Source organism: Rhea pennata, chromosome 6, assembly GCF_028389875.1.
Source record: "Rhea pennata isolate bPtePen1 chromosome 6, bPtePen1.pri, whole genome shotgun sequence".
In the NCBI taxonomy this organism is placed as follows: Eukaryota; Metazoa; Chordata; class Aves; order Rheiformes; family Rheidae; genus Rhea; species Rhea pennata.
Genome location: NC_084668.1, coordinates 10,480,034 through 10,540,981, shown reverse-complemented (window position 1 = coordinate 10,540,981; position 60,948 = coordinate 10,480,034). Strand labels below are relative to the sequence as shown.

The 60,948-nt window shown below is 48.5% G+C and overlaps 4 protein-coding genes across 11 annotated transcripts; 1 reads left to right on the top strand and 3 right to left on the bottom strand.

The window, feature by feature from the left end:
- Positions 1-306: 306 nt before the first annotated feature.
- On the bottom strand, positions 307-3,826 carry TMEM37 (transmembrane protein 37). 2 transcript variants are annotated; one of them, XM_062578858.1, is made up of 2 exons: positions 3,749-3,826; positions 307-2,825 (listed from the first exon to the last, which is right to left on the bottom strand). In XM_062578858.1, the coding sequence occupies exon 2, from the start codon at positions 2,815-2,817 to the stop codon at positions 2,194-2,196; it is 624 nt and encodes a 207-aa protein (XP_062434842.1). In that variant the 5' UTR covers positions 2,818-2,825; positions 3,749-3,826; the 3' UTR covers positions 307-2,193. The 2 variants fall into 2 exon arrangements, with proteins under 2 accessions (XP_062434842.1, XP_062434843.1); XM_062578859.1 differs by having other exon boundaries at positions 307-2,766; positions 3,749-3,792.
- A 10,363-nt stretch (positions 3,827-14,189) lies between these two features.
- On the bottom strand, positions 14,190-17,350 carry DBI (diazepam binding inhibitor, acyl-CoA binding protein). Its single transcript, XM_062578704.1, has 4 exons — positions 17,255-17,350; positions 17,039-17,156; positions 15,716-15,778; positions 14,190-14,488 (listed from the first exon to the last, which is right to left on the bottom strand). The coding sequence occupies exons 1-4, from the start codon at positions 17,261-17,263 to the stop codon at positions 14,415-14,417; spliced, it is 264 nt and encodes an 87-aa protein (XP_062434688.1). The 5' UTR covers positions 17,264-17,350; the 3' UTR covers positions 14,190-14,414.
- Positions 17,351-17,673: 323 nt separating this feature from the next.
- Positions 17,674-28,486, top strand: C6H2orf76 (chromosome 6 C2orf76 homolog). Of its 4 annotated transcripts, none has more exons than XM_062578701.1 (6): positions 17,674-17,814; positions 18,963-19,085; positions 21,371-21,421; positions 24,760-24,797; positions 24,930-25,011; positions 28,295-28,486. In XM_062578701.1, exons 1-6 carry the CDS (start codon positions 17,802-17,804, stop codon positions 28,369-28,371), a joined length of 384 nt encoding a protein of 127 aa, XP_062434685.1. In that variant the 5' UTR covers positions 17,674-17,801; the 3' UTR covers positions 28,372-28,486. The 4 variants fall into 4 exon arrangements, with proteins under 4 accessions (XP_062434685.1, XP_062434684.1, XP_062434687.1 ...); XM_062578700.1 differs by having other exon boundaries at positions 18,933-19,085; XM_062578703.1 differs by having other exon boundaries at positions 17,674-17,987; positions 18,933-19,085.
- A 7,705-nt stretch (positions 28,487-36,191) lies between these two features.
- Positions 36,192-56,816, bottom strand: STEAP3 (STEAP3 metalloreductase). 4 transcript variants are annotated; one of them, XM_062579446.1, is made up of 5 exons: positions 56,715-56,816; positions 45,810-46,293; positions 44,792-45,319; positions 43,078-43,242; positions 36,192-39,671 (listed from the first exon to the last, which is right to left on the bottom strand). In XM_062579446.1, exons 2-5 carry the CDS (start codon positions 46,290-46,292, stop codon positions 39,381-39,383), a joined length of 1,467 nt encoding a protein of 488 aa, XP_062435430.1. In that variant the 5' UTR covers position 46,293; positions 56,715-56,816; the 3' UTR covers positions 36,192-39,380. The 4 variants fall into 4 exon arrangements, with proteins under 4 accessions (XP_062435430.1, XP_062435431.1, XP_062435429.1 ...); XM_062579447.1 differs by lacking the exon at positions 56,715-56,816 and adding an exon at positions 53,312-53,327; XM_062579445.1 differs by lacking the exon at positions 56,715-56,816 and adding an exon at positions 48,747-48,989.
- Positions 56,817-60,948: the final 4,132 nt, after the last annotated feature.

Genomic DNA, 60,948 nt, shown 5'->3' with positions numbered 1-60,948 from the left:
TAAGGCCATCTCCGATTCGCACAAGCGCGGCCGACCGCCCCTCTCGTTCCGTAACACAGCGTGGACACGTGCTGTGGGGAAAGGGGAGCATCCCCGGGGCTCCGCGGAGCCCTGCCTCCCGCGCAGGGCGCCCGGCGGGCGCTCCTGCAGCCGGCCCGCGGGGAGCGGTGCCTGGGAGGGGTTACCCAGCCCTCACTCTTCCCCTTCAATCTGCAGCCCAGTATCTCAATGCAGAGAGGGAGAATTGCACTTCTCTTATTTTCAAAGAAATTTATTTAATAAACTTCAGAAATCTTGCTTGACACTTCAGCAGGTTTCAGAAAGTGAAGAGTTACCAGTTGCTTGCTACATAGGTTGTGGTATATAACAATCTAAGACAATAAATCCTGCTTTGTAGTATTTAGCCACCAAAATGCCTCTTTACTCAGAAAGAAGAAGTCAAGCAGTATTATACAAAGCTGGTTCGATTTTTTTTTTTTAATCTATTTTTGCTAGAGGATTCATTCTGTATCCCAACAAAAGGCCTCTTCTTCAGCTAGCAGAGGGCATCCTCAAGTCATTAACAACCCTGCTGAGTCTTACGTGAACTCAATGGCCAGCTGCGGACCATCTCCTCCCCGACGTGGGGCAGGAGGCTCCAGACAGAGACATGGTCTGGTTTCCCCCTGCCTTCCCCCAAGGCCAGGCTCTGCAGGCTAAAGGCACCATGTCCCACGGGGACCAAAGGGAGCACACACAAGATTTTGGGTGCCAGCAAAAAGGCACTTGGTGAAGTTATGTTCCAGGTTTCCAGACAGGCCAAGGACACCCAGGCCCTTGTCTCGTGTTGGGGTGCAGCATGGGCATCCACCAGAACAGGTTCATTGGTCATTTAAGGCACTCCACCAACTGCTAACATCAAAGTGCAACAATCTGGGGCTGAACCTTGCAGACTTTCCCTGGGGTCAAGTGTTTCCACTAAAGCCAACAGCACCAGCCGTACGGCGTCTGCAAGGTCAGTCCACTGGCATGCTTTGAACAGTGCAATTCGGCAAATCAAAAGCACCTTTAAAAGGGGATACAATCACAGTGCAGTTTTCCAGAGGCAGGTTAAGGGCACGATCCCAGAATTCGTTGTCCTTGAGAGAAGGTCAGGAAGCTCCGACAGAGCCCCAAACACCCCGAGGGATTCGGGAGCTGTGCTGGGTAACGCAGCTCAGCGTGCCGTCTTATCCGGGATAGACGCCGAAAAGCACAGAAGGGCGCAAAAGCCCAAGGGGCGCTGACCTGAGCAAGCCTCACGACTAGACCTGGCCCGAAGCTGCATCTCGGGTAACGCTTAGCAACATTACTGTAGAAAAGTTACACTACCGAGATGAGGCACATATGAACATTTGTCTTGAGACTAAAACACAGGAAGTCTCACCAGCGGACACAAAACAAGCGTTAAAGCAGAGCGGGTTTCTCCCCCCAACCCGTTGTTAATCCCGCGCGGAGAAGGGCTCAGTGCCATCGGGCAGATCTGCAGTTCGCTCATCCCAGCGGCGATGCTCCGGGATGAGCCTGCCTGCCGCTGCCCTGGTGGGAAACCCCGTGACCCAAAGGCACGCCAGAAGCGCAGCGTGCCAAGAAGCAGAACGGCAGCACGGTCTGCCCGGCCGCAACCCCTGCCCAAAGCCCACGCAGAGCTCGTTCCTCTTTCCCTGAAAGGACGGCAAAGACGCCCAGGAAGAGCAATGCCCTGCAACAGCTGAGGAGTGCAGAGAAGCGCAAATAATCTGTCCCTGATACCGAACGGGTGCAAGAGACACTGAAGTTGTCACACGGGTTTCATGGGCTCCAGAGGATGGGGGAAGCCCAACATTACCAAACCTGTAACAGTACAGGCTGTGCATAAGCCTCACCACCGAGCGTGCTTGTGTAGGCTGCTGTTGGCTATTCTATACGTGTAACGGGAAAACATCTCGATCTGTTGCTCCAGAAAGCTGTATTTCAGCAGCAGCCAGTCCTTGCTGCCGCTCTGCTCATGCTGTGCGGTCCTCCACGCTGGTCAGGGTGTCCATCGCCCAAGATCAAACCGCCCAACAGACCGGCGCTTTCCCTCCGGGCACACAGTGCGAGACGCAACGTCCTTTTCAGACTTCATTAGGCTCCCTCTTCTTCCAGTCTGTTTGGCACAGCTGCTTACGCAAAGGCAGAGAGCACCCTCGGCACCTAGATTTTCCCTAGCCCGCTCCACGGGTACGTGAGGCTGTTGATGTGGAGTCCACTGATCCCGTTGAGGAAGAAGAGGAAGGCAGCAATGAACTCGCACCAGTACGTCAGCGAGAAGCCTGTGAAGATGATGTGATCCCTCAGGAGGATTGAGAAGCTCAGGACTCCAGCAGATGACAGCAAAAAGGAGACAAGGATGAGAACTGAGCCCAGTGACCACTTTCGCCTAGAGTTGGCATCTTCGCAGACCTGGGAGACCATCAGGAGCTCCAGGCCGAATATGGCTACCACGACAGCAAAAGCCACCATGCTCCTGATGAGTATCATCCCCACGTTCATCCCTTCCACATCAGCCAGGCTCAGGTCGGTGACGCATTTCAGGACGCTGCTGTTGCTAACAGTGCAGAAGTGCCAGAGCCCAAAGAGCTCCCCCCTCGCGAAAAGCCAGCGGCCGTCGCAGACGGAGATGGACGACAAGACCACGGCTATGGCCACGCACAGGATGATGAGGCTCCTGATGAACACCTCAAAGAAAGCCTTCTGCAGTCTTCTGTGCGGCAGCAGCCTCTGCGCCTTAGGGGAGAGCAGCGAAGAAAATAAGTTAACAGGGCTCCTTCCGGCCATTAATCAGACTGAAACGAGATTAGAGCGACGCAGTTAATGGACTCCAGGAATGATGTCAGTGGCCGAGGTGCTCTGGACGCACACGTAGCGGCGCTGCCACCTGGGCTGGATGGAGGGGGGTGCTGCACACCCAAGCCAGGCCCCACTGCCACCACCCCCCCCGGCACCCTCTCCCCAGCATACAGCACCGTGCACTGCCCATCCAACCCCCCCAACTCCTCAGGCACCCTCTCCGCATTGTGCAACACCACGCACCGGCCATCCAACCCCTCCAACCCCCACCGGGCACCCTCTCCACAGCTCGCAGCACTGTGCACCACCCATCCAACCTCCCCAACCCCCCGGGCACCCTCTCCACGGTGTGCAACACCATGCGCTGGCCATCCAACCCCCTCCAACCCCCCGGGCACCCTCTCCACGGTGTGCAACACCATACACCGGCCATCCAACCCCCTCCAACCCCCCGGGCACCCTCTCCACGGTGTGCAACACCATGCACTGGCTATCCAACCCCCTCCAACCCCCCGGGCACCCTCTCCGCGGTGTGCAACACCATGCACTGGCCATCTAACCCCCACCCCAACCCCCCGGGCACCCTCTCCGCGGTGTGCAACACCATGCACTGGCCATCTAACCCCCACCCCAACCCCTCGGGCACCCTCTCCGCGGTGTGCAACACCATACACCGGCCATCCAACCCCTCCAACCCCCCGGGCACCCTCTCCGCGGTGTGCAGCGCCGCGCACCGCCCGTCCAAAGCGCCCCTTCGGCTGGCCGCCCCGTCCCCAGCCCTGCAAAACATCCCCATCTCCCCCTCTCCTCCCTCCCCGCGGCTGCGCCCCCCCCCCCCCCGCGGCCGGGCAGCCCCCCCCGCTCCGCGGCGTGCCCAAGCCGCCGCGGCCGCGCACCCCGCCGGCGGGCAGCGCCCTACCCGCGCCCCGACGGCCGTCATGATGCCGCCGCCGCCGGCCCCGCGAGCCGCGCACAGCCCCGGCGGGCTGCGGCCGCGGCGCTTTATGGCCGCGGCGGGCGGCGGAGCCCCCGCCCCGGGGCCGGCAGCGGGGCCGGGGCCGCGGGGCCCCCCCGCGGCTGAGTCAGCGGCGCGGCCCCGCGGGCGGAGCTCGGCCAGGTGCCGCCGCGGGGAGCGGAGCGGAGCGGAGCGGAGGGGACGGGCGGGACCCCCTGCCCCTGCCCGCTCCCCCCACGCCCCTGCAAACCCCAATGTAGCCCCACCTGCGCCGCCAGCAGAAACGCCTCCGCTCGTGAAGTTTGGCCCCCTCGGGCTTTCCTTGTTCTGCCGTCCCCCAACGACCCCCCAGCACACACACACACACACACACACACGCGCGCACAGACACAGACACAGACAGACAGACAGACACACACACTCTGCTCTGTTTATTTATTTATTTATTTATTTACTCGTTTATCTCTGTATTTCGGTCCCAAACAGCAGAGGCAGCAGCCCGAGGTCGCGTTCTGCTCTGTCACCCCGACCCCCCGCTCTGCTCCCGACCCCCCGCTCCGCCCCGATCCCCCCGCTCCGCCCCCGAACCCCCGCTCTGCCCCCGACCCCCCCCCCTGCCCCAAAGCCCCGCTCAGCCCCGACCCCCCCGCTCCGCCCCCGAACCCCCGCTCTGCCCCCGACCCCCCGCTCTGCCCCGACCCCCCCCTCTGCCCCAAAGCCCCGCTCAGCCCCGACCCCCCGCTCCGCCCCCGAACCCCCGCTCTGCCCCGACCCCCCGCTCAGCCCCGAACCCCCGCTCTGCCCCGACCCCCCGCTCCGCCCCGAACGCCCCGCTCTGCCCCCGACCCCCGCTCAGCCCCGACCCCCCGCTCTGCCCCCGAACACCCGCTCTGCCCCGAACCCCCGCTCAGCCCCGACCCCCCGCTCCGCCCCGAACCCCCGCTCCGCCCCGACCCCCCGCTCCGCCCCGAACCCCCGCTCTGCCCCCGAACCCCCGCTCCGCCCCGACCCCCCGCTCCGCCCCAAAGCCCCGCTCTGCCCCGAACCCCCCGCTCCGCCCCGACCCCCCGCTCTGCCCCAAAGCCCCGCTCTGCCCCGACCCCCACGCTCCGCCCCCGAACACCCGCTCTGCCCCGATCCCCCCGCTCCGCCCCGACCCCCCGCTCTGCCCCAAAGCCCCGCTCTGCCCCCGACCCCCCGCTCAGCCCCGAACCCCCCGCTCAGCCCCGACCCCCGGCTCTGCCCCCGACCCCCCGCTCTGCCCCCGACCCCCCGCTCTGCCCCCGACCCCCCGCTCCGCCCCGAACCCCCCGCTCAGCCCCGACCCCCCGCTCTGCCCCCGAACCCCCGCTCAGCCCCGACACCCCGCTCCGCCCCGACCCCCCGCTCTGCCCCGACCCCCCGCTCTGCCCCAAAGCCCCGCTCTGCCCCGGACCCCCTGCTCCGCCCCGACCCCCCGCTCTGCCCCGACCCCCCGCTCTGCCCCAAAGCCCCGCTCTGCCCCGGACCCCCTGCTCCGCCCCGACCCCCCTCTCCGGCGCCAGCAGGCGCCTCGCGGCGGGCGCTGCCGGGCCGCCGGCCCCAGCCTGCGCTCGACCCGTTCTCGTTTTCGGACCCGTAGGGAGGGCGAAGGCTCTCCGCCGCCCCCGCGGAGGTTGTTGTAACTTTACCCTTGCTCCGATTTCCGTTTCTGAGCAAACCGGTCATCCCTGCAGACTCTCCGGCTTATTATTTTAATCCCTAAACCGTCGTACAAGGGCTTTCTATGTGTTTCCTTTCAAATACATATGTATCTGCTATGACATGGCTGGCAATGTTTTCTGTAGTATTTTTTAGTGTTTTTCTTCTCGGAGGAGTTCTGAAGAATACATTTACTTATTTCACATTTTTACAATAACTTCTGGCCTTTGTCTTTCTCTCTTTTTGCAAAATCTTTTAATTGTTTCTCTTCAGAGGTGTGCACACGATTGGATTATGGTTCCATTAAATTTTGGACTGGGTATTTTCCACTTGCAACACATGGCAAATTTTTGCAGTGTCTGTTAAAACTTCTCCTCTAGCTTTGTGCTCTGCAACATTTTTTGTCCTCTGAGCACGCTTTCCGACCTAGCAAACTAGATGCTCCCCACAGCCCTTTTAATTTAGGCTCCTCAGAAGACGGGATACACTGCATCCTGGCTATTCATTCGATAAGGAAAACGTATAACACTTCCAAATTGCAGTGTTCAGACTGATGGCTACATTCACTACTGGGCTTTTCCACTTCCAAGCACTAGAATGAAGAATATTTATTTATTTTTGGCTGAAAATTGCAAGCAGCTGGTGTTGTCTCATTTGCTGGATGAAGTGAACAAACTCTGCTCGCACATAACCGCGCTAAGCAAATGCCGGCGCAGGCCAGACAAAATAAACTGGTCTTATCTGGCAAAAACACTCACATGACCTGCGCCTTCTGTAACGTGGGCTCAATCCTGCAAAGCGTTTAGGCAATTTGGCCCCCAATTAGCAAAATTATTAAGCTTGGGTCTAACTTGAAAAAAAAAAAAAACACGTGAGTCACCCTAATGGCTTTAGCAGCATGGTGATTTCTTCTCAAAGTGCTGAACCAAGATGGTTTTGCTGTGAAACGCAGTGGTAAGCTCACATGAGCAAACGCGTGCATAAATCCCCGTAGAATGAGGAACTTGGGTGGTTATTTTGGAAACCAAAACTGCTCTGATCCAGACTGAGCTCCCTTCATAGCTGTTACGGCCAGGCTGGTTCCTTGAGCAAAGGGACTGGTTTAGCGACGTTGTTTTTGTACTTCTTTTTTGTTACTTTGGCTGCAAACAAAAATTGCTTTAATATTTTTTATTTAATTCAGCTTTTCCAAACATAAAATGTATACCAGGATGAAACTTTACATGTAATTAATATCAGAATAAAGCAGAATTGCTTCTGCTATTGCTTGGCTGGCAATACCTTATGTTAAATACAGCTGGATTTTCATTTTGTACTTCTTTTTAAGACATACAACCTTATACTGCTAGAACCTTGCACTTTGTTCAAATGGAAACATATATTTATTTTCATTGTCTCCTAACTAAAAAACCCCTAAGATTTCCCCTCTTTTCAAAGAAATAATTGCTAGAAGATACATTGTGAAAAAATGCCTCAAGATTACTATTTGTGGAAAACTGTATGAAAATAGTGTTTTATAATAGAAAGAAAATACTTTTAAAGGAACAATAGAAAAGTAATTTCTCTTTACCTGACCTTTTTTAACCTATATCCTAACATCATAAGCAACCTTCAATGTACTTCAAGTGTATTACTGGTTCAGCTGTGTCAGTCTGCAATAGTCGGTATACTGTCACTTTCAGTATTCTGCTTATAAAATCCTTTCTCCATTTAAATGGTTATTTCACATCCTCTCCCAGGAGAGAAAAATTTCAGGGAAATGTGTTCATAAATAATGGCGATTATCACAGATTGCTGTAAAACACAGGAACGGTTCAGTCTGGTCGATTTACACTGAGGAAGTTGAACGCCGAGGAATCTTTTCCAGCTACGGGGATTGCAGAAGCCGTGTGAGCCGTCAAGACCGGCAGCTCTGCGAGCCACTGGGTGGCTTAGGAAACGGTTAATGGAGAAAGTCCTTTGCTTTGAGGTGAAGCAGTGGTTACCGGGCACCTTACAAAGGCCGAACGATGATAAATCACAAATTCTGCCCTCAGGATTATAAAGCAACCCAAACTACAACGCTCTGGAAATAACACAAGTGACTGGACACTGCACGATACTTGATGGCTAATGCAACAGAAAGGATTTCTTCCTACTTCTCCCAATACATACCCCGCAGTACAGGCTTTTCTAATCTTTAAGTTGGTTACTTCTATAAATGCATTTATTTGTCTGTTGAAAAAAATAAAGTCTTTCTGATCGTGCATTTATAACTCTTGGAAGAGCAACTGGTGCAGCTAGGAATTTAAATCTTGTTATCAGATTCCTATTTCAAAATGTCTTTCCAGGCAGAAGTTGTCCCAGTTTTGGAGACAAAATACTTCCAGTACGTTGTGGGCTGATTCTTCAGGAGATGCCCAAGGCCTGCATGAAAGGCAAAATGGCTTTCTCTGTATCTGCCAAAAAAAAAAAAAAAAATTGTGAATACAGAAAATGTTATGAGGAAAGAGTAAGAACTGATAGTCTTGTGCCACTGTCCCCTTGCAGCGTTTTTTGCAAGAAACTGAAAACACACGCTCAAGAAGCCGCGCTCGGCTCCGGCTGGGTGCACCCTAGCTGCACTAAAACGGAGCTTCTGCAGCAGGGTGAAAAGCCAGCAAGCTGCTGGCAAACTGCTCGAGCCAGGCAGCTTCGGCCAACACGGGCACGGTCACCCTCGGCAAGCCGGCCCCAGGCAAAATACGCGACAGAAGGCGGTTCTGGTCCGTGCCGAGGGCGGTGCCGCTCGGACCGGCCCCTTGTCACAAGCGCTTTAGCTCAGAGCTCTCGTGGCGCTGCGGCGAGCCGCGGCAGCCGGCACGACAGCCTCGCGCTGACACGAGGAGAGAGGCGGCCGAGCGTGTAAGCGGAGAAAGCTCCCGCACCAGATGGTTTCGCTTTGCCTCCTGTCCAGACCCCTTCCCTGTGTCACGGGGAGCCCGGCGGTAGCTGCCTGGCCCGGAGCTGTCACTTGTCATTGCAGCTCCAGGCTCTCCCGTTTACTGCTGGACACGTGCAAAAGTTCAGGCAATACAGGCCAGAGAGGTTTCTGATCCTATTGCTCATCCAAATCAAACAGCAACTGTTAAGGCTCCTGTGACTGCTTTGGAAACGTTGATAACATGCTGGTCCATCCTGGCTTTCTCCCAGCCTTTCCCTTTCCTACCCACCCCAATTATCCAAAGGAAAAACAAAAATTAGAGCAACTGAGGGAGACTGTAAACAGAAGGATGGGGCTTTACGCTCTAGGGGAAAAAGAAAAAAGAAAGTTCTCACCACTGATCAGGTTCTGGACCTAGCTACTGGTGTGTAACCTACCTTCACATCACATTGCACGTCTTCAGAGACCTCGTACTAGCTGCTTGCTTGCTCTGTTTTGGACACGGCCCTTTCCAGGGGCCTCTGGCAATAGTTGGGCCGGCTCAGGACATATCTGCAAAATGTTGGTGTGCATTCATCACAGCAGAAATTGATGCTTTGAAATATATACGAGACAGAAAACAGCACTCTAGCCCTTTTATCACTGATAAAAAAAAAAAAAAAGGGTCCGTACTTCAGTGCAATGCAAGCTGGGGAGCGGGCGTGGAGGAACAGATTAATTGGTTTCTCCGCTGTCTTATATATGTTTATCTCAGTAGAAACTCAGATCGATGCAATTAAATACCAGAGTTAAAAATATCAAGTGGGTCAAACTAGTGAGCATACCTTTAAGATTCAAAACCCCTTCGAGCAGCGTTAGAGGAGATGGCATACTACCACCTCAGCCTTGTGGGGAACACAGAGTGAGCATCTTGCACAGGTCTCTCTGCAGTCCCAGCGTTTCTGCATCTACTTCTCATCTTTATTTTAAATACAATAGCATTAAGTTTTGTCAGTCGTAGCTGTCTTTCTGAAAACCTCAAATCATTCTGGGTACAGATCTGATGAAGACGGCAGAGAATCCCAGACTTCCATCTGCGTTTTTACCACGTCACAGATTTCTCATTAGTTCAGGGTGCGAGTAGCCTTCATCCGTACAGGTAAGAACTTCAAATTACATTAATGTAACCGATTCCCTGTGCAGGTCTCCTTCCCTGTTCCACACTGTCTAGGGGAGACAAACAAGGTGCCTCCTTGGCCATCTTAACTAGGTAATATTTTTATTCCTGCCAGGGTGTGGAATTATGTGCTTGAGGCAATCCAGTCTTGAAAACAGAGAACAAATATATGACTTAAAAAGGACTTTGCAGAGATATCACATGATTTCTCAGTTTGTCAGGGCTTTGGACTCTTTTTATTACTGCACTTCAGTGCAGTAGCAGTACTTATAGCTAAAACAGATCCAACCCTAGCACAGAGATTGGAGGGGATCTGCTGAGTCACTGATTCCACTTCAGGCTGTTTTTCATATCACCTCTTCCATAAACTTATCAAGCTCCAGGAACTTTGACCAGATATTTCAGGATTGCAAGGGGCCCTGGGATCTTCAGATACACTTTATCATATCCCCAGGTCCCTCCTTATTAATGTACTGTATTTATGCATGGCTTTTCCAATAGTCTAGGCATTTTTCCCCCAAGTATAGGAAAGTTTCAAATGACATTAGGGGCAAGACATATTAAATGATTTTGAAAAAGACTCTGTACCTCCCTGGGTATTCTTAATGTAACATAGGATTGCTCTAAAACTACACTGAATAGCAAAAATATTAAAAGATGACCCAGCAGTAACAAGTGCTATAGCACCCAGACCTTGAAGACAGATGGACATGTGGTAGGACCAGCCAGAAGTCCAGGCGCCATAAGCAAAGCGGGAGAGTTAAGAGACTGCTGCAGGCAAGCTCCACCTGAAAGCTCTACTCCAGAATAACTCACTCCAGCTGGGTTTAACTTGGCATAGATGCTGGCCCTAGAGGGAATACAGGCACATCATTTCATAAAGCTGGAGACGGTGGCTCACACCTAGAATGGATTGGTCTTATTTGCACTTCAGCTTAGGAGTTGAAGATTGGCTCAATCTGGAGATAATTAATGTTCCTTAGGACATTAATTATGCGTGGGACATGGATGTTGATGGAACAGATTCCATCTTCTTTTGTTGTATTTCTATTTTACAAACTTATACTTTGTAGTTCATTACTATGACTCTTACTCCAAGTGTTACAAGTATGTAATATTAACTTGTCTTAGCTCTGAGTAATTTCAACAAGTTGGAACACCGCATACCCCTTTTTGTGTTAAAGTTGTGGAATTTAGGAATTTAAGCTGAAATGCATTTTCCATTTTTCTCCTTCCCCCATCCACAACGGATCCCACCAATATGCACAAGATTGGGGTGACTGGGCATCTACGCTAACTGGTATTGCTCAGAATAGTTGGCTCTGAACACTGGGTGGACAAGCACCTACACTATAAACAACAAATGCAACTGTCATTTATTTTAAACTGTCAAATCAAAAAAGTTCAAAGGTTCAAGTAATACTTGTATTGTGAAACATGATCCCTCTGGATTAGGACAGAAGAGTTTTGACAGAAAAACAGTCACCCTTGGAGCACCTTTTAGTCAAACAGAAAACTTAACTTCAAGGTTGCTAATCTCTTACTGGCCTTAAGCAGCACACTGATACAGTGGTATTTGTTAAATCTGCACTCTGAGTGTTGCACGTTCACATGTCTTCGGTAAGGGCAAACAAAACCCACAAGAAAAAAAAAACAAGGAAAAAAACATCCCTTTTCTAGCTTATCTCTAATTGCACTGGGCACCATTCAAGTAATTTCTCTGTGCAAGCACTAATGGTAGAAGAGCGATAGACAGAACACTGTCTTATCACACGCAAGGTAACACTGGCATATCCAAAGTCCAGATTGCAGTCTGCGCACTCTGCAAACACAGCAAACCAGCTCAGAGTGCATGTACACCAGCTGGCCTCCGCCGCCTGCGCGCGAGGCTTCCCTCGGAGCACGTCCTCTCCCCTGCACAAGCGCTGCGGGAGTCGGAACGCTGCTCTCCCTTCCCCGATCTAATACAGGGCAAACAGCAGCTCCCTGGACGGGTGTCAGAGCAGCCCCCTGCTCGCCGAGAGCACCTGTTCCTTTGCACCCAGAGTACCTTATTACAGATACAGCAACTGTTCTCAAGTTGTATTTTGGTTTGAAACCTGCTGCTTCCGTTTCAAACCCCCAAACGGGCTGTATATCTTAATGGCTATTCTTACCACTCCAATAGCTTAATAAAAAAATATTACCTCTAGTTACAAATCCGTGAGTGTCCTTAAACTATCCTGGCCACGTCACTACTGCTAGAGTGTTATTTATGCCACCCAGGAGTCCCGTGCTTCGTACTAGCAAGCATCGCGTGTGTTATATAGCAAGTTGGCAGCATATTCAGAACAAACAACCCGAGCCTTTAGAGACATTCACCCTGCTGCTAGACCACCACTTCACTGACTCAGTTCACAGCCTTTTCAGTGTTTTCCCTCCAGTAGTATCCACGAGCATCACAGCATTTCTGAAGACAGAAAGAGCATAAAAGAGGCCAGTAGCATCTAGGAAGTGCTTCATTCAGTAACAATTTCCAAGCGCATCAACCAATTTTTGTTTCTTTTCATCATCTACACTGTGCACAGACATCAGTAACTTTGTTTCTGCCTTAACGCCGCCTGTGAAGTCCCTTACTGCACAGCATTTACTTCCATTAAAACTTGAATTTTTCAGCGTACTTCTAAACTGTGCAATTGATAGCCAAAGGGCAGATTCAGTAGCAAGAGCTGCAGTGATGTTACTTTTTAAAGAAGATGAAGCTGTAAGCAGGAATATATTACTATGGTAAAAATAAAGCACCCAAACACAGATATTCAAGATAGAGTTGTTTGTCACTTACAGAGACTGGTAAACAACATTATTTATAAAGCCTGGCCAAGACCAAGTCTTCTCCGGGATAAGCACCACATGTATACTAACAGTTCCCCGAATGCCAGACAGGCATGAGGAAAGAGAACAGCACTATTTTAATTACACAGTTTCGCAGGAAACCTAAACTAGAATTAGGAATAGGATATAGTTCTTCCTACTGCCAGCCCAACATTTAGACAGAATCCGATTCTGTTGTTTTAGCAGCCCGTAATTCTGGAAAAGCTAAATACCTGTTTTGACAGAAAGCACGTTAGCAAAACCCTGCATGTTCACAGTAGGTAAGCTTCCAGCAAATAAGAGCTGAAGCGGAAGCATTCGCTAGTACGAGTTACATTCTGCTACGGTCAGTCAAATCCCCCAAGGATAACTGGCTTCACAAAACACAGCTGTGAAGATGGAGCTAGCTGTGGAATTGAGGGCTGACAAAGAGCTAAACCCATCTTGCCTTACGCTCAGTAACTGCTGCTACCTCTGTTCTGCAGGGTGAACATATTCAACACTTCATATCAAGCAACTAACAGAGGACACGAAGGGAAAAAAAAGGCATGCTTACATTACGTACATAAAAGAATAAGGGAAAACAGGAATAGGCCACCTTTTTGCCTTGCAAGGGCAAGGAACAAACCTTTCTCAGTTCAACATCCCATTAAAATATGTTGGAGGAATCAGCTCCAAGAGCTTTTTTAATTAAACCTAACAGAGGTGGAAGTTTGTAATTTTTCAAAGGATCAGAAGTAAACTCATGTCCACCTCTGACCAATGTACAAGAAAATACAAGTTAGAGCTATACACAGTACAGCATGTATAACATAATAAAGAACTATGTATTTAGCTAGCCAGATAATAATGATAGCTTTCACCTCCATGTACTTAGACATAAATTGCTTATCTGAAGGCAGCTTGATGTGAAGTCCTCATCTGTTATAGATACCTAACTGTATAGCGGGAGTTGGAATGTCTTATTCCCATAAACAGTTGTGCCTGTTCTCATAAGTCCTATAGCAGAATATTTCAGGGTTTTACATTTTGAAAGTAAAGATTCTCCTTACAGCATAAGCAACTCTAATACAGCAGATCTGGCAGTCAGAAATAGCTAAAGGCGTAATAGAGAATAGTTTTCTACAAAACCTGATGGTTTTAACTTTTGTTGATCACCATTTTAAACTTCCCATTTCAACAGCATTGTAAGTGCTAAACCAGTTTATACTTGGTTTATTTGTCACTGTAGGCTCACTATATGCTAGCTCAGGTAATTGCAAGTATTCCGTAGTTACAGGCAATAGAGTATTCAGGGGCACAGACAGCTTAGTTTGCCACAGACATTTCTTTCACAGGAAAGGGTTTGTGTTCAGGTGTTGACTAACTGCCTTATCTCCAGAACCTCAACAGTATTGCTGAGGGATAACACCTCCAAGATGTGTGCTACAGAGGACGATTTGCGATTGTTCAACAAGCCTCTAAAAGCCCCAGGCAACAAATATCCAACACCTTGTTCTTAGCATATATGGCATTATACCTAACCCGCTCACAATAACTTTAAGCTCTGGCTTTTGCGGGTTGTCATTTATCTCCATGACAAGGAGGCAAAGCAGGATCAGCCATCACGGGTTTAAACAGGGGTCCACATCGCACGAAATGCAGGGTACCGAGGCCCCCTAGTGGCAGGACGACTAGAGAGGTTAGAGCTAAACCCTCGCTTTTAGCCTTGGAAAGATGTGGTCAACGGCTGCAACGCAGCAACTAAGGGATGCGTCTCCTTGTTTGAAGTGGGGAGGAACTTGCAATAATTTCTGAGGGATGACGATTGCAACAGCTAAAGTACCAAATGCATTTTAATGAGTTCCAGGTTATTTCATTCACAAGAGGATACTGTAACACATCAGTATGTTAGACAGGTATGTAATTCCTACCGTACTATGGGCATTACGAAAACAGACTATAGTACGCTAGCTACTTAAAGTTATCCTCAGTAATCAGTTTTCCACAGTATTAGAGATAAGGCATGTTGCAGATGTGAAAATGGTTGCTATATCCAGTCCTCAGATGCCATATTTGCCTTTAAGTTCTTCCACTTTTGCTACATAAGCTTTCATTGCGTCTTCTTTGGACATTCCTGAAACACATAACACAGGAGGTAGTCAGAACAGACACAGCAGCCCACTCTTCTCCTACAAGCTTCCCTGAGGCAGCTCTTCCCTGAATATACTCTTTACTCTTCCCAGGACACACAGATCCTGAGACAACAAAGCCTTGCAACAACATGGTGTCACGGGCTCATCTGCTCCACACAAACTTAGTTCACACTGGCTGTGTTTTCTGCTGGTTCACTCCCTGCAAAGAGCACTTCTAGGCTAGCAAAGACCCTAAATCAATACCACTAGAAATGCAATAGTGAAGGTTGTTCATTTAGGCTAAGCAAATCCAGCTGATGCATGCATTCACTTACAAATCATGCTGATTTATACATGGCCTGATCATCTGTAAATTTACACAATCTGCTGTTCCCTCGCATAAACATAACTTTGCTGCCACCTTACGCCCACTTCTGCTGGCTATCAGAGATCCACTTTTCATCATTTTTTCAGTTGTGACCCTACTTTTATATCCAGGCTCGATATTGCCAATTTACATAGGCATTCTCAAGTTATTACTAAAGAAACAACTTTTTGGAACATTACTTGCTGCAGTGTCCCTGTTTTGCCTTTCTCTCAACTATAGAATCATAACTCAATTCTTGTGTTCCACCAAAACAATCCCTGCTGCAGCCAGATAGCACAAAGTTAGCTCGGAGAACAATACAGCAGCCAGACAGCTGGTAGGCAACGCAGTAACTTCCTGCTTAAGTAGATATATTTTTCAGTCTGTCATTCTACATCTGTACAGATTACTTCCTATTTCTCTGAGCCTTTCTAAAAGTATCTCTCTCAAGCATATGGTCATTCCAGTCTGTAACTACTTCAGCATTAAGATGCCTTTTTCATGCAAGTTACAATTCCTTGCTATAGCACTTACCGTCACGCAACAGACAGCAAGCAAGCTAAGAGTGTTACTTGGCTGTGAACCTAGTATCAAAGTTTTAAACAAGTGTGATCAGCAGCCATGAGAAAAACATATTCCAAATCGAGGTTACACCTGCACAGATAGCAACAGAACAGTCTATTACTTGCACTTACTCCATCCACAATTATTACAGGAAAGCTATTCATGCAGCTCAGACTGCATTTTGGTGTAGTTTAACTCCTTCTTACAAGGCAAAGGTATTCCACAGGCAGTACATTTTACGCTGAATTACCCAGCATCTCCCCCCCACCCCCCACCCCCCTATTTTTTAAGCAGATACCTTTTAATGCACTCCAGGCATCCCACTTTGCTTTGCCTTTGAAGTCAAGCATACCAGGGCGCTCTGAGAGAGAGAGAGAGAGAGAGAGAAAGAGAGGATTAACAGCAGAATTAGTTTGTAGGGCCTGGCTACAGATAATATCCAGCCCCTTCCTGAAAGCAGTTCTGCTCTGAACCACCACAGACTAAAATGACTTACCATGGTGAGGTCTGCAAGGAAAGGAGAGCACTTCTGATGCTGAAGAGAGCGTGCTATAATGCTATTGGTGGTGACAGAGAGGTTATTCTCTGCCAAGTTCCCTTAAGACAGTAACACTTGAACAGAAGAGCACCACATAGTCTGATTTTGTTTAATCACTGTACTTTCTGAAGAGATTTGTTACATGAATGCTACTCGATAAGAGAATATCAGCTCTAAAGTGAAGCAGAAGTCAATAGTGTACAGCTTCGAATTCATTATCTCCAAGTTAATAATATTTTTAACATAGTTTTTCATGTGTTCTATCATCCTAGGGGTATAAGCACTGAATTATAACTTCACTTTAGGCTAGGGATGGTTTCAGCTAAAAACAGAAGAAAGTGTCTGCAATCATTCTTTGTGTAAATTTATTTGCGTTTTTACCTCTCTGCTATCTTAAATACAATCCTTTGGATTACCAAATAAATGGAACTGGACAGTAGCCTGTACATTAGTCAGAGCAATACCCTTGGCACTGCTCACATAGCAGCACGACCTACAAAGCTAGTTGGCAGCTCTACCTCTCCCAACAAAAAAACCCCTCCAGCTTACTATTATACAGATTGCTTTTTTAGCCAACTCCCGTTAGCTACTGCCTCACAAGAGAGCAGTGCCTTATACAAATGATGGTATACTAGCAGCTCTGCAGAACTATTTCACCTTGGCAAGCGTTAATAATGCTGCTTTCCAACGACGCTAAAAGGGTCAGGTCTGAAGACCAAGCTCAGCTCTTCTGTCCCCAGGGCCACTCGTCTTAGAGAGACCCTGCGCGTGCCCCTACTTACACTCCCAGCACACGTCGCTGCCAGCCTTGACTGCCGCCTGCACCCAGTAAACTTACCCGGTCAGGAGACCGGCGCCCCGGGGGGAGGGCCTTTGTCCTTCCCAGCCCCGCGCACTCCAGTGCTCCGTGGACAGGCCTCGCTCCCAACGTCACTCGTGGTCTGAGCGGCGGAGCACGAACCGACAGCGGGCTCCAAAACCCGAACACCAACGTCTGCACAACGGATTCGCAGAGCTTCCCCGAACCGCTCGGGCAACCGCGGCCAAGCCACCCCCCCCCCCGCGCCGCGCCCCGCTACTCACGCGTGTTCACGTCGCCCACCGTGGCCTGCTTGTAGTGGCTGTACACGTCCAGCATCTCCTGGTCCGTCGGCTGCGACTTGAGCTGCTTCACCTCCTCCGCCGCCTTCTCGAACGCGGCCTGCGGAGGGCAGCAGCGCCGCCGTGAGCCCCCCGCGGCCCCGCAGCCCGCGGCCCCCGGCCCGGCCCGACCCCCCCGGCCCGCGGGCCCGGCCCCACCTGCGCCATCGCCGCGATCCCGGCCCGGCCACGCGCGTCTAACGCGCCGCCCCCGCGCGCGCCGCCGCTTCGCCCATCGCCAGAGCGCCCGCCGGCCAATCCCGGCGCCGCGCGCGCGCCCCCGCGCCAATCGGCGCCTCGCCGCGGGGCGGGGAGGAGCCACGGAAAGGGCCAATGAGAAAGCGGTGCCCGAGGGAGAGGCGGGCTCTCGGGGGCGCTGCGGGAGAGGTGAACCCGGGCCTCGCGGAGGGAGGGGGCGGGGCCTCCAGAGCCGCGCGGATTGGAGGCGCGGGGGGGGGGCGGGGACAGCGCGCGCCGCAGCCAATCTCTTGGCGTGGCCGAGGGATGACGAGAGAGCGAGGGCGGGGGCGGGAAGGATTTGATTGGCGGGGCTAGGCGGGGCGGGGCGAAGCGAGACACGCGGAAGTGCCGGCCGCGGGGGTGGTAGTAAGGCCGGGAGCCGTTAGCGTTTGCCTGCCGGGGGGCGGGGGCGGCCCTACCCTGGCCCGAGGGGGGCCCTGCGCCCTGCCGGTCAGGGATCGCTGTGATGGGTAGTGGAGGTGGGATTATGCTGTGGAGTTCCGGAATTACGCTGTGAGGCCTTGACGGCAGGGATCGCGGGTGGGGCAGTCAGTAGCCCGTCGCTCTGCCTGTGTCTCCGCTCTGCAGAAACTGCTCGAATCAAAACAAACCTGTTCAGCTAGAGCAGCGCGTCGGGGACGGGAGGCACCTCGTGCGTGCGCGGTGGCGCCGCTTGCTTCGTGGGAAGAAAGGAAGTGGGGTGGAGGGGGCAAAGGGGAAGCGACTGAAGGGAGGAGGGAGGAGGGAGCACGTGAAGGGTTGTGAGGGGCTGGAAGCAGTGCCTGAAGTGGCTGTAAAAGGGTAAGAGGCGCAGAGGCTGGGCTGTCCTGCTGACTGACGTTGTAGCACTGAGGCTGTGGTGTTTCCTTACTGCTCCATCTGCCTGTGCTGAGGAAGTATCTAACTGAACAGAGGATGTGTGGGTTTGTTTGAAGGGTGACTTAGGCTGGTAAGACTTTCAGGTTCTGCTCTCTGGTAAAGTATTTTAAGCCTTGTAGAGCTATTTTAGATACATACATTATAAATTAAAAACCTGAATTGTATAATAATGTACCAGGAGAATTATTTGTATGTATGTGAGGATTTTTTTTTTATTTCATTCGACATAATAAAAATGAGTGTTGTGTAACAGCTTAGGCTTTTTTCAGGGCCTTGGACCTTCTACAGTATATTAAAAAGATATTGATTCTTTTTGTTTTTGTTATTTTAGTCTTTTAGAGCAAAATTTTACTCACATAGCAGGTAAAATCTTCAATCACTTAAAAACCAAAACACATAACGTGCATTTATCCATATCATTTTTGTCTGTTTATATAAACAGTCTGGTGGAGTGTTCTGTGTAGAGCCATTGTAATCAGTGCAAAATTGATACGGACTATTTGATGTTTAATATCAATAATATCCTAGATAACGCGGCTTGTTTTGAGATGCTGCTGTTGCTCCTGTAGAAAAAGTAAAAGTGAAGGCCTGAAAGGCATAATGCTATTTAATATATGGCCATGTTTTAATTTTTGAATGAGTCCTACCTGTACCTTGTTTTCTAGCTGGGCTTGTACATAGAGGAAAGTCAATAATTACTCTTTTTAATGTTTTCCAGGTTATTTCCAATTGATTCTCATGTCAACAGAAAGTTCAACTATCACAGTTCGTCTTGTTCGCTCTTTTGAGCACCGGAATTTCAAGCCAGTGGTGTATCATGGAGTTAACTTGGATCAGACAGTAAAGCAGTTCATTACTTTTGTGCAGAAGGGTGAGGGGCTGTGCGCTTATTCATCTACTTTGAGCCCATATGTTGCAGCCTCTACCAAAGAAAGTGGAGGGGAACAAATGAATGGGAAAATTCTGTGGCTTTGCTAGAGGTGCCAGATCTGTATTTGCTTCCCCTGTGTGCTTGCCTCTCAGATGAGAGGACTGGTGTTTGTAAGAGCTTCCATGGTCGGTGTGCCATGCCGACATTTGTGTAGAGACTACTCCCGGTGCCCAAATCCCCATGTTTAGTTGAAACCAGACAAGGGCTATGCTGCATTTGGCTCAGGGCCTCAGACTGTTTGGACACTGCTGTCAGGCAGCTATTCAGAAGTTAACAAGGGTAAATTAATAGAAATTAGAGAGCCCTTGACGCTTAGGAACCACACCAGTGTGTGGAATGTCGGAACTAAAGTCTGTTGTTAGTTACTTGTAAAAAGAAAGAGGATCTTGAAAATTTGTTTTTGACACTGAAGTATCACAGTGCATGTTTTCTTCTGAGTATCCATCTCCAGCTTGAGTTTTCTGGTACAGCTTTACTCATTTATGGGCCCCATGTTTTAGAAACGTGGTTGAATATGACAGTACTGCTACAGGTTAATTAATGTAGACCAGCCCACACAGCTGCAGAGTAGGTAGGGTGTGACACTAATCTTGCAGATGTATTTCTGTGCATTTAAATGGAGACATGCGAAGGTGCAGAAAAACAGTGTTTTATTCTTTGCATGATGTCAGCTTAAACAAGTCTTGAACTGTTACAGTTGATCACATTGAGCAACTTTTAGGACATTGCCCTGGGCCTCAGAGCTGTATTGTGTTTTCTGCAGCTTCTGTAATTCTAGACAGTAATAGGCATGGCTAGATCTCAGGAAACCATTGGAAAACTATATACACTTTCAGAACACATAGCACAGCTTCTGTTATGGGGAATAACATGAAAAACAGTGCTAAAAAACTTGCTTTTGATGTGTGCAGTATTGCAACTTTCTGTTATTTGAGACAAAGCTAGTGTTTGGGGAAGGCTTTTTGGAACATCATTGCACATGTGGAGATTGCTGTTCCTGGTCCAAAAGCCATGTTCTTTTATTTCCTGTAATGTTTGGAAGGAGAAATTTGAGATAAATTTTTAAACTACTGATGAAATTATGGTTTCAGCTGTCTCAGTGCTGAGCACCTCAAAAGTAGCAAGGCCTTTCAAGACCCAGAATAAATCCCTAGAGGTCACTGAGGACAGGCACCAGGGAAGGTGTCAGTTTTCTTACAGTTCCTTATGAGCTCTGTCCTGCATGCTGTTAAAGAGTTAACTTTCTGCAATTTGACTTCCTTTTTTGTGACTGTGTAAAACAGTTACAAAACCATGGCTGGGTTTCAAAACAATCCAGTTATGAATGACTATTTTTGGGGTGTGTTTGTACAAGGTGGTGAGAGATGCTGGACTTCAGACTATAAAAATCACTAACAGGATGTTCTTGTCAGATTTCTGGAGGATCAGAGCCCCGTGGTCACATCCAGCTTGCATTTACTCACCGTCCTCGTGGGTAGTTAGGTTCACAGGGACTGCACGGTCAAGTGAAGTTAAGCTGATACGGAGTAACTGTAGTATTGGAGCCAAAGGTTGTGCATGTCTTCTGTGCTGTATGGAAGGTTTAGTTGCAATATTGGTTTGGGATATGATAACAGACACACCGAGACTGGCAGGTTAAGGCTAACTAGTTAACTATGAAGTTACAGCAAAATAATAAAGGCAAATGGATATTATCATGATTCCAGTCAAAATAACAATAAACTGAGCTACCCAATAACACTAAGTTATTTATGTAGAGAGCCACAGATACAAGGCAAGCTTGCAGAAACCAGGGCATGGTTTCTTCAGGGGAGTGACTTGGACGAGCCAATGAGCTCAGGGAATTCCAGATTGCCCAGTCAGACTTTTATTTATTGAGTCCCAGAAGCACTAGCTGGACTCATCAGCCTGTTATCACCTTGTTACATCTTTCGGAGCATTTTGTCTTCTGGGGTTTTGCAACTCTTTGTGAATATGTTCTTTTGTCACATTTTGGTTAATGGGAGCAAGCATATCTTGGTTATTGGGGCGATGCTTGACTGTTATTAGAGCATGAGGCAATATTAGCTTAGTGTTGCATTACAAGTCTCCTGTTTTAAGAATTTATTTTAATGTGACAGTCCAGAACGCACGCATTAAATTCCTGTGTATTATTGCGAGGCGGGGGGGGGGGGAAGGAGGGGAGTGGAGAACTTTGTTTTAATGTGGTGCTTTTATATTAATAGATGTGCCTTCAAGAACAGGACTTCCTCCTCCTTTTAAAAATTACAAGTATGGTAGGTTTCCTGTTTTTATTTTTTTATTTTTTTGTTTTTTGTTTTTTGTTTTTTTTCCTGCAAAATGTGGACGTAGTATTTTATACCAGTTATTGTACAGTTTAGAAGACAACAACTAGAGAATATGGTAATTCTTGACTAGTTTACTCATGCCAGTTGCACTGCCTGCCTAAAATTGCAACTCTATCTTACACTTGTAGTGAGGATTTTGCCACTGGGATCATGTAAAAACCCTGACCGTTATTTTGAGCTTTGGTATTAATCTTTGAAATAGGCTGCACATTATGCATTTTTTTTGCTAATTGACATTGGTGGATTTTGGTATTAATTTTGTATTGCTTTTGTAAGTGCCTTTTAACTCTGTTCTGTAAGTGCTACAGAGCAGCTTGTGACCTTAAATGCTTTGAAATCCTAGTTCTCTGTGTTTATGTATTTCAGTAGCTATTTACTAATTGTGAGGTCAGAAAGCATGGCAAGGCAGGAGAGGAAGGCAGTAAATGGAAAATGCTTAAGACTGAGATACTTTAATAATTAACATAATATAAGAGGAGGAAAGGAACATTGCTCAAAGTAACTAGGAAAGCTCTTAAATACAAGTTGACAGAATGAAACAGTCTGCTGTAAAAGTTAGGCTGGAGTTATCCTCTAATGTAAAGATTGTGTATATTGCCTTTTTGTGAAGCTTGGGCAGAACAAGTGCAATTCATCCTATTTGGGACCAAATATGCTTTTTAAATAGACTAAATTTATTCCTTTCTTGGAATGGATGGTCAAGAACTTGGTCTTGGAACTTGGATGGTCAAGAACGTATCTTTTTGGTAGCTCACCTCCTCCTAAACTTGGATGTTCTAAAAGTTTGCTCTGGGGTTTGCTGCAAGTGATGTGTCTCCCATGTTCTCGGTAGAGTCAGTGAGCTTCTTCCTTCACAGCGATTCGAGGAACTGAATGAGGAATCTATTTAATGCATGTAAATAGTGATTGACTCCACTTGCCTAGCTTTAAAAAGCAAACAACCCCCTCCCCCTAAACATCTCATTCTGTGTTCATGCTGCTGGTGAACCAGATAGTGCTAAATAAAAACAGGAAAAGAGTTAGGGATTAAGATTTACAATCTTTCAGTGGCAAGGACTTGAACTTTTTTTCTCTTTCTCTCTGTCTTACAAATCTGGAGAACTGTAACTTTGAATTTGGAGGTGTCCTTCCTCCCCTGTTATCTGTTGCTTTGGCTAGATGAGAGAGTCCTGTGCTGTCAGTAGTATTTCTGACGCTGCCTTTCCCTGCTGCTAGTTCTTTCATCACTTGGAGCATGTGCTTAGTTTTGCCTAAGGCCTATGTTGTGGCTGAGCTCCTGATCTCTGGTAGGGCTGGGCATGGTGTGGGTGAAAAACAGTGCAGATGTTTAAAACCTGTCACACCAGTTAGTGGAGGCCTGCTTTTAGTGAGGTGGTGCCAGCTACGCTGAATTTTCACACAGAAAAAGCAAACCCGAGTTCTGAACTTCCCCTTAAGCTTTGAGTCATTCAGATTCATGTTCTTGATATATCTTACACACACTACTGTTTTTGTTGCATTTTGGTGATGAGACTGCAGTGAAACTTGTGGATGAATAGTACTACTAAGAGTCCCATTTCTTTCTCCTTTGTTTAGCACTGCCAGAAGTCTTAATCGGAGCTGGTCATCTCTCATCTGACCTGCTTTTCCATTTTTCTCCATAATGTGGAGCAATGTGGTAGATGCTCAACACAATCAGTCTTAAAAAGTGACTTCTTGTCTATTGTTCTGGAAGATCTGTTACTAGAAAATGCAATATGAAGATCTGGGAATGTGATTGAGTGGGACTAGATTGGGATGAAATAGCCAAGGCATTTGAGAGGACATAAGGCTTCACCTAAGATAGGAAGAGGCAGCAGCTTCATATCTCTAATGGAGTTAGAGAGAAGCCATTTAATAGTGCGAATGAAGGTGTGGTAAACTGCCAGATGCCAGTCATGGAGATGTGAACAAGTAAAACTGAGACAACGGTTCAGAGAGAAAACCAGAAAAAAGGGGATGGGATAAAGTAGATCCAGACCCTTAAAACTACTAGGCAGAGGCTGATTTGTTTTCACAGTGATAGAAAGGTTTAATGGTTTCAGGAAGTTTTTTGCTGTGATTGTTTGGCCTTTTTGCAATGCTTCTATGCAAGATGGATCCTGGTGATTGCTATTTCATGCCTTGCTTCTAAAGAAGATGTAGGTAATTCTGCAACATATATTGCATACTAGCGCTGCCTTTTAAGTGGGAATATGGAGTAGTTTTGACCATCTGTCATGCTCTAAATAAAATAAAAATAAAATAATGTTCATTATTGGCCTATAAAATAATGTTCAATATTGTGCATTAAAGATATAGAAGCAAACCTCTGAATGGGAATGTGATCTCTCATTCTGACCATTCAGCACTTGCTCTCCATTGTTTGAAAATTGTTTTAGCCTGCATTTAACTTTCTTGCATCCTTCTCTTACTAGACTTTTCAGTATGCAGTGTTCTATTAAAGTGCAAAACAAAACTAGAAAAGAAAACAAGCAGCTAAGCAGTGCTGTTTCTTGCTGTGTTATTCTGAATTTGCTCAAACATAGATGGTTTGATTATTTTTACTGCTGCGTGGGCATCTTTTGATTTCCATTTCATCTGCATGTTTTCAGTCAGCTGTTTGCTTTAGTTACCACAACCTTTTTCCTACCTTTTCCTTTTTGCCAACAAAACCAGGCCCACATAGCCATTCGAAAGTGAGTGGGTTTTTTTGTTTTTTTTTGTTTTGTTTTGTTTGTTTTTTTTACCTCTTTGTGTAGCATAATTTCTGCCATGGATGCTGATTCAGGAGGAGGATAATTTCAAGGAATGATCTGAAGCGACTGAATTACTGGATTTTAACAGTTGCTGCCTATCAACAATAGCAGTAAACAGCAAATAAACAGTTGTTTGTCCTGCCTAAATTGCATGGATAAAACCTGTTTGGTTAAAATACTCTGACATTTAAATTCATGTGCTTTGGCAGTTGAGATGGTCGTTTGGATTATTATAACTTAGCCAACAGAGAAATCCAGTAAGACGTGGTACCTTAAGGTTGGATTGTATGCCATGCAGTCTGGTCAAAGACTGTGGCTGCAGGGCTAAGAAATAAAGATTCTCCTCCCACACATCTTTATTACTATTATTATTTTTAGATTGAGTGCATAAAATAATGTTTTAAAAAAATGAACCTTACTCCTGTGCTTCTGTCTCCTTCCCCAAATGCAATTTTCAGTGTTACCTACCAAATAAGTCTGATTTTAGGAAAACATTGTATTTTCTTTCAGATACAATGAAGATTATTCACCAAGCACATAAGTCTAAGGTACGGTTATCATCTGTATTCTTCCTGTGTTATATGCATTAATGCAGGCAGATCTTTGCACTGTTAAATAAGACTAGAGAAGAGACAGTAAACCCTATTCTTACCTTTGTATTCTGATTCTCTGATCTGTAGACCAATGAACTTGTAGTGAGTTTAGAAGATGATGACAAACTCATTTTGAAAGAAGAAAGCACGCTGAAAGCAGCTGGAGTAGGTAGGAGTACATTTGTATTGACTGAAGGTGCTGTTCCTTGCAGTTTCATTAAACTGATAAGTGGCTGATTATGTTTGGATAGCCTGCTGAAAAGTAAATGCTATTCCTGATGCTCTTTACACTACCTGATAATTATTCAGGGAAGAAGGGGGGATAATGTACATTCAAATCATTGGACTGAGGGCAGCAGGTATCTGCACTCCAAATGTTCAGAATGCAAATTGTGATTTTTAGAAGGTATGCTTATAATTCTGCTGAGAGTAATTTTAAATGATTGACAGATAGGTTATTAGTACCATGTCTGCTTAGTCTTATGAGTAACATTTAGACTGATGTTTTGGTTAGAAATGTAAGTAGTAGAACCAGCATGGAATAATGAAATAAGATTAGATTTGTTTAACGTGCAACATACTGTGCCTAATAGTCAGACTGCTCAGGAAAGCTTAAGTAGTATCATTTAGAGAATGTGCTGAATATAGCATAGAGTTGAAACTTGACCTGATTTCTCACGTTTTGACAGCGGGAGGCATGTAAGGCAGGTCTTTTGGTAATAATGTAAAGAAATGTCTGTCATGCCAAAATTGATGGTCCCTGGATGTCCTTTGGGCTCCTCAAAATGTGGCTGAATGGCTTTGTGGCAGCAAGGTACTTCAGGGATGTAGTTGTGTCCTACCTTGGTGTGGACACCCACTCATTTAAATGTGATTTGACTAGCTGTAACGCACAACTCCCTGCACTGTCCATGCAGGGGTGTCACAGGGAAAGCCCCCTGCCGTTCTTGATGCCCTCTGATTTCTCCCCAGCCCGTGAATGGTTTTTCTTTCTCATGGGTTTCTTAGCTCTTTTATTTCATCTAACCAAACATGTTTCAAGTAGTGGAGCTTCTACTGTTGGTCAGGTGGGCTACTTACTTCTTTTGTTAGAAGATACCACCTTAATGTTGATTATGTTGCATTATATTCTTCTAAGCAATCTCCTTCTATGGCCACAGCAAACAGAAGTAAGCTTACTTTTTTAGGGAGAAAGGGAAAGGGACTTTTTTTTTTTAATTGTTTGTTTTTATTTCTGTTTCTCTCCTTTTCCTTGTTGCAAATTCCATGCCATTACTTTGGAGGTTTAGCTGAACTGGGGTGGTGACTGTTTTTCTTCTGGATCTGCTGTGATTGTCCTTTGTATACCTTTCCTAAAGGTTCTGGGGCACTCCTGTAATATGAGTAACTGTTATTCTCTGGCTTTTCCTATTAAACCAGGCCTTTTAGCTGGAAGAAAAATGGTTCCTCAGAAAGGGGGATTACTGGCAGTCAAGTCCTATGGATTTGTAATTTATTTAGCAAAAGATTCATTTAAGTATGATTCTTTTATCTGCCTAAAATACAAGAGGCAACATAGTTTAGGGAAGAGTGATGACAATGCCAAATGCTGAATTGGTGTTTGGTATTGTCCAGTGCTGCCCTCATTCAAAACGGCATTGCTAAGTAATTGTATGTATATATTATCCATCTGTTAAACTAGGTTTGTAGCTCCAGCAGTAAAACAGTTGAATGCAATCCAGAAAGGTGTCTAAATGTTAGAGTAAATATTATAGCGAAAGCAAATTGGAATAAACGAAACTGTTTTATTTCTATATATGAAGAGAGAGGTGGTTTAATCAAGGAAGAAAGCAATTTAAAGCTGCTTTGTAATTTTTCAAAATAACTAACAGCAATTAGTCACTGCTGTGTGGTTGGCATTTATCATAGAAAAGAAAAACTCTTACTGTGAAAAATGCAGCATGCATTATACCATTTTGATTTTTGCTGTATTCCAGCATTTCTTGGTATGAAAATTAGCTAACTTAAGAAAAGAGTGTTTGTAGGAAAATTTCTGAAAAGTCCTCCTTTTCCCTCAAGAACTGGAAAATAGTAAACCGAGGAAGTGAGGTGTGATACCATATGCTGTTAGTCCTCATTTTGTATGTTTTCATTTAAATCAGTGAGATTTAAAATCTTCCACTGACTTTTTTTGTTTTTTTTTAACATCTAGTTTGGACAAGATTTATGAGAATAAAAGAGAATTTCCTTTAGAAAATCTGGGAAGTTCTGAGACATGCGGAACTTCTTCTTTTTTTATTTTATTTTTTTTTCCCTAAGCTGCAGTTGATTGCCCTTGGCACTTCACAGAATTGGGCATGAGAGTTATAAATTATGAGGGCATTAAATAAGTATCCCCAGGAAAGCCTCTGTGGTAGTGATTATTATGGCTATTATCTAGTCAGCAAGGTTAATGCTTGCTTGTTTTTTAGAGCAGGATGTATGTTAATAAAGTGTTTGGCATTCACTGCAGTCTCATCTGCTTTCTAGTTGAGATTTGAGAATCTTTTGCTTTTTTTTTTTCTCCCCCCCTTTTTTTTAAGCAGACAGGCAGACTTCATTAACTTCAGGTTTAATTTAAAAAACGAATGTGAATCTCATTGGCTCAGCACCTTAAAGAATTCCATGTTTAATAATTGTGAAGGCTTTCCATCAGATTTGTCTCTGTTCTGAATTAGTAATGTTGCTGACTTATTGTTTTAGAAGAGGAAGTCCTTGACCTACTGGGTTGAAAGAATTGTGACTGCTCTGAACCTTTGTGGGTCCTCTAGCACTGCCATATCCCCTGTGAATAATTAGAGGTATTTGAAGGTATTGCTGGAGAAGCCAATTTGTGTCTTTCACTTTGCATATTGTTGAAGCCTCATGAATTAATCATCAGCAGGGCAAAAAATTAACTTCTTCAGACACATATTTTGATGGGTCATGAGGGAGAATGTAAAGTGATCTGTAAAATATTCTACTGATCCTCTAAGTATTAAATTATTGTATCTACAGGCTAATTTCATGGAGGAAAAATAGTTTCTTTTCCCCTTTCCTAACAGAAAGATGGGCAAGAAAGACAGAAAATCATGCTTCAGTGGTTTTTTTTAGCATTCTAAGGTGTACGGATGTAGTCACTTAATTTTGTTGAATACTTATACAAACAATTTTGTAGTCTTTGTGTTAAACAAATTTTGAGGGGTCTTGCATATGTATTTATGTATTTTCAGGTTCTTGTACTTCTAACAAGGTTAAACTACGTCTTTAGTACTAGAATATTTTTGAGGAGGGGAAAAAAACAAACAAAAGAACAAAAACGTAATGTTCTGTTCATAATGATTTGTAATTGCCTTTGACCAAAAAGTCACTAGTTGCCTTCTAAGAGTCTAACTAGTTGGTTGTTGGGTAGTTTTTACTGGTGTGCTAAATATTTTATTTTTCATCCGTTCTAGCAAATGAAACCGAATTAGCATTCTTCTGTGAGGAAGATTACAGAAACTACAAAGCTAATCCTGTGTCGGCCTGGTGAAGATCCCAAAAGATTGTTTTGTTTTCCCGTATCTGTTGTAAATTCTCCTTATTCTGCGTAATGAGTGTTTTTTTTTTTTTTAAGATCAATAAATCCTAGAGGATTGCTTTACAAACATTGCAGTTGCTTCCTGTGGAAATTAATTCTGTCAGGATGCTAAGACTGAGAGAAGGAAAATTGGGGGACAGAAATGCGATTTTATTTTTTCCTTCTCACATTTCTTTTTTCCTTCGCTTGCCTATTAAAATGTAGGTGATGTAAATGCTCTCTGACTTGTGGCATGCATTCTTGGTGGCAGATGTTAGTTACATGTGGAGATCATACAATGCGGAGTAAAATCCTCTCACAGCAGTATCTTCTGATGAAAATGGAAACTTCTTGTGACCAGATCACTGGGTATTTTAGAGAGCTTGACAAGAGAATCTCTGTTTCAAGTAATAGCTTTTATTCACTCATTTTATATGTAACGTCTTCTGTTTAAATGGTGCAGACTGACTATTGTTTCATATTCTTGTCTGGTGAATGCTTTTCTTTCTCTCTTGCAGCCCTCTTTAGCATGCTGAAATGGACAAATGAGTGTTGGGAGGCTTTTGTGTTCAAGGACCAATTTGCCTGTTTCTCACATTATTTCAGGGAGACACCTTCATGTAAGAGGTAGCAACCTGAGTTCTTGCAGGACATCAATATGCACAAGTAGGAATAAGGCATTTTTCCAGATGAAGATGAAAGTTCATGGTTTCAGTTTTAAGAATAAAACTCGAATGATTGCTTTTTTTTTTTTTTTTTTTTTTTTTGGTGAGGATGGACTCTGTCTGTGAGCCAGATGTTGTGAAGACTGGGATTGATTCTTTCCCACTTTTCCTAAAGCAGAGTACGGTGTTGCTAAATGTTAGTTGGTAATTTCAGGCTTTCCTTCTATGTTAACCGTATCAATAATAATAATAGATCACGTATCCATTAAAGTGCCTTTCGGTAGAAACTCGCAAAACTGCTTCTTAGAGGTTGCCAAGATGGGTCACTGTGCCTCTGTTCCCTCAGATAGAAGTGATACTGCCTCTCTTTTTCTAGCAGGCTTTTAGGGTATAGGGTCAGCTCAAACAGATGAGAACTGATGTGCTTTAGACCCATGCTTTTGCCTTCAGCTCTGGCTGATAGCTGACAACAGCATTTCCACTAGAAAGTCTCCAGAGAAATAAGCTTATCATTTGTTAGAGCTTTGACTTTTTAGTGGACCTGTGATAATGTTTGATTTCATAGAATCATAGAATGTTGCCAATGTTTCTAAATAAAACTTCTCTTTATTTTAGACATAGGGCCAGTGAAACCTCTATGCATTGTTCCTGCATCATTATTTTCATCCTTCCCGACAACTCTCTGGTTTAGGCTGGAGTCCTTTTGGGTACCGGATGTTACTCATCAACAGCTCTGCTTCAAATGAAGTTTTATTCTCTTGTGAAGGTTGTCCAGCACTTTGTCATCTGCGATTGAAAGGGTAATTGTATCTTCATCTTGTAATAAGGAGTCCTGTATCAATGAAGACCTCTGTTTTCTCTTGGGTCTTAGATGCTGATATGTATCCTCTGATGGATTTTGTTGGAAGAATTTAACACTTCCTCATCTTTCAGTCCATGCCTCCTTTCTGTTGCTGGTACCTGCTCCTCAAACGGGAGCATCTGTCTCAGTTACCTTCTTAGTTTGTCATATTTGCCGGATTAATCTGGCTTATATGGATCTGAAGATGAGTTTTGTGCTCATCTTCACAGACAATTTAAACTAATGCATCACACTCCAGACAATACCAGCTTTGTTTTGCCACATTTACTATAATGAAGACAACTTTGCAGGAGATAAATGGCATATTGAAGAAGTCTGTGTCTCGAACTGTCTTACCAAGGCATCTTAGATGTCTGTCAGCACACTCAGGCTTTCAGACTGAGTAGAGATCATCACTGTTTTTCTTCTGGGGATTTTAATCTGGTTTCCAGTCATTTCAGAAAGACTTGGGTTGTTCTTGTGATCCTTTTTTCTCCAGGGCATTTGTCTTAAATGAGTCATCAGGATTTAATTGTGCTTTCTGGACTAGTATAGTTATAAAAGTTCAGTGTGATACTGAATGTGTCAATTTTATAGCGTCAATAATAAAGCTATAAATGTTTTTTTTAATGCAAATATCCCAAAATAATGTGTCATCCCAGACTAGCTTCCCTTTTTGAGGGAAGGGTTAAACTACTGCTTTGTGAACTCTCTTCACTTTGGCAATGGCACTTCACTGGCTCTTTTCTGTAGCAGCACAGTAGAGCCTTTTGTAATGCTCTCAGTGACGCTACTTGGAAACTGGATTTCTTCTGAAGTGGTTTTTCTACTATGCTGTTTTACTGGACCTTTGATAACGCTTCTTTCAAAAACCAACCAAATGAGCAAAAAACCCCTATAGATGATCACTGAGAATGTGCTAAAACAGATTTTGTTCTAACACGTTTCAGTGGGCTATGGCATAGGAATATAGGAATATGTAGCCTGTGCCAAAGAGATTTGGTTTCAGGATTGTTGAGTATTGAATGAAATCGGTGAATGCTGGCTAATGAATTACTAAATGCTAAAAGACTGAGTTGTCTTTGTCCATGTCTTTATAAAAACCCCTTTCTGTTAAAAGAAACCAGTGCTACAGTTGGTAACATGGTTTGTGGTCCTGGCAGAGGCCACAAACTGAATTGGTTCAGACTTACTGTAAATTGAAGGTGGCTTCTCCATAATGTGCAGTGGTAAGTCGTACAGCTTTGCTAGTGTTCTTAGTCATTGTAGGGTTAATGAGAATTCTTCTTTCAGTATGATCTCCTTTGAGTTTTTCCATCAGCATTTTTTTTTCAAACAGAAAGAGCAGGTTTTTCCCTAATGCCCTTTATGTCTTCCAGAGTGCATGCTGAAATAAGAACTGACTTCTCCTGGGTTATAGCAGTGTAGCAGGGAAAGGTGGTTAAACTGGGAGGGGAGAGCTGGCATGTTTCTTGGAGAAAGAAAATGACTTCAGAGAGACTATAGTTTTGGTTAGGGATGTGGAAGAATAGCTACTAGAGAAGAGAGGAAACTGGAAGAGGAATTACCTTGAGAAGGAAGGAGAGGTAAGTAACTAAATAAACACAGAAAATCTTGAATATACATATACAAATATGAATATACAAAACTCTGATACAGAATTACCTGAGTAGTGCTGCTTTTTCTGTCTCTAATGGTATGAAAATGGTGTATTTAACATCATTTGTGAATTTTAATCAGCTTTGAGTTGGAGTCGCAAACTGCTGGAATAGGCACCTTGATTCTTCTGACTCCCAACATATTTCAGTTTCATCATGCAAATGCTTTTGTGTGTGTGTGTTTTTTTTTTCTTTAATATCCAGAGGTAGATTTTCTGCCTCTTGAAGATGCAAGAGCTAAGAAAGTTGCTGACAGTTAGCTTAGCAAGTTAAATGCTGCCAATAGCATATATGAGTCTTCAAAGATCTGATATGCACCACCATTAAAGCTGGAGAACTGCATTATCTGATGGAAACATGTATAAAAGTGATCCAGGGAAAAGTTGTAAGCTGTGATGTTTCTGTTTCACTCTAGGAGCGTACAGCACATCCCCCTGGCAGATAATTCACTTACAAATAAACTTGCAGGTCACAGTTAGTCCAACAGTTACCACAGCAGTGACAGGACATCTGCAGATTCTATCTTTGCAAACTAATAGCCACAGAAATCCTGAATGTCCCCAGATCAAAAATGAGACGATAGAATATGTGATACTTGTTTTGGGGCTCATACGGCTGAGATGATCCTGGCTTCAGAGTCAATGGCAGCTGCCTGGAGGCTTTACAAATGCTTAAAGTAAATGCATGCTTTTGCTTATTGAACAGTTTGTTGGACTGAGCTCAGTCCTGCAGGCTGGCGCCAGATCCTTCCCCCTTGGTTTCCTTTTTGTAGTACCACTTGGCACAGATTTGCAAATGTTTAATAAATCTAGCAAAGATGGCCTGCAAACAATTTTGGCATTCTTCATATTATCAGCACACTGACTCTTTCCTACTATTCACTTTATTATTGAGCGAGAGGGGCAACCTGTCAAGGCTTTTTGTTTTGATGATATAGACACACTTTTGTATGTTTTCTCTGTCATTTCCTTTTGCTTCTTGCTGCCAGCTCTGCTGATTTCCAGTTTTTGTTAGTGGTTGGTTTGTACCTCCTGTGCTCAGCAGTAGCAGCATTTCCTGTGACAATGAATGTATTTTTTTTTTTTTTTAATTCATGAAGGAATATCTTTTGAAATAAAGAAGAAACCTCTTCTGCAGTGCAGCTAATCGTGCACAACAGAGGATCCTTTGCTGCTTTGCAGATAGACTTGCATAGGATAGCACTGTCTGCAGGTCAGCTGGGGAAAAAAAAGTTTTCATCATAAGCTTTCTATCTTGGAGGGAAACAGGAGAGAGGTTACATGAGCATGCAGCGAAAACCAAGACTATTGCCATAAACTGTCTTCATCTGCAGAGAAAGCCACCAGATGTCAGCAGAGCCTGTTCTTTCATTCTCCAGAACCTGTGTAAGCCAAGAAATATTTAGTGTTTATGAAGAGCACTTATCTGTAAATTGGTTTAACCTACAAAGTCTGTGCTAGGACTCCAGTGATGAAAGCTGATTCTGTCGTAGCAGAAAGCATTTCTTTTTATGTTGAAATCAAAAAGCGGCAAATTGAACTGGTATCAGTGCTTGAATCCCTCTTGTTAGAGGGCATCCTTTGTGGAGCCTGTTCCAGCGTATCTAAATCTTTGCGTGCCGTGAGGAAGCATTTGCAGAACATTCATTTGAAGAATAGTCTAGAAAAGATCAGCATTAATTTGCTGAGGTTTCGTAAAGTAGACTTTAAATATGTCTTTTTTTTAACACAAGAAAAACCATCCAGAACAGACACAAATGCAAAGCAGAGCAATAAATCTTTAGCAACACAACTTACACACAACAAATGCATCCTCCATGCATCTGACCCTAAGCTCCTACTATTTCTTCTTTGTAGTGCAAGAGATAAGGAGACCCTGGGACCATTTTCTTAGGGCCATGCTTTCTGAGCTGTGATGTGAGTTTCTGTACTTAATACTATACTTTGAATGATGGAAGTTTTGTATGAATCCTGCCTGGATACATTTGACGTATTGCACAGGGAGAAAGTGTGCCTGAGCTTTCTGCTGAGATTCCTATCGCGTTTATTGCGGCAGCTTGCAGATGCCAGCAGGACTATGGAGGAGAATAAAGTGAGTGAGGGGCAGAGTGTGGGTGACCTAAATTCTTACTTCCTCCTATTTTAGGTTTCTTCTATTTTCTTCTGGCCTTACAGTGCTGTGGTCGTCCTAAGGCTTTGCCACAGCTTGCCGTTACGAGAACAGCTCATCACTTCCGAACTGTCAGTGCAACCCTCAGCAACCACACACGTTCTGGAGGCGATGCATGGGAAACTGCAGCTGTGTTGTCCTCGTTGTCTGCAGGGGAAGAGGACTGCGTGCAGGGCTGCAGTCAGCACTGTGGTGCAGGTTGTCTGGGAAGTGTTCTCAGCTGTTCTTCTCGCTGCACATCACCTAGTTTGGCTTCGCTGGAGACCAGGACCTCCTGCCTCTTGAAGCACAGCATGCTTGGCAGGTAGCTGAGATGGGTGTTTGGACTGGTGATGTAGAGGGAGAGCGGGTGGAGTACAGAGGTTTTGTCTTCCCGGAGATGCAATATGTTTGATTAGATAGGGATAATACCTTTTGTTTGCTGACAACCCCTCTCTTTGAATAGATTCTTTTCTTTGCTGTAAAAAGTGGGTAGCTGGAAGAGTGCAAGTTTCTACTGGTAGTGAATACATTTAAGTGCTCAGTATGATAGTTTAGTACAAGAATTTCTTTGTATGTCCAATTCTGTCCTCAGGCAGGTGACTTGATGCTCCTTACTTAGAATTTCAGCAAGTTTTGTAAGAACTGTTTTTGTTGCTCTCATTTCATACCCCAGTGAGGTTTAATTCTGCTTTCTAACCTGAAGCCCAGGGAGTCTGTCAGACCAAGGGCCTTGCATAGGAAAACCTGTTCTAGGTGTGTTACTCTTCTCCTGTTCTAAACTCGAAACATAATCTTCAAAGGCCAGTTTGGGAAGCCCCTTTTCTTCAGTGAACTGAGATTTTAAGATGGAAGGTGTCAGTCTGTTTTCCATATACCTTTGAGATTACAACTTTGGCTCTCAGCATTTATCGGTGTCCATCCAACTGGAGCACATTAGTTGGTTTAGGGTCAAAGAAGCAATCTAGAAGTGAAGGTCTCATATCCTAACAATTAGTATTATTGCCTTTTCTCACCACTCCCTCCCTCCTGAAATAAAAGGAACCTGGTCTTGCGGAAAGCAGACTTGACTCTTGTACAACATATTTATTTTCTAGAGTGCTGAATGAGACAGCTACTTAAAAGCAGCCACCTGACTGTACGTGGTTCTTCAAGCCAGTAGACAGGCATGTTAACAGCAGCAGCTGTAAGCTGAACCTAGCTAAACACAGATCAGATATGAGAAACAGGTAAGACTAACCAGCAAAACAGCAGCTATAATGGATCTTCCACTGCTGAGGTTTCTAATTTAAAGCAGATTATACTTATGGGTGAGCTGCTGTAGTGCCATGTTAAGTCTCTGAAAGATTCCTCTAATCCTATGGCTTATTTTGTGTGCGAGGCCAGTCAGGAGGATCACGAGTTCTTAGCTTTTGAATATGAAAGTGCTCTGCCAACATGAACTGTTCCTAATTTTAGATGGTGTTGCCCTGCTGCATGTGGCATGCTTAACTTTAAACTAAATGTGGTTCTGACTTGCACTTTTAAACTCATTCAAAAATTCTGCAAAACTGATGTTGCTTATTAAGGCTAAATAAATAAAAGAAAACTGTCCTGGTGTAACAAACCTGGTTCTTCAAAGCTGAAGCACAATCTGCAGATCCCACTAACTCAGTGTGTGAAATTTTGAGCTCAAGGATATATCAGACTTTTGCTGCTGCTTCTCACAGTCCAGGCTGCTGTGCCAGCCATCTTGGAGAGACTGGAGGAAATATAGTGTATAGAGGTGCTGAAGCAACTGCATTCCCCCGAAGATTTAGTGTAGTTTGATATATCACTTTACAAGTAAATCTCTGAAGAGCAGGAAACCAATTGCATTGCTAAAAGCCTTGGATTATAAAATGGAGGGAGTGAGAGAACTGTACCTGCAGAGGTTAAGCTTCAGCACAGGAATTTAAATGAACTCATTAAAATCAATGTACAAATTAGCTCATTAAAATGCAAGGCCGCAGATCTAGAAGTCGGTTGATCTGGCATGCCACTTCTATGAAGAAGTGATTTTAAGAAATGGAGAACAAAACGATAGTATTGAAAGTACCTTCTTTCCATTCTCATGGACGTCAGCCGTAACTCCCTCTTCCTTGACCTTCGTATCGACTGAACTAAGCTTGTCCGTTCCTGTGCTACCGCTGCTTGGGTAATCTCAGTAGCCTCCTGCAACTAGAACGCGTGTCTGCACGCACCCGTGGGTGGGCTCTGCCCTCCCCCGTGCGTAGGGACTCCGTGATACAGGCCCTGGCAGACTGGGTCACAGCAGTGATTGCTTTCACCTGCCGTCTGGATAACGGGACTCTGCCAGGTGCCGTCTCTAGTGGGTCTTGTTTCTCCGTGGTTAAATTCTGGATGATCGCACCACTCCCTCCTGCTGCTGCTACATACGAAAAAGATGCCTAAAAGTAATGTTGTTGTCTAGGGGGAGGGGAAAAGAAAAACAGACCCAAATGAGTATTGATGTAACTTTATCGACCTGTTCAGAATAACTTTTATATAGCTACAGAGGCCAGTGACTAGAACTGATTAAAACTGGCCTTGTTCTTACAGCTTTTCAGTTGGTTCTTACATATCCCAGAGGCACATAGTAGGCAATACAGAAAATAAAAATATAAAGAATTTACATTCCAGCTGTATATTCTGCAATAAAATGTGTGTGTACGTATATATATATACACATATATGGCAACTCCAAATAATAAAAAAAAAACAGTTGATGAGGAAATTTTAAGTTAACCTCACTAAATTCCTATCAGTATCAAATAATGCAGTATAGAAAAAAAAAAAGGCAAAGATCTTTTAAAAAAAATCCTCAAAGCACTTTTCAGTATTCCGGAATCGGAATAGGTTATTCAAACCATTGACAAAAGTTTTTAGAGCAGACACCTACAGAGGGCACCGCTTGAAATGCTGCTCTAGTTCTGCACTTACAGGAGTCGGTTTTGGTCTTTAAAGAGATGACGACTAGCTGGACGGGACGTCGGCAGAGGCGTTAGCGGGACACCCTCGCGGGCCCTTGTTAGACGTCGGGGAGCTGCGTGACTCCCGAACCGGCTCGTCTGCCCGCAGGGCTCGCGTCTGTCCGGAAAGCACCTCGCCGACGCACCAGCGGAGCCAGCTCCTCCGGTGGCTCGGGGGTGCCTTGTCCCTTTGCCTGGGATGGGAAAGGGTGTGCGGGCATGAAGGTTACGCAAAGCAAAGCTGCAGATTTTGCTTCTGCTAGGCAAAAAGGCGAGTCTGGCCTCGCAGTAACTCAGCAAAACCGCACTAAGACACACCACGCAAAAACTGCGTGATACTCGTTCCCTGCCTCCTACTCCTTTTTTTTTTATTTATCCCCCCCCCTCCCTGGCAACAGGCAGTAGTCTTGCCTGACCTAAAGAATTGGAAAGAAGCTTAGCTTTGGAAGAAAAGACATTTGAATACTTCATCGTAGCCAAAAAAATGTGCAAACTGCAGCTTTTATGTTGGCTTTGCTTGATGATGAAATGGAAGAGACTGGGAAGAACAACCTTGCTGAAGCCAATTTTTACGTCAAGGGCGAGTTACGCTGGAGCGGGTAGAACGATACCCGTGTGAAACTGTCTCAGCATGCAGAAGCTTAACCTACCGTTCAGCTGCAAATGTTACTGGTTAATCTATCTGCTTGGTGAGTGTTTTTATCAGTTGCTGATCTGGACTTGGTTGTGGTGGGTGGTGGGGCCTGAATAACCAACTGTCTGAGAGGGAGAGCAGGAAAGAATGGTAACTTCCCCTCTTTGCAACAAAATTGTCTGCCGATTGTGAAATCCCGGCATTTCCCTCATGCCCATTTCCTTTTATTCAGTGAAATGAAACAGTGTTTGGAGACTTTAGTGTGAGCCTTATGCAAGAACTGAAATCCCTGAGTATCATCCCTGGCAGCTGGAGCAGTAGTTGAAGAATATTACTCTCCACAGTCACTTGAGGCTAAACAGGGAATTCTTAAAATCTTCTGTCCGTGTAGAAATCATCCAGAAAATGATTTTTTTCTGGATGATCCAGAAAATCATCCAGGTTACAGAGGCAATACTGACTTGTAGAAGGGCTGATGTGCCCCTAAATTGATCTGTTTTCCCCACTTACATTAGCCTGTCTAATAACAGATATTTTCTTGCCCACAGAGCATACCTTATTTGATACTGACAGTGGTCATTTTTCAAAGCGATGCTCAACATTGAGTGGTGTCTTTTACTTAACTGTAGGAAAATCAAGCTATTTCAACCATGTCCTTACATCTGACCTTCTGAGGCAGTCTTCTTGTGTCATCTTGATTGCCTGCATTTTAAATGCGCTTTCGTGAAGAATGGCTGTCTATTCTCCATCCAGAGGATCTGGACTAAAACCTAAAGAATTCTTCTGATAAAGAACAAGAGCTTGAAGGAGTGAGAAGAGACAGGAAGAAAATAAAATTAGCATAAAATTCTTCATTGCCCTGTACCTCATCCAAAGTGAGTGTAAAGTTGGAAGAAGAGCATGTGATACCTGCTGTGCACTAGTAAGTGACTTCATAAGGTGCAAGGCAATGAAGGACTATGCCCAAAATGTATATTTGCTGTATTTTCTTTGTGGTCAAAACTCATTAATCCCTTTACAAGATAGTTCGAAAATCTCTTCACTGCTACTGAAACTGATGGTTTCAGAGCTGCTGTTTTGTCTGCATAAATGGAAATGTTCAAGTGACTATGTTTTCAAAAAGGGTTTTGAAATTTTTGAAACCCTGTTATTTGACAGAAGGCCTGCCAAAAGGCCTTGGTTTTCTCCATGTGATTTCCTGAAGCAGCAAGTCTTTTGGTTAATTATCTTCACTCTATTTTCATCAAATACTGCCTGAAACTTTGGTTTAATAAAACAGAACATATGGTAGCAGTAGGTGTCATCCCAGTGACAGCAGTGCGGAGGAGAGGCATGAATGCTAGGGACATCCCTCTTCAAATGCTGTTACTTTGCTGGAAAAGGTGATTTGTTTCCTCAGCTTATAAACGTGCACCAGATAGCTTACAGGAGCGCAAGTGTACCTGGAAAAGCAGGCATTGCTCGGGCTTGCTGGATACTTTCGCTAAAATCAGTGGCTACTGCGTAACACGGGTATTGGTCTTGTTTGGCTGCGGTGCTCACTGAGGGGACCAAAACCAGAGACAATTCACGTTCCTAAACCTCACGGCTTTGGTTGACCCAGACACTCAAGAAGCTGATTTCTTCCCTGACACAGAGCCTGAATATCTGTGTTCTTTCATACTAGGGGAAAAACAAAACAAAACACACATTGAAATTTGTGAGAGTGGCTATGGAAGCAACAGAGAACTGATACAGAGATGCCAACCACCCTCTCAGGTGACTGATCTGATGGAATCCCAGTGGTTTTCCATGTATAATAGTGCTGCCAGCACAGCTTTCTCGGTGATATTTAAGGCAATAGTTGTCCAAGCAAACCAGCAATATAGTTTAAATACTACTGTCTAACCTAGTTTCATGGTAATCCATTCTCTAAAGTCACCAGATTTTATTATTTACCCACCATACAATTATAATAAAACATACATATGTTTAAGGAAAGGAAAAAACACCTTTTATAGAAATGTTGATAGTGCTTTGAAATCTTCTGTCGCAATAGGGGCTTTGCTACACATTGCTAGAAGTCTCTCCACTTGAATATTCCCCTGTTGCGCTGGGCAGGACAAACTTCACGTATCTCCCCTTTTCCCAGCCCTTCCTGATTCGCAGAAGTCTTTGCTGGATGCAGGGCAAGCTGAAGATCACTTTTGCTAGGATCACAGTACATGGGACAAGCAACGTCAGGGTGTAGGTTGGTGGCAGGTAGAATTTGTACTGGTTCTCATCAAAGGCCCTCGACCATCCGTAAGTGAGCGTGTGCAGAGTGCTGATCACCAAGGCAATAAATCCAAGGGTGGACTAAAAGAAGAAGAGAAACAAACCTGTTAGCACTATTTTTCCCTCTAAGTGTATGTAGCACAGAGGAAGCAGTAATTATTTGTTTCTTTGACACAATAAAATGTGACTTAAAACCTTTCATGGGTAATGTAGCAGACTGCATTTTTCTTCGTCTAATTAGAGGCTAAAAGTATGGTGGTAGAAACTCAGCAGGAGTTTCCAAGATGCTGCTGCCAACTCAGCTGGGAGATGGGCTCTTGCCTCTCTGCAGAGCCGCAGCCCCAGCTGAGCCCGTAGCGCCCGGGGGGCTCACAAGCACTCTTCTCGAGGGTGCTGCTGCCAGCTCTGTGCCGGTCCAGCTCCGGCTTTAAGTTGCTGACCTGTGGTGCAGAGCATGCCCTCTCCTTGCACAGCATCGTAGCTGAGGGCCAGCACTCAGCACCTGCAGAAGTCAGGGCAAGCTGCAGCCTCGCACAGAGCTCTACCCAAACAACAAAGTCAAAATATCTGGCTTGGTGCATCCGGCTAGTGATCAGCAAGAAACACCCTTTTCCTAAAGGGACATCCAGGAAAGGATGCCCAGCAGGGAAGAAAGGGAGCTGTGCAAAGCAGGAGGAAGGACCGATCATTTTCTCTTGAAAAAAAGTCTCAGCTGGAAGACTACTCAATTCAAAATGTTCCTTCCTCTTTTTGTTTGCTAGGAAACCTTTTAAAAACCCAGGTACTGTTTTGAAATGTGCCATGTGTTAAAAGCGGGCTAGATCAAGACCTCCCGACCCAGCTGTCCAGAGAAGTGGCAGGGGAGGAGCTCGCTAGACCGCGCTACCAGATTGAGGCGCTCTACTTCTACAGCAGCCATCATCACGGAGTCGTGCGGGTGTCTCGGAGCCCTTGCAACCTCCCCGCAAGTCCCGGAGCGCTGTCTGCGTTACAGCCGAGCATTAGAGAGGCTGCGGAGTCTCCTCCTCCGGAGATACTCAAAACCTGCCTGGATGCGATCCTGTGCAACGTGCTCTAGATGGCCCTGCTCGAGCAGGACCAGATGTTCTCCAGAGGTCCCTTCCAACCTCAACGGCTCTGCGATTCCTCGGGGCTAGCCCGGAGTCAGCCGCTGACTTATGGACTGAGCCTCAGTGCTGCGCGCTGGCTCCGCACGCTCCTCCTCGCTACGGTCCCCAGCAGAGCCCCAGGCCGAAGTGGTAACAAGCAGCAAACCCAAACAGGGTCGAGTTTTGTTTCACTTGGAAAAACTTAAAGCCCCCCAGTTTGCTGGAATACGCTGCGATCGCGGTTGAAAGCCGTAAGGTGCCTAACAGGAGGAAGCGACTCCGGCCTCGGCCGTCCTTTATCCACTGCCGGCCTCTCTCCAACGGGCAAAATAAAATAAAACAAAATACAATCCCCGGGGGAAAGGTGGCAGGAAGCGGCAGCCTGTGACCGAGCTGGAAGCGGGGGAGTGGGGGGCCGCGGAGCGAGGGCCACGCGCAGCCGCCGCGGCGAGCCCTCGCTGCGGGGCTCTCGCCGCCGAGCCGGTCCCCCCCGCTACGCCGGGATCCAGGCCAGCGCGACCGGCAAACTCCAGGAGGACTTTCCGGGGTGGGAAGGGAAAAAGGCAATCGTACAAATTTTTACTTCTCAGCGAATTAGATTTGATTTGTAAATCATTAGGGAACCTTAAAAATGTCTCCTGTAGGTTCAGTTGCACAGAGATCCCTCCTGTTACCCAGCGTGTAGATCCTCTGTATTTTCTGCTAAGCCAAACTGGATACATAAGGGAACTGTACATTTGTTAATGAAATGTGTGTATGTAGAGGAACTACTATACCAAAAAAAAAAAAAAAATTTTAATAAGAACTTAGCAACAACCCAAATGTGACTTTTGGCCTGTCAGACACAGATGGGTATTTTAAGAGAGTGGCAGGATCCCAGGATACCAATATAGAGGCACATACTGCTGCTGGAAAATTTAACACCAGCCCTGGAGCACTCTAGATAAGGAGACTAAAACGTTTTCTGGATTTGTACCAACCTCTCCAATGCGGCTGTCGGTACAGCTTCTCTCGAGCACGTGAGCCAGTTCAACGGAGGTGGCAACAAGTCCGTGCATTTTCTGGGCGATGTTTGGCTGGGACTGCTCTGCTCTACAGCTTTTGCTTTTCACATGCATATTGTGCACAGCTCCAATGTGCAAGCGTTAGACCTCCCAAATACCTTTTCTTTTTGCTGCACCTGTTGCATTTACAGATACTATGCAAGAACACCATGTTGCTGTGCATTAATTTAGCAGGGAGCATGACATTGCTCTGCGTCAATGTGCACCTCTGCGTCTGGGAGTACCAGCTGTATCTGCCATTAACTGCCTCAGGAAATGCACTGCTAACTTATTTAAGAGTAAATCGTTTGAAACATTCCTCGTTAAAAAAAAAACTCTAGATGCTAACATGCTGTGAAACCGGACGCCCGTTTCTCCTGCGCGGTACTCCCCATCGCCGCCGTGCACGTGCTGTGCCGGGGAGCTGCAGGGAAACACCTCCCTTCGTTTGAGACTCTCGGTACGAGATGCCTAAGCCAAGACGGCAATTTATCCAACGTGCCGGCGGCCGCAGCCCTGCCGAGATGCGGTGGCGAGAATCAATACGCCGCCTTCGTGCGAGCTGAGGCAGAGATTTAAAGCCAGGTCGCCCCCTCCCTGAAGGAGGACGATCTCTCGGGGTCAAGGCTCCCTGGCGGGGCAGCTCTCCTCCGCGTAAATAATTACTCACCAGCCCGCAGCAAGAGAGGAGAAAACAGGACCGCGCTGGCCAGCTGGGCGAGGGGGGCACTCGCAGCGGGAGTCGAAGAGCAGCCTGCAGACTCCTGCTCTAATGAACACTGCATCATTCGCAGGCTGCTGCAGAGCCCCGGCAGGAGAGGCGCGGGCGGCGGGCGCGCGCCTCCGGCCAGCCAAACGCTGCCCGCCGCGTCGGAAGGGCGGCGCGGCAGAGGCGCGGGCGGCGGCGTCCCGCGGGGCCCCGGCGCGGCTGCAAGCCCGGAGCGCGCCGCGAGGTCGGAGCGCAGCCCCGGGGCCTCCGCTGCTCATGTTCTTACGGAGCAGTTGAGGCCTTGCAAACCGTCCGCTCGGTCCGCGCGGGGCAACGCCGAGTCCGAGCCTCGCCGGCGCCGTCCTTCCAGGTCCTTCCCTCCCCGCTGTCCTTCCAGAAGCCCTTTCCTGCCGAAACGCAAGCGCGCGCGTCTCCGCGCCCCGCGCCCGGCTGCCCCACGGCGGGTTATCTCCCTTCCTTCCAAAGCCTGGGGCGAACCGCCCGCAGCACCTCCAACACGTCACGCGTGCCGGACGGCCCCCAGGTCTCCGCTCCGGCCACGTCCCGGTCCTGCGGGAGCCACTGCCGGCCAAATCGCTCTCCGGCGTCGCCAACGTCAACTTTACCTGAACGAAACTGAATTCCCTCCAGTTGAGAGAGTTTGCGATGGATGGGAGCGAAGTGATGGCAAGCAACGACAGCAAGCCCAGGGCAATTATTCCAACGGAGATATAAATCTCCATCCTCCAGACTTCCTCCTCTACCCAGATATTCATCTTCTTCTCCACTGCCTGGCATGACAACGAAGTTTTGTTAAAATGGAGCGCTTAGGAATAGAAGAACCGAATTTTAGCTGTATTTATGTTTTTGGTGGGGGTGGGTGGGAAGCAGCTTTCCTGGATGAACACTGGTTTCTGTCTCGGCCCCAGCGCTACCTGCCGCTGCGTTTTGGGAGGTGTGAGAGTGCTTTTTCAGCCCGCTGCTGTTAGTCTGCGTTAGGATTTAAAGCCTGCTGGGAAGAACCGCTGAGTGCTCCCAGCCCGTAACCACAGCAGCAAGCCCCAAAGTCACATTCGGAATGGTAATTGGACCGAGAAGTCAGCTTAAAGCCATGAAAACAAATACAGATGCTTGAATATGCAGTAGTCTCCTAATAACCTTCGTTTTAAGTGCATTTAGGGGGGAAATTGTTCATGCTAATGGAAGGAAAGATGGGTTTTAGGCTGCACGGCAGAGAGACATTTAGAACCATCCTCTTTAGCCCATTAGATGGGTTTAATTTACTAAACAAAGATGTTGCTAGAAAACAGGAGGTAGAGGGAAACGAGCATAGGATGCTTGCCCGAGATCAATGAGCGACTGCGGCAGCTGTGAAGGACCAGCTCGAGACGGGAACTGAGAGGCCGGGGACGCTCTCCGCCGAACGCCGCGAGCGGGCGCTGCTGCCGTCCTGCCCGCCGCGGCCCCTGCCCTGCCCCGGGCCGGGACAAGCGTACGTGTGGCCCCACTGGGAAACTCTTGAAAAATATCCCAGCAGAGATTTCCTTGGTCCAGCGGCACAGGACTTGTGCCATCCCAGGAGGGAGCAGGGTAGAGCAGCAACAAGCCCGGGGCAGGAGAAGGGCAGAAACGTATTTTGCCGTGGCACGTGCCGTGGCTAGGGTGTTGGTTGGGTTATCTGGAGGTAGCAATCTCACAGCGGATAAACACTGCTGAGAGTCTCAGTAAAGCAATAAAGTGCTTTTCCACTTCCTTGTTCAATAAAAGTGCCTTGTTCTCTTAGCCTATGATCAGCTCTTCACCTTTGTTTTGTTAAAGTCCTGGAGGCACATTACGACAGGGACACGTCTACAGAGCTAATCTACGGGTTACGACTTGGTCACTCCAGCAGGAGTTTATCATGAACATAATTTTCGGGATGTCCTGAAATCCAGGAAGAAATGTTGAGAGGAAATCAGGTCCCACCAGCACTGAATTTCGACCCTCCTAGCATTTCTCCTTCCTCTGCACTGGTCCCAGACATGCTGGGCAAAGCAGGTTTCGAAGGCCAGTCTACACTCCAGTGGAGCAACAGCACAGCACTGGGGGAATCGACCCTAGGTCTGGGCGCAAAGGCTATATGCCATGAAGACTGCTGGTCCTCGCTGCTGATGGGGGCACGCCTGGTGCGTGGGGTGCCACCAAGGGGCAGCACTGCCCTGTGGAGAACTGCATATACAGGTAACAGGTCCCACCATCCCACACGTTAGAAGGTGAACGTGGTGGGCCAGCTAGTAAATGCGCATCTGGACGCATGCACAAGGTTACTGCAGGTGCTGCACTGCAGAGTAACAACATTACCTGCTTGACGGCCGTCTCAATTAACTGGTAGCGGTGCGAGCGGCGCATGGGCAGACACAGGCTGTACACGGCATGCAGAGCCGCACAGAAGAAGCTCAGGAGGCCAATCTGCTTTCTGTGCTGGAGCCACTGGTCAAGCCAATCTGGAAAGCGCCTGTACTTGGTGCCGTAGTACAGCTGCGAGCAGGCTGCCAGGACGCCAGGCAGATAGACAAGAGACAGCATGACGTAGGCCACACAAGGCAGGGTAGTGTTGACCACCTCGATGGGGATCTTGTAGAACTTGTTCTTCTGCTCCCTGATATAAGGGTGGATGACCTGTCTGACCAAGTTGTAAGTAAAGAAACAAAGGAAGAGCCCCAAAGCCAAAAAAATTGGGATTTTCCAGGCTGGCAAGAGGCGCAGGGGAATGTTTTCAATCTCAGAGGCCGATGATATGCAGCCCATGTCCACGGGGGTGAATCCCATGACTTGAGCAATTTCTGCTACGGTGCGCTTGGCCTCTTGGTTATTAGAGCAAATCAGAACCTGCAATGAACAGAAAGATACACATAGGGCAAAAAGAGATCAAACTCCAGGGACGAGTGCTTGAGGAAGGATGCTGTGCTAGAAGCAGCCTAGATTACTCCACTGAGCAGCATGTTCTCTGGTAGGCTTTCTGATGGGGATTGACTGTGGCTGCCAAAGGCCCCTACCCTGCTCAAGTTTTCTTTCACATGTACACCACCAGTTTGTTGCATTGGCTGTGTTTAGGGAAATGCATAATTAAATAGTACTTTTTCCTTACACAGAGACTCCAAAGTCTACAAAGCATGAACTACATGAAAGTACTTCATTTCTGAGCAAAGAAATGCAGAAGCTATGCAACAGTTTCTGGATGCCACAGCCAGCGCTCAGGCCACCTCTTCCCGAGTCTAAAGCCATTTACTGAGGTTGTCAGCCCTCAGCTGCTGAAACGGTTGGTACCTTTGCAGAGGGACAGCAAGGAGGTTTGGCCCTTACCAGAAGGGAACAGTACCTGCTTATTTCCATCCCTGGCACCTGACTGCAACGTCCACGCAGAAATGACGTTAAACCCCTTGACCACGGTGCAGGCAGGGAACAGGGAAGCCAAGTACTCGGCGTTGGATTCCTTGTGGTGGTTGATTTCAGTGTTGTTGCTAACATCCACCAGTATCTTGCCAACCAGCACATCAGCCAGGTCACAGAGCGTGGAGTAATGTTCCCTGAATACCGCCACAAAAATGACATCTGCCTTCTTCACTGCCTCAGCCTGGAAGGTGACTTCTGCTGCAGAAGGGAAGAGGCCAGCTTTGCGCTTAGGGTTGCGGCTCCCAACCACCACCTTGAAACCGGAGCAGATGAGGCGGATGGCCAACGACCGCGCGAAGTCCCCGCTTCCCAGCACCCCGATGGTGCGGCCTGCTGCAGGACTAATGCTGCGGTCCCCTTCCATGCTGCGATGGCCCAGGAGGGGTTTGGCCATGTCTCCTGCTGACATCCTGGCAGGAAAAACAATGGGAAATGCAAGTTTATTCTGAAGCTCTTGCAGAGACCCTGACTACAACCTGGGTGAGGAGGGAATCCCCTGGAGCCTGCAAATAGACATACAACCCTGGGTCCTAATAGTCCAAGACCCATCTGCTAAACCCATCAGGCAGATGTGCAGTAATGTACAACCACCATTGGAGGGGGACAAAACCACGCTGAGTTGGAGGTGAAGGGATTCAGGAACAGATTTCCCCAGTTAATCCATATGGGATCAAAAACCTTCAGCTACACTCATCTGTCCTTGGCCGCTCTTCATACTTGCATCTCAGACTGCAAAGCTAGAGCGATCCTAACAGCTATCAGGACAGGTAACTCCTAGAGCCCCCCCCCAGAGTCGCCAGTCATCTTCCAAAAAGCCCAGGCCTGTGAGTTCACGGAGATCTCTCAGCCCACATCTGGGAGAGCCACAGGCATGGTTTTTATTCACAGGAGCAGAGTCAAGGCAGAGAGTTTTAGGTGTATGAAAGTGTTCTAAAAGCAGTAAATGGGGAGAGTTGCAGCCTTTGCCCACTCCAATATGTAGATCTGGCAAACACTGTTTACTTCAGCTCTTCAACAGGTAATGAGAATTTACTCGTGACATTTGAAAATATATTAAAATATGATGGGATTTGCTCATGAAAGATCTTGATGAGCTTTACAAACATTAATGAATTTTGCCCTGTAACACTCGTTCTCTGTAACAGATCAGATATTGAGGCCAAGAAGAGGTTTTAAGCAAATCAATAAATTGAATGGTAGCACATCAGCAGACCCCCAAGGTCAAAAGAAACTCAATCAGGGAACTGTCAAGCTATTCATGTGGTTTGCCACCTATCATTCATATCTGCATTGGCACTTAAAGAATGGAAGGTGTCAAATGTGACACCAGATTTTTAAAGGGCTCAGAAGGTGGTCCAGGGAACTTACACACCAGAACACTTTGTTTTTGATTCAGGCACATTGGTAGAAATGGTAATAAGGCCAAAATTACTAGATTCATGATATAGCAGGGCAAGAGACAACTGGGTGTCTGTAGAGTACAATCTTGCCCTATAACTAGTTGAGCTCTTTAAAAGTGAAGATAACCACTCAAGCAAGGTGACCCAGTCGCTGACAGAGGCTTGGCTTTTTGTAGGCTTTTGGAAATACTCTCCACCCAAGGCTTTTATGGGATTGAAACAATAATGGTGCAAAGGAGAAGGACACTTCTGCATGAGTAGTTACCAATGGGAAACAAAGGGTAAGAATAAATAGGTTACACTCACAATGGGAACAAGATATCAAGGGATTTCTCCAAGGGTCTGTGTTGTTCAACACAGTCGTAAGTGATCTGGGAAAGGGAGTGAATATAAGAAGATTGAGTTTGTGGGTGACAATTGTCCATGCCAGTCTTTATTGTGAAGAATTTGCAGAATGGTCTCCTCATTCAAAGTGTCCAAACACCAAAATTCACTGTTGACGTGCCAAGTGATGCATACAGGCATAAAAAAACCCTCTGGCTATATGTACACTTTAATGGGCTGTAAGTTTGTTTAAACCACTCAGAAAAGGGATCTGAAAGTCACCGTTCTCTGAAAACACCAGCTCAGTGCTCAGCAGCAGTCAGAGGCAAACAGATTGCGAGTTATCAGAGAGAATACTTCTTACAAAAAACCAGCCACTACATCTCTCAGTCCTGATCCTCACGAAAGCCTTCTACAAAACACCTTCAGAAGATGGACCTTGGAACTATAAATCACTGTTCTCCTGGATACTAAAAGTTATGGCTTCAGTGACAATACTTTTCTTATGGTACAGGTTTTTCTTCTCGCTCCACACCTCCCTGCCCCAAGACAAGAGATGTGTATACATGGAAGAAGTACTCTCAGAAAAGAAAACAAGTGTTAAAGCAAGAGAGACTGACATTTCTCCTTTAATAACCCCTTCCCTCTGCTCTCCAGAGAGCACGCAGACTTTCTCTCGTGGTCCACATGAGCAAGAAAATTGTGGTAAACTCAGAATAACTCGTATTTCACCCTGCAGGTTTCTGCTTCTCCTCCAGACCTGCAGCAGGGTTTGTGTGCCTAAAAGCTTTTTTTTGTTTATGGAGACTCTGTCTGTTGGTCTAATAAAGGCTATTCCCTACGCACACCCATCTGCCTTGGTACATTCCACGTATATCCGTCGCCACTACACGTTGTGTAGGAATTATTGGGAGGGGCATACGGAACAACAAATTATTATTATGCCATGGTATAAATGCATACATCGAACATCCCACCACAGAAAGGGAGAATAGAACTATAAAAGCGTTATAGGGGAAGAGTGAGAAAGAAGACAGGGACTGTTCAGCTTGAAGAAGACAGGAGAGGAGGGAGAGGAGTTTGCCTGGGATTACTCTAAGTGAAAGCAACCTCCCACGTAGACCTCAACCAGCACCTACCTTGCACCTGATCTGGGAATGCTGGGGAGCAACACGATGGGACCAAGCCTCCTCCACCAACACCCGCACCACGGAGCCCCTTCCATAAACTAAGCCAGCTCCATCAGAAAAGATGTTCATGGATTTTATTTTGTCCCTTTGTATCGGACTCTCTATCAAAAGCTCACTGCTTTGCTTTATACAAACTTTTCTTGCTCCACCTAAATTTATTCCTGTCCAACTTGAAAGCATTTGTTCTAAGGTCAACACTATTGTTTAGCTTAACTAGCTTCTGTTCCTACAGCATCGCCTCCTTTCCAACAACAAGCATGCGCAAAATGTTTTCCTGAAATAAAAAAATGCATCTCTGGCTCTTAGCCAAGGGGAGAGAAATCAACCACCAGGGTGACCAAGCAGCTGCTACCTAGAGACTCGTTTCATAATCAATCTGAAGCACCTCAAAAGCTCTCTCTATATTCCCAAAGGGATGGCAGATTCTGCTGCAAGCAAATTTCCTGTAGTGTGTTTTTCCTATCCTGTAACCGCCATTTAAAATGTACAGAGACGTTTGCAATGTTTGGAGACAAATGGCTTCACCGTCTCCAGTTATTCTGATTAAGAAAAGGACAACAGAATGAAATGGCCTTTGAAGTCACCAGAATAGTTAAAAAGTAAAAATCCTCAAAATGTTTTCTAAATGTAGGTGTGGATTTCAGGGCTGTTATTTCAGTTGTACTTAGGCTGGAAGGTCTTTGGGGAAGGGCCTGGCCCTGGTGCACAGCACCGGGGTCAGCAGCAGCCTGATCCCTGCCGCAGCTTGCTAGGGCTGCAGCAAGTCGCACTCACATCGCTATCCAAGCGTTAACCCTGGAGGAGTAAAACTGAACTCGTATTTACGAGCCTTTAAGATACTTAACATGGCAATACTGCTTTCCCTACACATATGAACAGTGCGTTACCTGCATAAAACTCTCCCTTCCAAAGCTAATTCTTTGCAGCAAGGTCAGCTCCATCAAAAGTCAGCGTACAGCATCTTGGCCAGGTTATCTGGAGTCATCCAGAGGCAGAGGAGACCAAGAACGCAATAGATACGGTGGAGGACAGACTCATCATCAGGCTGCTGCGGCTTTGTAGCTCATTTATTGATCTCTTCTATCAAAGAAATCGTACCCTTGCTGAGTTATGGCATGTGAAATTCAAGATCAGGGTTTAACCAAGGAAACTACATGATGATTTAAAACACAGGCCAGTGGAAGTAAGCTAGCTTCAATCCTAACCGGGAAGCGGTTCCATGATTAAAATATCTAATACAATGCAAAGTTTCCCTTCAGCTAGACTGTTAATGATACCTTTACATCCCTGCATGGGGATGCCACGTCCAGATCCAGTGTGTTTGCTGCTGCGTGCAGCTCACCTATTGCGTTCCAATTACTGCTATTATTTGCAGGACAACAGCAGCGACGGGCCACGGGCGCGATTGGCAGCTCCCTCCTGCCCGGCACTGCACCAAAGCGCGACCGAAAGCCACTCCTGCCCGAAGGACGGGGAGCAGGCAGACAAAAGCGCGGTGAAACGAAGCAGTCCAATCTCTGCTACTCGGGCAGAGGGGAGGCTGGGCGCTCACGGAAGAAAAACACGGATAATTCCACCTCTTTGACACCGGAGGCTTGGCAGAGGCTGTTAGCTTAGGCTCCGTGCCAGGCAAACAACACGGTTATTCTGCCTCCGCGCCCCGGCCGAGCTGCCTCGCGAAGGTTTTGCAGCTAGCCAGCCTTTCTGAGCCGTGCGAGCCAGCTCAGGTGTCTCCGCGTTCAACCTGCAAACCAGATATCACCAACCCCCCACCAGCTATGGGGAGGCCGGCTGAACTGTTATCCGCCTTCGGCAGGCGCTGGGAGCGAGACGCCAACGATAAGGGGACTCCGGCGCATTCGCCTGGGCAGACCCAGATACCCCCGACCACGTCCTTAAGAGCAAGGCTGACTTTTCGGGACCCCTTCCCTCATTCTGGGGACGGTTCCTGTGCCTGCAGTTCTCGCGTTCTGGCAGCACCCAGCTGTAAACCCTGAACGGGGACGTATCTACGGCAGCAAGCAACGGGATTCACTTCAGTTTGCACAAAAACAACGAAAAGAAAAAAAAATCAAGACCCGTTTCACCGCCTTGATATGAGGCTTTATCACATAGAAGACAAGTCAGTTCTACGATAACGTTCCCTAACGACAAAACACAGGGTCTTACACGTATCGCTGGCCAAAGCGTGCCGCAGAAACGGCACAACCTCCCAAGGCACTCCAAGCAATGGACTTAGAGCGCAAGGAAAGTGGTTCCCGTCCGCACGAAAGCCCTTCTCTGCGCTCAGCCTCACGTTGGGAGCACGAGCCAGCAGCACCCTGGCCAGAACCACTGCTGCTGTTTCTTCCACCGCTTTCCTGCGGGACCTGAGATCGGGTTTTGCTTGCACCAACCACAAGTGAGTCTGGAGCAGCTGCGGATTAAATCCGGTGCGTGCCATTACACAGCCCGGTCTGTGCTTCTGTTCCTGCTCTGGGGCTATAAATACACACAAAATGCACGATTATTATCTACATCCATTAATGAGCAGCTGGCCTGAAAAAACCAGCAGCTCTCCACCAGGCGATGGAGGAGAGCCCTCGGACGAGCCACCGTAGGGGAACTTCCCGCTCTCCGCACCGAGACGGTCCCCGTCCGCTCCGCGGGGTCCCGCGCGCGCCGGGGACGGGGCGATCTCTGCCCCAGGGAGATGTTCAGTTTGCCCGGACGGACCTTTGTACCTCCCGCGTTGACTGTGAAGCCAAAGCCCCGCGATTTCTGTTTGCAAAACCTTGCTTTCTGCGCCGTGCCCTCTGGCACCGGCGAGGGAGCTCGTGCACGGAGGCGCCCCAGCTCGAAAGGAGCGTTCAGCACCCGACGCGCCCGTCTGGGTTCTGCTGTTTTCGTTCTTGAAATACTCCTTTTCCGACTACAGCCGTTTTGTTCCCAGTGAAAATAAGGAATTTAATCCCCTCCCATATCCAGAGGAGGGCCTCTGAAGAGCACAGCCAGCCCCATGTACCTGCTGAGACTGGAACAGATTTAGATAAAAAAAAAAAAAAAAAAAAAAGGGCTTATCCAAAGCTGGTTTAACCCCAGCTCGGCTACACGTTTCAGGAATCCTTTCAGTCCTGCCCAGACTGACTGGAAATCACACTTCTGATCTGCGGGCAGCTCTCCGAAAGGGGAGCAAGCCGGGGAAAGCCAGGCTGGCAAGCTCCTGCTCTCTCCCTCCTCCCAAAGCAAACTGAGATCGCTCCCCAACAGCGCAAACCAGGAACTGGCAAAGGGAATAAATCAACGCTCTGTGCTCCTTCAGCCAGAAAAGCGACGTTGAAAACCTCCCGGGAGGCCAGCCAGGCAGGCAGAGGGAGGGCATGCCCAAAGGAGGGTGACCCGAGCCACCTTCCCTTGGCCCCTTTGGCCCCCGCGCCTCACGCAGCCCCTAACCACACGTGACTCGATCCTGTCCTCCACGCCGGGACGGGCAGCGGTGCTGGTCGGGGGAACGGGGAGGCTTTTCCATGAACACAACCCAAGTTTTTCCTGAGCGCCTGCCGCCTCCGTCTCTCCACCTAGCTCGCGTTTCTCCTGGAGGACGAGCAGAACCGAGTTTTCCCACCACGGCCCCCCCGGGCACCGACTGCTCCTTCGCCGCGACCCGCGCATTCGCTGTTCGCTCCTGCACAGCTGCACGACGCTGTAGGCTCACGGTCACCTTGCGCCCCCCGTAACCCCCGCGTCGTCTCCGGCGAAACCACCGCCCCGGCCGCCTGCCCCTCGCCCTGCGAGACGGCCACGCGCGTGCCGGGCGCTTCAGACCGTCTCTCCGACCTGCCGCAATCGTTAAGTCTTATTCTCACCTCTGCAGCGTTCCCAGCTCCGTTTCACCTACAAATTTAGTCGGTGCCTCCCTCTCCCATCCCCTATTAGGGCAAACACGGACCGAGCAGGCGCTGACCCTCCCCTCCCAGGACTCCCTCCAGTCCAAACACTGATAGCTACTGGGGATGATGTTTTTTGAAGCTAGGGCTGAAGCCAAAGGCACGTCCCTGACCACAGGACCTTTTCCACCAGGACCAAAATTCATGTTTCAAAACAGAGGGAGAGCGGAGGAGAGAAGCTAACCAGAATTTTCCACAGTCTGTTTTTCCCAGACATTTTGGCTACAGTTTTCCTACAGGAATACCTCAGCCCGTAGGCATCCGGCACGGACAATTTCCCCTCCCAAGGTTAAATAGACAACGTTAACGCTGGGCAGAAAAACCACCCACCAAGAAGACAGGCCGTGACTTAACTGAACCAGAAAACAGACTTTTGGTCCAGGGGAAAACCTACAGGTTTTCATCAAAACTGGGCACTTTCCAGAGCAATTGCCCGCTGGTTCTGCCATAGCTATCCTCCAGCTCTCCCAGTTCTCCGAAGGCCAGCTGCACCCTGGCAGTGCGACCAGGCACGGGAAAGGCGAGAGCCGCCCTTGCCAGCAACACTTCCCGGCCTCCCCAGCAAAGGAAACCTCTGAAGAGCTTCACCTGCTCTTGCGTGAAAACAGCATCACCGGCTGCGGCATTTGCTGAGGGTGCTTGTGGTGTCGCTACGATAATGAAAGGCCTGGAAAGGAGCTGCCTGGTCATCGACCGTTATAACGCGGGAATTGCAAAGGCCGGGAAGCAAATGCCTGGTGTTTTCATCCTGAGACTGCGGGGAGCGCAGACCGAAGCAAGGGTGGATTTTGGTGCAGCGGCGTTTAATAGCACACGTAACTCCATCTGCCTGATGCAACTCGGGATAACAAGGTTATTTTCCCAGCTTATCATCTCACAGCTCTTAAGAGACGCAAGCGGATAGCTTAAAACAACTTCAGGTGCTGCAACCAAAGTGCCACATGGCTTCTATCGGTTTTTGTTGTGGTCTTAATCCGCTCGCTGCTCTCACCTCCTTGATTACTATCTAGTAGTGACTCACTCATTTTTGAGCTTTCCCCTCACCCCAGACATGCAAGAAGAGCAGGTTGGACTTGAGCAGTTACTGTAGGACTCCGACGGACGCTGGCCGCTGGAAAGGCTGCTTCTTTCCAGGAAAGATGCAGCAGAATTGCACCACACGCACACGGCGATACTTGGATTGGCCATTCCCATGCCTGCAGCGTTTGTTAGAAGGCTCTCCAAGATCAGCAGGCCCTCGTATGTCAGGTTTTGCCTCCCACGGGGACTCCAGAGCTTGCGCACAACCACATGAAGCGAGAAGATGGCCCAAGAGCCTGGCTAGGGCTGAGAGAAGACAAAACCTACCGCTAGCCTGGGTCCCTGCTTTCTTCTGCAAACTCCAGCAAGGTGGTGACCAGGTGGCCCTGTGCTGGCATCTCAGGGCAAAGGAGGGCAAAGAAAGCAGTTTTTGGACAGCTCTGCTCTAGTTTTAGGCTAAAGCAATCAGCCTCCCTAAGGGGAGACGTGAGCTCATCCTTCACCTCAAAATACCTTGAAGGAGATGCACGCTCTCTTCTGCAATTTCTAAGCCCCTTTTTCCTTCTGGAGGGGGGAGAGAGATGCCCTCAGCTCGTTTCCAGGACATGCACGGACCCTGCACGGACCCGGCCCTGGGGAGGCGGCCGGGCAGCAGAGCCACCTCGTGTCACTTGGGACGCGCACGGCTTCCTACTGTGTGCTTGCTGGCCAAGCCAGGGAGGCAGGTCCGCTTCCCCCGAGGCCTGGGGCCGGCTGCGATTCCCCTCCTGCGCTGGGGGGAGGACGCAGTGGGCACAGGGGCAGCGTTTCTGCCCGACTGCAAAAATGCCACCACAGGCTGGGAAGTCCCGGCGCGGGCGTCCCGGTCCCTTCTGGGTCCGCTGTCCAAGAGGAGGGCGGCGCAGGAGAGCGGCTCGGCTTTGCCCGAACAGACTGCATCTTCTGGCCAGGTTCAAGGCACGCCATGGAGGTCCCGGCTCTGCTGCGACGGGCAGGAGAGGCGTCCCCTTGGCCGCGGGACCTCGCCGGAGCGTCCCTGCATCTCCTGGAGCGGGCGAGAGCCGCGAGTGCTCGGGTACCGGCTTGCACACGGCGCACCCACAAGATTTTCCAAACTGTTCAAGCGATTTTAGGCTCCAAAGTGTCTCAGGGCTCTCAAAAACGGGACTTGGGCTCCCAAGCCGCCGGCACTCTTTCAAAGCGTTTTATCCTGTCAGCTAAGCTACGCTTCAATTAAACTGAGCTGAAGACGGGAAGCTCGATCCACGGCAGGGCAGCAGGGAACGCAGCCCTCCGACGAAGCCACAGCTTAAAGTTTGGAAATCAATCAGTGTTTGCCTCCTCTCCGAGGCTGACAGGAAAGCATGCTGATCGGCGATGGTGAACTTATGGGGAGCAACCCAGGGCTTTTTAATTCCGGGAACGTTGCGTGTTGTTACGGCAGCTGTCAGCATCTTTCACGCTTCTCCCGAGAGCAGGTCAGGTTGGCCTGCTTGTTCCAGGATAGGGAAAACCGTGTTTCCCCTGCGTCTAAAGCTGCGCCTACTTATAGGTGCAACTGCTGCAAGGTCACAGTCAAAGCACAGCGCCTAACACTGAAAAGCAAAATGCACCGAAAACAAAATAAAGAAACAAAGCAAACAAACCCCCAAACCTGCTTTCAAGTGGCATGTTTTCCTGGGGTCTGCTGTGTTTTTCTTCTAAACAAAGACTTGTTGAGTCATCAGCGTTTTCTCCTTTACAGCTACAGAGGAAATCAAATACGTGCAACGAACACTGGAGCTGGCACCACCGTACATTTGTTTTACAGCCAATGCTATTCGAAATGAGGAGAAAACTAACTCAAGCCTGGATGTGGCATTTAAATCTCGTTAGCCCTCTATCTCCTCCGCCCGCACGAGCACTGATACTGTGAGCTACGGCCTTCCTCTCCCGCTGGCTCCAAGTTTTAATTTTAAAAACTGCCTAGTTTCTGTCCCCGCTCCGGGACACGGCGTCCCGCGATGCCTTGAACTGCCCCGGCCCCGAGGCGCCGGCGGACCCCAGACCCCACGCGCCCTCCCGCGACGCTGAAGTCCCCCGGCCCCACGCCAGCGCTCAACGCTTTTTTCCTCCCCTTTTACGGTCCCCCCACGGAGGTGACACGGCCACTGCCACCTCTCTGCTCCGGCTGCTGGACCATGGCACCCTGGCCAAGATTTTTTTTTTTTTTTAATATATCTCTGTGCCCAATTTCCCCCTTGCTTAAAGCAGTCGGTAATCTCTTCGAAGCATTTGGAAAGCAGCGAGGGGAAAAGCGAAATCTAAGCGCAAACTGCTCTCGGAGGGAAATAACCCAGCTAACACTCGACTGCGTTTTCGCACCCCAGGCTCACGGGCAGCCAAACCCGGCCGGGTCGCGGCCGCTCTCTGCGCGCTATTGACAGCGCCATGTGCGCGCTCGGCGCCGCGCAGAGCCACGGAGTTTCCCGTATTTCGTTTCACGCAGCTGCAGCAGCGCGCTGCGGGCCGAAAGCGGCGAGCGCAACCTCGCCAAGCTCCGGCGGGCCGGGGGGGGAGGGAGTCGCCCGCTTCGGAAGCCGCCGCCGCCGCCGTCCCGGACGCGAGCGTTTGCGCACACGAGGGCGAAAAACCCCGCGCACGCCGCCGCCCGGACCCCGGAGCGGAGCCGCCGCGCGGGGCGCAGCGCAGCGCCGCGCAGCGCGGCCGCCCCCGCCGCCGGGCACCGCGGCCGCGCCGCCGGGCCGAGCCCACGAGTGGGGGGCTGCGCCGCGCCGCCGGGCCGAGCCCACGCGTGGGGGGCTGCGCCGCGCCGCCGGGCCGAGCCCACGCGCGGCGCGGGGTGGCTGCGGGTTCGCGTCCCCGCGCGGGCGGGGGCAGCCGGGCCGCGCGGCGCGGGGGGCTGCGGGTTCGCGTCCCCGCGCGGGCGGGCGGCCCCAGCGCGCTGCCCCCGCCGGCGGCGGCCACTCACCTGTGCGCGGGCGGCGGCGGAGGCTCGGGCCGGGGTACGCGCGGCGCCGTGATGTCAGCCCGCGGCTCCTCCCTCCCTGCCCGGGAGCCCGGCGGCGGCGGCGGCCGGCGCGGGGCCGGGGGCGGGCGCAGCGCGGGGCGGCGGCGCCGCTGGCCGCCCCGGAGCCGCGGCGAGGGGCGGGCGCGGCTCGGTGCGGCGCTATCAGCGGCCGCGCACCCGCCGCTGGTGCTGCAGCCGCGCCGCGGGGCGTGGGGCCGATAGCGGCTCCTCGGCCCCGCCGCTCCCCTCCGCTCGCGCGCCCCGTCGTTAGCGCCCCCGCGGAGGGAAGCGCAGCGCCTCGGCCACGAGCCGCCGGGGCCGCCACCGCCCCGCGGCCCCGGGGGCTCCGCGTATCGGCGGGGCCGGGCTGCAGGCGAGGCAGCTCCCCCGAGCGCGGCGCGCCGGCCGCGGAAGCGGCTGATTGCCATCCGCTCTATCAGTCGCGCACATGCTGCGAGGCTGTTGCCGTTCCTGCCCTCTTCCTTGCTCCTCTCCCCATCCTCGCTTTTCAAGCACGGACAAATCCCAATTCTTTCACTTTTTCTTTTCCAGGCTGGCTCTGTTTTTTAACCTTCCTGGCACCGCTGTTGCTTTCCTCTGCACCTTTCCTACACCTCTGCTCTCTTTTCCCCTGCATCACCCCAAACCAGAGCTCGTTTTCCATCTGAGGCCTTATCAGCTTGCGGGGAGCGGGATACCTCTATCTCCGCGCTCTGACGCGCGCCTGGCCGGCGGCGAGGCCCAGAAGGAGATTTGCCTTTTGCGGCCGGGTGAAGCTGCGGGCTCCTGCCCGTTCGTGGCGCGGCGCCTTTGCTGCCGAGCCTGCCCTTCCCTTTGATGGTTTTCTAAGCCTTTCCTCAAACATCTTGGCAGGTGTCTTTACTGAGTCACGGAGGGTTTTTGAATCGCTTCTTCCAAGGTGTCCGGGAGGGTTTAATACAATTTGCACCTGCTAGCTTTTTGAAAAATTCATTTTACGCTGCTCCAGCCCTGCTGACCTGGGAGAGCTGGTGGTACCAACTTTATGGCCTGCAAGCAGAAAATAAGGCTGAGCCCCCCTTGGAGGTTTGCCTTTCCATGCCTGCAGGCACAGGGCGTTGCACCACGTCCCGGCGGCGTCCATCCGTGATCAAATGCATCCGAGAGACCCATCTCTGCCCCGTTCCTCCCTGTTTGGATCGGCCTGCATTTTCTCCTGCATGTCTTGATGTTATTAGATATATGGCACCATCAGCCTTTTGTGGAGACGGAAGGGAAGAAATCATTGAATTCTCCTGCACTTTCCGTATCTTGTTACCTGAAACTCCCGCATTATGCAAAGGACAAAGTTTTCTTTTTTTTTTCCCCCTCCATTTTAATTTATTTATAGAATCTTTAGTCATTGCCTTTTTCCTCCTTGGTCATTGCAAGTCATTTTGCCCTATTCCTGTCTGACTTTTTCCAGTCTCTGTAAATTCTCTGCTGCAGCCATTTGGGTTTCCCCCCCGTGCTTCCTGTCCTTCCCTTGCATGGGGGCATCTGTTATTAGTTATTTAATATAACATCTTTCTGTAATGTCCAGCCCTCCTCGTGTCCTTTCTCTCTAGACTGTTTTCCCAAGACCTTATATGCAACTGCTCCGAAGGGCTGAAATCTGCTTTTTTTTTTTGTTTGTTTTTTGAAATTTCACTTTCTTTCCATGGGAAGCTATAAATATTTAAACATTTTCCTCACAATATCCTCTGCTTTTCTACTTTTCTGTCAGGAAGAAATGCATCAGAATTAACACTCATAACTTCCTCCGTCTTCTAGCACCTGTAGTTGGCTCTGTACAGGCGAAGAGTTTGGTGAATGTTTTGTGTCCTGCAGTATCACTTCTCCTGCAGCCCCCTCGGGAGGCAGCCCACATCTCCCAAAGTCCATTTCCTTCAGTGGCTTTATCGGATGCTGAAGAAAAGCTGTTTTGAGCCGTCTTTATGCCTCGGTGACCTTAGAGGGGGCAGGCGAGGTGGTGTCATTTCTGTCCTTTATATCTTCGCCCGGAGATGCTCAGCTTACCTGGCTCGTGCTGAGCCTACAAGCCTGCGTTCCCGTGTGTTTGGCCCATTTTTCCCCTTTCTCCTTGCTCAGGGCCGCGGCCGGCAGCCTCCGCGCGTGCCCATGTGCAGCCACAGCGTGGGGTGGTGGACAGGAGACCGGACGGGCCGTGGCGGCTCCTGGCTCGGGCTGTGGCTCCGGGGGGGCTGTTCGGCCCCTTCCCGGCCGGGGGGTTGGGGGGCGGGCGGAGGGCAGCGTGGGCGCGGGGCCGATGCCTCCCGTACGCCGCGCTCGGACGAGCGGCGCCTTGGCTGGGGCGAGAGGCGGCAGCGGATTTGGCCGGTGGCAGCTTCCAAGAAGCCGCTCTGAAAACACGTTTAACGCGACGCTGCCAGAAAACGGACTCGGGCGACTAATCAGCTCCCTTCGGGTTATCGCTTCCGCAGCCGCCTGGCTTTTCTGAGAAAAACGTGTTTTATCAGGCTCTTCCCCAGGAGACCTGGTAGGGATGCTCCAGGCAGCGCCGGGCCGGGCGCCACCTAGGAGGAAAAGGAGAAAAAGACGGAAAAATAAACGCGGTGAAAGCTGGACGGCCGCTTCTTGCAGGAGCCTGCGTGCAGGTCGCGGGGCTCTGCCAAAACGCATCCTTTCCGTGATAACCTGGACTTTATTAGGAAGCCCGGACCGGCGAGCGCTGCCGTGCTTTTCCGGACGTCGCTCGGATGCCACCGAATTGCCAAACTTAATGTTTCTCAAAGCTAGTTTCTTGCCTCGAACGTTTGGCAGAGAAAACTTCCCCGTGTCAGCCCCCGGGGGCTGAACCAAAGGGGCCTGTATGCTAATTCACTGGAAAAAAAAATCATGATTTTATACCAATCTTCTGATTTTTTTTTCTTCTCTCTCCTTTTTTTTTTTTTTTTTTTTTTTTGCAGCTTGGCTCCTAGTTTTCCATGTGGGGAGGAGATAACGCCGGGCGCCCGCTATCTGCGGCGCCCGGGCTGCCGGCAGCGGTGGCGGTGGCGGTGTCTCCCGCGCGGGCGCTCGCCTGCCCGCCCGCCCACGGGGCCTGGCACGCGCGCGGAGCGAACGGGGCGCCGCGCTCGGCGCCGGGCCCTCCCCGCTCGTCAGCCCCCTCGGTTTGGCGTGAGCCCACCCACGCGGGAGGAGCGGGGATGCTCAGCGCCGGGCTCAGCGCCTGAGAGCGGCTTCGGGCGCGTGCCCGGCTCCGACGGCTTCCCGGGCCGGGCACGGCACTGGAGTCGTTGCACTCTGCCCGGAGCAGAACCTTAATTCATCTCTGGTTTCATAGATAAAAGCCTGAATTAATTAAAGAAGAGAATAGAAATCACTTTGATTTTCAGAGCACCAGAATCTCCTAATTATAATAGCTCCCATAAGCGCTGCTATAATTAAGGGGCCATCCGTGTTTGCACTGCAACCCCAGTTTTTGCAGGGATTTACAAATGGCTTCAACATTTTTCACTTTCGGTGAAGTACTGCAACCCAGGGCCTCGCTTCTGACTGCAGGTACCTCCCTGTAAATTAGAGGTAATGCCATTTGAACAGCGTCTAACTCCCCCGTGGATTTCTTATTAGAAACCCAGGGTCCCCAGTGGCAGCATGCTGCAGACGGCGGCTGCTCTCCAATTATACTCTGATTATACAAAATAATAAAATCGGGGGTCTTTTTTCTCTGCCTTCTTGTCTTTCAGTCTTTGCAATGCACTTGGGGACTGCTTCTCGCTTTTTATCATAATCCAAAAGGCTAAACATTTATTATTATAATTATTAGAAAAAGGAGGAGGAAAGAGAATTTCTCAGCTAATCGTTAGCCCTCTGGTTGCTGTAACCTTTAGCGGGAGCTCCGAACGCATCGTGGCGACACCGGTCGTTAAACGACCAGACTTTGCTGCCGCGCGAGAGCCGCGGAAGAAGCTGCAGTGCAAGAGCTGAGCGAACGCTGCAAAGCCGGGGGCAGAGCCCGGCTGGGGGCACCGGGCCGGGCGGCGGGCGCAGCGCCGCGTCCTGCGGCGCCCGAACGCCCGCTTCAGGATGCGGCCGACAGGCGGGAGCTCGTGCGGCCGGAGGGCTAGGTGTCACGGCGGAGTCGCCGGAAAGGTTTCCTTCAGGATAAGCTGTTTTATACGGAGGCGCTTGGAGCTGCCCTGCGGCTGCGTCG

Coding starts and splice junctions, on each gene's coding strand:
- C6H2orf76 (XM_062578700.1), top strand. Junction 24,798..24,929: donor ACCAAGCACATAAGTCTAAG/GTACGGTTATCA, acceptor TCTGATCTGTAG/ACCAATGAACTTGTAGTGAG. Junction 25,012..28,294: donor GCTGAAAGCAGCTGGAGTAG/GTAGGAGTACAT, acceptor CATCCGTTCTAG/CAAATGAAACCGAATTAGCA.
- DBI (XM_062578704.1), bottom strand. Junction 15,779..17,038: donor GGTGGGCGACGTGAACACGC/GTGAGTAGCGGG, acceptor TCTCTCTCTCAG/AGCGCCCTGGTATGCTTGAC. Junction 14,489..15,715: donor TGCCTGGAGTGCATTAAAAG/GTATCTGCTTAA, acceptor TATGTGTTTCAG/GAATGTCCAAAGAAGACGCA.
- STEAP3 (XM_062579444.1), bottom strand. CDS start 47,750: ATGAGGAGACCATTCTGCAAATTCTTCACAATAAAGACTGGCATGGAC. Junction 46,294..47,589: donor CTTGATATCTTGTTCCCATT/GTGAGTGTAACC, acceptor TTTTCCTGCCAG/GATGTCAGCAGGAGACATGG. Junction 43,243..44,791: donor TTGAGACGGCCGTCAAGCAG/GTAATGTTGTTA, acceptor TTGTCATGCCAG/GCAGTGGAGAAGAAGATGAA.
- TMEM37 (XM_062578858.1), bottom strand. CDS start 2,817: ATGGCCGGAAGGAGCCCTGTTAACTTATTTTCTTCGCTGCTCTCCCCT.